The sequence below is a fragment of the Theobroma umbraticum genome, unplaced genomic scaffold (assembly GCF_002168275.2).
Source record: "Theobroma umbraticum cultivar Fairchild unplaced genomic scaffold, ASM216827v3 scaffold_30.0, whole genome shotgun sequence".
In the NCBI taxonomy this organism is placed as follows: Eukaryota; Viridiplantae; Streptophyta; class Magnoliopsida; order Malvales; family Malvaceae; genus Theobroma; species Theobroma umbraticum.
In genome coordinates this window covers 7752701-7813965 of record NW_018397254.1, presented here as the reverse complement: position 1 = coordinate 7813965, position 61265 = coordinate 7752701, and the positions used below count along the sequence as shown (strand labels likewise).

Here is a 61265-nt window from a genome sequence, read left to right as displayed (position 1 = left end):
AAAAATATATATAAATATTTTCTTAATTGATTATTTGATAATAGAATATGTAAATTATTTTTTTACAATAATTAAGTTTAAATTCTCCTTCTATAAAAAAAATTTCATACCTAAAGTCAAATTTAGATGAATAACTTGTATCACATTAAAATAAAATAATATAAAATGAGTAAATATATTGATTTAGTTACAACTTTCACAATTTATAAATACACATTCTTTTGAAATTATTAAACTCTTACCTAATTTACCTTTTATTTAAATTTACTCAAATTAGCAAAAAATGTTAATTTGGTTCTAACTTTCATAATTTACAAATATACATTCTTTTACAATTATTCAACTCTTACCAAATTTACCTTTTTATTTAAATTTATTTAAAATTTCGTATAAAATGGTTTTATTTAAATTTAAATACCACAATCAAATTTTGTTAAATTTAAATTTAAATTATTAATTTGGATCTACAAAAGATTTGTTAATAAAATAAAATGATACAAATATTTATAGTTATATTTAACTTTATCAACTATAAATGCAATCTTTAATCTAAGAAATTTTAACTTAACAAATATAACTTGAAATATTAATCAAAATAAAAATATAAAAAAAGAAAAAAAATTAGAATAGTGGATCTCAAATTCTATGATTGTAATAAGGTTTTCCATATCTAAATTAAGTAAGTCAAAACGAATAATTATTTGTATAATCATCTTTAACTCCATATATCCGTTCTTCATTTTAAAAAAAAAAAAAAACTAAATCAACTTATTTTGTTAATTTGACTTTAGCTCAAATTAAAAACTAAGTTGAATAAATTTTAAATTTTTATACTATTATAAATGAAAGAAAAAAGAATTTATTTAGTAATTTTATATTATTTTATGTTAACGTAATACAAGTTATTTATCTAAATTTCACTTCAAGTATGAAATTCTTGTCAAATTTTTTTTATAGAAGAAATATTCAAACTTAATTTTTGTAAAAAATATAATTTAATTTACATATTCTAAAATTAAATAATAAAGTAAGAAAATATTTACATATATTTTTAACATTATAAATCTTTTATACTTAAATATTTGACTTATTAATAAGCATATCAATAATCTACTTAAAAATTTATATTTTTTAAACATATTTTTTAATTTAATCCCTTAACATCTTAATTTTATTCAATTTAATTTCTATAATATATATTTTTATTCAATTTATTTCCTATGATGTGGTAAAATTTTTTTTAAAAATTTTTTTTATCTATCACATGATACTAACATGTCAGTATGTCAATGTCACGTTAATACTGTTACATCATAAAAACTAAATTAAATAAAATTAACTATTTTTTATGTAAAATCTTATATCTCTCACTTCAACCCATTAATATCTCTATTTGAGAGGTTATATTTCTTTTTAGTTTTTTATCTAACTTTCATTTTTATTTATAAATTGAATTTAAAAAATCATAATTTTATAATTTATATATATAAAAAATAAAACATATGTCAACTACGTCATTCTAAGTCCTGTAATGTCTAAGGAGTTTGAAAATAAAATTGAATTAATATTAGACTGTAGGAAATTATAAATATATAATTTTAAAGATAAATTATCGTGATGGTGATCAATTAGTTGACTCATTGGTTTGTTTAACGAAAAACATGAGATTGGGTGCAGTTTCCTTGTTGTAACAACTCCTTAATTTTTTTTTTAATGTTCAAGGAACGTGTGATATTAGGCTATTTTAAAAAATGTATGATATTTGTAGTAAAAATTTGACAGAACGTAAAGTGATATATTTTTAACAAATGCCTAAAAAGTAATTTGTTCGGATAAGGTTAAACTAAAAAGTAAAAACAATTACTCGAAGAAAGGGGCAGACGTCCTTTCACTTTCACGTTTCAAATTACCTTTCGGGCGGCTGCGGGTAATGTTAAAGCTGAACCGACGGTGAAATTCACTTAAAGGAACTTTTCACCACCACACCGCCCAGGGTGATATGAGATTACCAGAATTTTACCCCACACGCACCTCTTATTGCGCGTGAACCACCTCCAAAATCTACAATTAGCAGTAGAATTTATTTACCTTGTTATTTGCGGGCCCCACAAATCAGCTCTCCAAAACCGAATCCAACGGCGGAGATCTCGTCCTATGATCCATCTTAGGGTTTACTTAGAAAAAACCTCCTACCTTATATTACTCTTCTCTGTTCAGTTCTGTTCTGTTTGCTCAAGCTGCTACTCCTCCTTCCAACCTCTTTATTTTTTTTTCTCAAACAATTTTCTCACGCGCCGCCGCCTCTTGCTCAGCCGGCGGCAAATATCCATTTCCTCTTCTTTCCCTTCCCTCTCCTCCCTTGCAAAAAACAAAAAAAAAACAAAAAATTTTAAAAAGAAAAAGAAAGTTTGCATCATTTGTAGGAAGGTTTATCTAAGCACTTGGGTTTTAGCTTGTATCATTTATTGTTGATTAATAACAAGAGGAGAGGGAAGAAAAAACCCCAAAAAAAAAAAAAGAAAGATAGAAAAAAAGAGAACTTCGAAAAAAAGGGTTTTTTTGGGTGCTTTTAGCTGTTGTTTCAAGAGATGGCACAGGTTCAGGTTCAGGGGCAAAATGGAAGTGTTAACAGTGGAGCAGGAGGAGGGAATAACCAGTTTGTAACGACGTCGCTCTATGTTGGGGATTTAGATTTGAGTGTGACGGAAACCCAGCTTTATGAGTACTTTACCCAGATGGGTCAAGTGGTCACGGTTCGGGTTTGCAAGGATTTGTCAACCCGCAGGTCTCTTGGTTATGGCTATGTCAACTATAGCAACCCTCAAGATGGTTAGTTTTCGGTTTTTCTCATTATTATTATTATTATTATTATTATGTTTTCGTGATGATTTGGGTTAGTGTAGATTCGATGGTTTCAGTTAAATTTAGTTTTACTTTCCTTTATTTGCCTTTTTAATAATGGATAGATGCTTCTATTGGTATTTAGAATGTTGTTATAAATATGATTGATTAGTTTTAGCTTTACTTTTGCATATAGTTTGGCTTATTATAAAAGGAAAGAAAAGGTGATTAATTTTGGTTCAATTTGAAATGGATGAATGGGAGTAGATTCTTGATGGGTGTTAAGGCGTTCACATTAGCGATTTCAAATAGATTGTTTAGACCTTATTTGTCCCTTGAAGCATTTTCATACCCATTTTCCAATAAAATGGTCAACTGAACATTTATATGGTCAAGCTGATCTAGGCAGGAAATTAAGATGCAAGTTTAGAGTGTGTTTTCTCTAAAGTTTGTTCTTCACATATATTTTCACCGATGATTATCTCCTGTTAGATGTAAACTCTGAATTTTTATGAAATAAATATAGCAAAGACCATTTTGTCTCAGTTTGGGTTGGTGTAATTAGTGAATATTTATTTAGTGAGTATTTATTTGGGGCTTTTCATTCTTTTTTATTTCCCTATCTTCCCAAAACAACCCATAGACATTATATTGTAATATATGCTTGGCCGTTTTTGGTAACCATGTAATGGGTGAAAGGAAAAACAGGAAATGTAATGTTGAAAGTGCTTGGCAATTGACAGAAAAAGAGAAAATTTAAAGATAGACACAACAGAATGTGGGATCCTAGCCTAATGGAAAGAGAGTAATGCTTAGTGTATCCTTACTTCCTAATGCTTCTTTGTTATCTTATAAGGCTCCATGTAATTTATCAACCAAGTTAGTCTCTATCAGCAAGGTGGAGACAACTCAAGCTGTGGCGTTTTATATTTATTACATATTTGAGGAATATTTTATTAATACTTTGCCTCCACCACTGATCCCAGAAAATAAATGTTTGCTCTTTATCATGCATGACATCCTGTTATGGATTTACTGACAGCTGCAAGGGCATTGGATCTTCTGAATTTCACTCTTCTGAATGGAAAGCCTATCCGTATTATGTATTCCAACCGCGACCCTAGTCTCCGTAAGAGTGGCGCTGGGAATATATTTATCAAGGTAATAAAAATTTGACAACCATGTGTTTTCTTTTGCAGCTCTTTCTTATAAAGCCGTGCTTCAAAAATCTCATATGGTTTATTTTATGTTTTTTTCCCATGCTTGTTGGATCTGGCAGAATTTAGATAAGGGAATTGACCACAAAGCTTTGCATGATACATTTTCTGCATTCGGAAACATTCTCTCTTGCAAGGTAGCCACAGACTCCTCTGGCCAGTCAAAAGGTTATGGCTTTGTCCAATTTGACAATGAGGAATCTGCCCAAAAAGCAATAGAGAAGTTGAATGGTATGCTGTTGAATGATAAGCAAGTCTATGTGGGCCCCTTTGTTCGCAAGCAGGAAAGAGACACTGCTATTAGCAAGACAAAATTTAACAATGTCTATGTAAAGAATCTCTCAGAATCAACAAGTGATGAAGATTTGAAGAACATTTTTGGCGAATTCGGTACAATCACTAGTGCTGTAGTGATGAGGGAACCAGATGGGAAATCCAAGTGCTTTGGGTTTATTAACTTTGAGAATGCAGATGACGCTGCTAGAGCTGTTGAGTCCCTCAATGGAAAGAAATTTGATGATAAGGAGTGGTTTGTTGGGAAAGCTCAAAAGAAATCTGAAAGGGAAGTTGAACTGAAACTTCGATTTGAGCAGACCATGAAAGAGGCAGCTGATAAATTTCAAGGAGCAAACTTGTATGTTAAGAATTTGGATGATAGCATAAGCGATGAAAATCTTAAAGAGCTATTCTCTCAATATGGAACCATAACATCATGCAAGGTTTGTTATTTGTTTTCTAGAATAATTAAGTTCGTCCAATTCTGGTAATCAGGTGGCTGAATCCTATTTTTAAATGTGACAGGTTATGCGAGACCCTAATGGAATAAGTAAAGGATCAGGGTTTGTTGCATTTTCAACTCCAGAAGAAGCATCTAGAGCTGTAAGATGATAATGCTGTCCCTACTTTCATGATCTTATCATAAGCTAATAGCATTTTTTTGTTATCACAGCTTGTGGAGATGAATGGCAAAATGATTGTTAGCAAACCTCTGTATGTTGCACTAGCACAAAGAAAGGAAGATAGGAGAGCCAGGTTGCAGGTATGTTGTCTTGATATTTGCTTTGGGCCTTGACCAAACTGTAATTGGGCAAAAGATGGTTTGGATTTTTAAAGCATGTGCTGCACTTTTACAGGCTCAATTTTCTCAAATGCGACCGGTTGCAATGCCACCTTCAGTTGCACCTCGTATGCCAATGTACCCACCTGGTGGTCCAGGTCTTGGGCAGCAAATATTCTATGGCCAAGCACCTCCTGCTATTTTTCCACCTCAGGTAACTATATATTTTACATTCTATTTATTGGCATTACTAGTCATATGATGTATATTTTAACTTCCTGAATTAATCAATATTATATTATTTGTACATCTGTTTTCTGAAATTTATTGCTTATGGGATTTTCTTTTTGTCAGCCTGGATTTGGATATCAACAGCAGCTTGTCCCTGGTATGAGGCCTGGTGGGGCTCCCATGCCAAATTTCTTTGTACCGATGGTTCAGCAAGGCCAGCAGGGTCAGCGTCCTGGTGGCAGAAGGGCTGGGGCTGTTCAGCAAAGTCAGCAACCTGTTCCATTAATGCAGCAGCAGGTTTGTTTCATCAATTCATGGATTTTATAATACCTTTGCTGCATACTGTCACATCTCTAAATAATTTATCTGATGATTGATATTTAAATGACAGATGCTACCCCGAGGGCGGGTCTATCGTTATCCACCAGGGCGTGGTCTACCTGATGTTTCAATACCTAATGTTGCTGGAGGCATGCTTTCTGTTCCATATGATATGGGTGGCATGCCAATGCGTGATGTGCCACTTTCTCAGCCAATTCCAATAGGAGCCTTGGCCTCAGCACTTGCAAATGCTAGTCCTGATCAGCAGAGAATGGTATGCACTGCTTTGCTTCATTTTTTTGTAACTTCTATGTTCTGTACAGCTATGCTGTCCAAGTTTAGATTATACTTGTAGTATAATATGAGGGTTTTTCTTCAATTTTAAAATATTTAGTTGCACAAACCATGTTGAAGAGATATCCAAATTTCTTACCCCTTAATTAAAAACTATTTTGAGTTCCCCTATTGAGATGTGAACTTTTATTTACATTTAATTTCCTAGAAAAAATTGCTATGATTTTTTTGTTATTAATTGTTTGTAAAAAGGTTCAAACAAGTTTCTGGGAAAAGCTTAACTCGCATTATTTTGGGTAACTCAAATTTTTTACATTGGGTGAAAATGTGCAGATGCTGGGGGAGAATCTCTATCCGCTTGTTGAACAGCTTGAGCCTGATGCGGCAGCTAAAGTTACAGGGATGCTTCTGGAGATGGATCAGACTGAGGTTTTGCACTTGCTTGAGTCACCAGAAGCTCTAAAAGCCAAGGTTGCAGAGGCAATGGAGGTTCTGAGGAGTGTTGCTCAGCAGCAGCAGACTGGTGAACAACTGGCCTCATTGTCATTAAGTGACAACCTTGTCTCCTGAGATTGAATGCATGCGAGGGTCTTGTCTCCTTAAACAGCATGGTAGTGTGTGGCCTTTGTTGAGTTCAAATGAGTTGTGCTTCGGTAGGAGGTTTTGATTTTAATACCTTTTCAGAGCTTTGGAACTTTGGTACCATTACTTTCATGCTTTTATAGTTTATTGCTATATGTGGAGTATTATGCACTTTCACTGCTTTATACATGTTGGATTGAATTGATTGTGTGCCTTTGGGATGAAAAATTTTGCAGATTCATGAGTCACGTTACTTATGGTCCTTAATTGCTCTAGAAAGCGGATTCATGAGCTGTTTGTATCCCTAAGAAAAATTGAAACACGATAATTTCTTGCTGATTCCCTATGGACGTCATATCTAGATCAAATACCCCATTAGATAACTATGGCTTAGAATAAAGAAAGGCCTGTGATTTCAAACGCTATATCATTACAGTCGGAGACCGCTAAGCTGCTATACGCTCAAAAGGTTACAGACACCTCCTCAATGAGATTTTCAACTTTTGAAGCCATAAGTTCGAATATTGAGAAAACAAGATAAGGTAACAAGCTAATTATTGGGCCAAGGGCCTGCACCCCGGGAAAGAGGAATCTGAGACAACATAAAAGCAAGCTAGCAAGGAGACTCGAATGAAAATCAAATCTAGCCTGTCATGTTCCGTATTAGCAAAAGATAGTACAACATCGTGAGCTATTCTATAAACAAATAGATACTATAGATTTTTATTTAACTTCTAACTCGCTGAAATTTTAAGACAAGCCCCTAAGTTGCTAAGTCAACATGTATTCTATGCACAGAAATGACAAGTAAGCCAGTAACTAGACTCTTGGCCGCATGCCTAACAAGTGTATACCTGCTTGTCAACATAGTTAGAAACATGCATTCAATACTAAATACAAGCTTTTAAAACTTTCGACAATCTTTTCATCAGGCATCGTTTTAATTAGCACGCCTCAATCTCAACCCTACATCAGCCTCTCGGTCATGCCGGATTAATCCAGTGCCCATCAGATTAGAAATCTGGGTTTCAGAGGAGGTCCCTGTCTCACTTTGCTTCTCTGCTGAGTCTTCCCCATAGTTATGAAGTCGACGACCGATAAGATATCGGTCATCCCGTATAGAATTGTGGAGGTTAGTGAACCATACATGAAATCTCTTTGCACAAAAGCCCAAGAAGCTGAAGCCAAGGCATCCTAGCCATGCAAATCGATATACAGCAGAGTTGACCACTAATGGATAGCCAAGCACAGGAAACACCCCTCTGGCTAATACGTAAGGTACACATAAGGCTGTCAGCAGCTTCATTATGATGGGAAATACAATCTCCCGCAATACCCAAAGGCCCTGCAGTCTAGAGAAACCATCTTCTCTCACCCTTTCAAATTTTACTCGCCAGCTTTCATCTACCAACGGCATCATATGATCTAGCATAACCTGCATAAATAACAAACCAACTTTTAATCCTTGGGGTGGATAAATCTCCTCGTTACAAGATAAGAAACTAAAAATTTACTAGATGTTAGCTTCTTTATTGCAAAACCAACAATAACCAGATCAATATTCTGCTGCTCATTTTAATTGGTGGTATAACACTTACCAGTCTAGTCCAGATCTTAAGAAAAATGAGACCCAATGCCCAGTCCTGATAGAGGAGGAAAACTGGACTTTCATCTACAGGCACACGCATTGGCACAATCACCAAGAGCTCAAAAAGCAGACCAATAAGAACAGGAATGACAAAAATCTGCGCATTTCAGCACCAATAAAGATCTAAGAGTTAGAATATCTGTAACTCAGAAACAAGTAGAACAAGTAGAAAACCAAATTATTCCAAATGACATACCCATATTGATAAGAGCATGGAGCTCTTGATGACAATGGTACCCCACTTCCATATTTGGCTAAACAGAACTGCAGCCCTCTTTGTTCTAATGTGCTCAATGGAGTATCTAGCTCCAGCTATGGCTGTCCAAATGACATAGCTTCCAATGATGAAAGCATAAAGATCTAAGATGAGAGACAAAATAAGAACCAGTTAGCAGTGAATTACAAACAAGACATTACAACAAGAAAAAAGGCAGTCAAACTGCATTACCATTGCACTTAATGCCATGAGTTATTGGGAGAAGTGGAATGGAATTGAAAAGTGCACGTCCAAGTGATATTGGTACTACTATCAAGGCAGAGTTAAAGATAAGCAAAGTCATCCAGGCAACCACCAGCAAGAGAACAATGCGAAGTACAAAGCCATACCTGCTAAAGAATGCATCAACAAATCTTAGATAACGTTTGATATGAAAGAAATAAGAGCAGATTCTCTACAATATGTTTAATTAAATTACATTACAATGTTTGTTTTGCAACGAACCACTGCAATGTAAGATTAAAATGCAATCACATTATAGCCAAGGGATCTAATGTGATTACAGTCCAAGGAATTACTATATGACATTCATATCGTTCTAACGTGTCTAAACAAAATAAGTAGTTAAAATCTCTTGCATTTACAAACTATACAATATCAATCAACAAGAATAACTGCCTTCTAAGTGCAAATTCAATGTTAAATGATCTTTTTTATGTTAATTGCATAAGCCAAACCCACAAATTCCACATCATGAATCTACAATCTTAGAGCAAAGGTGCATGCAAAAATACCATCAAACAAACAAAACTATAAAAGCTAAGGTAACTTCAACGAATGCAATGACACCACAATGTAAATCAGACCCATTTTGTAACATTGTAAATCAAAAGCACCATATAACTTACTCTGAATCCGATTGTTCGTCCCCGTCAAACACCTCCACAACATTGGAGATTCCTGATGCAAGAAGGCCCCTATTTGGATCATCACCAGCTGCAAGTGCAACCATGGCCCGTTCCTGTCCACCTAGTTGCACAACCTGTAGTCTATCCTGCCGTCCTGGTTCCCCGTTGGCATTTTCCTGGCCACCACTCTCCTCAGGTCTGGGAAGTAAAAAATCGGTTAAGCCTAATGCCCAGCCAACTGCAGTAAACCAGTAGCGGAGAAGAGACTTGATTGTTGTCCGCAGTTTAAAATGCTCAATGGCAAATGGAATGCATATTTGAAAGAGAAGCATGTCAGCTGGAATCTCAGTAAATGGATCCGATACCCTGCAACAAGCAAATTATTTAAATGTAAGTTAACAAGAAGTATATATAATTGAAGGAAAAGGTAAAGGTATGCGCCAATCTTACGATATATCAAGTGGGAAAATAGAGGGTGCCATCCTCATAGCAAGCTTGACTGGCAAAAATACCAGCATCACAATCAAACTCCCATATACTGCAACAGATAATAACACCCTCCGAGCATGCTTGTGTACAGGATCATCAATTAAATCACGGAAGGGATTATAGTTTGGATCAGCTGGATCTCGAAGAAAGTACAGAACTCCATTACGTAAAACCTGCCCATGACAAGAAAAAGAATATTAACAGACTAATATTACAACAAGACCATGATTACCACATAAAACAGTTGATATCATAGAATGGTCAAGAGCAGTACCCCTCGAAGAAGGCTGACAAAGATGCTTATTTGTAGCATGTATACGATTCCTACAACCCAATGAACCAATGAGCTTGCTAAAGGTGAAACTGAGAAGAACTGAACTCTTTGAGACATTGATTTCCCAAACATCCTTATAGTACATACATCTAGCCACCATCCACACATCAAAGGAAACACTCCAAGCTCAATTACAAGCAGGAATGCAACTTTAATCATTGTCATCAAATGCCTCATTGCTGCCAAGAACTGCCTGAAGAGGGACGGAATTGTCTCAGCTATAGAAGCAATACCATAGAACCTCCCCACTGTCAAAGGCTCACCCCTAGTGTACCTAATCAAAGTGACAATACCCAGGTAGAAGAAGACTAAGGAGAATATAAACATGTATCCAATAGCAAGAGTTGTAACATCAGAAAGCCTTGATGCTCCAATAGTTGATCCTTTCAAGAGATCAGCTGAAAATGGTGCACTTGTGTTGCTTGAAACTTCACCTATTCCACTAGAGTTTGCTTTCAACATTTCTGCAACCTGGCCAAGCATGCCATTTTCTTCGCCTTCAGATGTTAAATTCGTAACAGCAGTTAATGCATTCTTCAATGTGATATTTGCCAAGGAAAGGGCAGTGTCTGTCAGAGGCACGACTGCTGAGAGGACAGGACCGCTTGCAGATGAGAAAAACCAAGATACATAATAGAGAATAATCCGGCCAAGAGAAAAAGGCACAAAAATGACAACACCAAGGAATATCATATTGCTCGCTAGAACCTGCAAGAATCAATCATTAAGTCATTCAAGAATCTCATGTTAACAAGGGAAAAAGGCCAAATCTGAATTTTGTTTCTTTTCTGAGTATCTAGAGTTTTGCAGATTGTCAAATTTATAGCTCTAAAACAATAAAATTTTTAAGGAAAAAATATCATTAGCATATCTCAATAACTGTGCTAATTCTACACATAATGGAGATCTGGACCCCTGGCTGACATCACACAGTTTGAAGTATTACCATATAAAGGAACAACCATAAAATTATAAGATTATAACTAGCGTCAAAGTCATGCATAAAATTATATAGCAATACACTGCCATCTAATGTCGGTATTTTGGAAGTGGAACCATTTAAAGGAACAATAATAGAGGCAAGAATTGCACTCTCTAACAAGGAAGATAAATGAAGAAAGTATCCTTCATTAAATATATAACAAATCGAACGCCATCCAGCATCCAACCAAGAAAAGGGCTGAAAAACTGCTCAAGTTTGTCGTGCAACAAAGTCCCAAACTATAAGTCTGCTATTAATTCCAATTTGGCATCAAAAGCCAGTGCCACTCAAAACATTCACACAAACACGCCCAACACATCCACACAATGGCACACACACACACATACAAATCACCTTTGTTTTGAAGGTGAGATGTTGATAAGCTAGTCTCAGCGCATAAAGGTTCCCAAGAGAATCACCAACAAAAAGGCAAGGCAAGCACTTAAATAAGATCGGTAAGAGATTGTCAATCGGAAGACCAGTGATTAAGGACAGACAGTAAATTAAAACAACCAAAGAGACTTACAGTGAATGCATTCTCAACCAAATGGAAAACAGGACCCTGCATGCCAACAAGCTCATCAAAAGGTACATCCTCGGCGCCATCAGCATCATCCAGGCCATCAAACATCTGTTCAACATGAGCTTCAAGACGAGCTGCCTGCATTTCCCACCTAGCAGCCACATTTTCAGCATTCCTTCTGATCATTTGACCAGCTCCACCAATGCCTTGCACTCCACCAGCATCTTCACCATTACCATCACCAGCAAAATTCCTATTAGCTTGTCCAGGGGGTCGCCTAGCAGCACGAGCACCATTCCTATCCCCTTCATCTTCTCTCTCAGCCTCTTGTCCTCCAAGCTCTCGAAGATGCCGGAAATAGTCCCTCAAAGAAGTGGCTCCAAGAAAAATAAACACAATGCTAGCAGAAAGTAGGAATCCATGCAAACAATCAGTAAGAATGATTGTGGTGGAAATATGGCTTAAGAATAATCTCTGAGCTTCACCAAAACTCCTGACAAAAGCCAACCGCCATATCCAAAAGGTAATGAAAGGTATAATGAGGAGCCAAACTGAAAGTACAAAACTAAGGCGCAAAAAGAACTGCAGAACATGACAAGCTTTCATTGCCATCCCAACAATAAACTCCTGAAAAGGAAGCCTTGCTGGAGCGTTCTCAGCATACACAGGGGAGAAAGAAAATGCATGCTTGCAAACCTGCAAAGAAAACCCTTAAAGAATTAAAATCACACAGCAAATGTACCTTTTGAAGCATAAATATTTTTCTAAAAACAAAGAAATGAAGAGAGAGAGAGAGAGAGAGAGTCACATGGAAAAATGTCTTTTAAGCATAACTTTAAAAAAAATAAAAAATTTAAAAACAATAAGAGGAAAGGGAGAGAGGCATAGACATAAACAAGGAAACAGAAAGGAAGGGGTAGACAACTAGCTGACACATGCCAGTATTGAAATGCCATAGGAAAATATGATTTGATGAGAAGCCCATGCTCACAACATGGAAACGGAAAGTAACATAGAGCTGCTAACTGCCTCAAAAGCTGTAAACCACATTCACATGGCTTTGCAATGTGTTACTAACATGGAAAGATTGTATGTACCTTATGCAGGCTTTATAGCCTTCAAAACCTACAGTTCAAGAATAATATCTAACAGCATTAACTTGGCGTCTTTGATCATGTGTTAGTGACATTTAAAAGGAAAATTAAAGCTCGAGTGCTTTCACAAGAACTATTATTGCCACCCGTATTCATTCAAACTTAAAGAAGTTAGTTGTAGCCAATGAAGACTCTGATCATGCAAAACTGATGAGAATCATCAGAAAACCATGTGCTTCTCCCCATATGACTGCAAATAGCATTGAGTTTTGAGACATAATTTAGCGCAATCAACACAACAATAAAAAAATAAGTTGTTCCTTTTTATTTTTCAAGAATCCAGCAACGGAAGCTCTCAAGATTGCAACTTTCAATGGCAGTCTTTCTTATAAAGTAATCAACAAAAAGAATTAAAAGAAAATAAAAGAAAAGCCCAAAACTGTCTTCATTTCTTAATCACCTTTGTTAATCATCATTCAAACACCAAAGCAAGAGATTTAATTAAAAAATAAAAACCTAAAACCCCAACTGGATTTAACATAATTTACGAAACTACCTATCATTTCTACAGAACTCATTACAAAAAAGAAAAAAAACTAACCTCGCATTGGCGAGCATTGCTGTGATTGAGCCACTGAAGAAGGCAATCCTGGTGGACAAATTTGATGCTGCCGCTACACGCGCAAGGGTATCGAAGCGGATTTTCTGCATCCCCGGGGTTTCGGCAGATCCTGCAAACGTCTTCCTCGTCTTCTTCCTCCTCCATCTCCGCATCATACTTCGCCGCCGCCCCAACGATACCGACAACGCCGTTGATGAAGACGCTTTTTCTTCCTTCTCTAACGATGTGGACGATGTTGATGGCGACGGCTTTATGCTGTCCGCAATAACGGCGGCTGCGGAGGAAGTGGGGGTTTCGCCGTCCAGAGCAGGAGAAGGCGGCTCCACGCGAGCGATCTCCATCGGGCGAGTTGGCTCAGCGAGTTTGGGGGGAAAGGGTCCGAGTCGGGTGAACCTTGTGTGATTTTATACTTTTTAAGTTACCCTTTTATGTTGGTTGTGACGACGGATCGGCCGAGTTTGAGATGAGTTCCCTCAAAATTGTGCTGCCGAGTTTGCCCCTCACTTTTTGGTTTTCGTTTTATATTGGAGGATAATATGTCGGCTACTCGTAGGAAGGAAACTTTGGCTACGTGGAATATTGTTATTGGCTGCTCTTTTGTCTCCACTTTAGAATCATAAACCCATCCTTTATCAAAAAATTTTATATATTTTTAAATAAATTCATTTTCATTATAGTATCACACACATATATATTAATTTTTTGTGATCTTCAATAAAATATTTCATTTATAAATTTCATATTTATTAACGTTAAAAAAGACTAAATATAAAATCAACGAGCTTTAATTTGTAATTCTAACGTCTTTTAATTGCCCAACATATTTAACCTAAAGTATTTTTTTTATCTCCTACAATTTCTCTAGTCATCAAAATACTTATTCCGAATATTAAATAATAATATCTTCTGATTTTCATTAACCCAAAGTTTCATTCTATTTTCGCAAAGAGGGCACCAAATTTGCCTTACCAAGTCTCATCTATTACTTGCTGCTTATAATTTGCAAATTTGGGGTCAAAACTCAAAACCCTGTCAACAGTGAAAGAAAAAAAAACTTTATTTTAATCAATGCATGGATTCAATTCTTGGTTTTATAGTAAAATCATTGATTAAATTCATGATTTTTTTTTAAGTTTATCATTATAACAACTCAAGTTTAAGTGTTACTGACTCAATAAATTTTTGAACCTAAATTTTGTAATTTTTAAAAAATTTAACTCAAGTGTTTAATATTAACTGATTTAAATTCTTATATATGTTTTAACAATCAGATTTATATACAATAATAGATGAAATATCATAACCATCATCTCATGCAAAAATGATAAATTGAAAAAGAATGTGTTTTGTTTTTTTAAACTTTATTTATTGAATAAAAAGAGATAATTTTTATTATTAATAATCTTGTATTTTTTATTTTGGTACTATTTAGATGTTCTTTTTACAAAAATACTAATAATAATAACTATAAACAAATTTGTGATATAAATATTATGAGAACAAATTTAAAATTTGTATTAGGAATATATGGGTGACTTCGGAATAGGGATAAATTGGGAAAATAATAATGGGGATAAGAGTTTTTAACTCATTTAATTTAAAATACACTTAAAAGAAGGGAACCAAACCAAATTTATGAGAAACCAACCCCAATTTTAACATTGTCCCTCAACATATATAGCAATAGACTAAACAATTTTGTATACAACACAACAGAATTTAAACGAGTTTGAGTTTAGATTAATTATGTTTTATGTATTAATTGTATTAATACTGTTAAGATACAAATAAATAATTTATTAATAATGTTAAACATGTTTAAGATATGATTAGTTAATAATATTATTGTGTATCTATATAACTTATGATCTATTTATTATTTATTTATTTAATTGTGTTCACGTGTTATGTAAACACATTTAGTACACAATTAAGATTCATTTATTAATCTATATAAATATTAATATTTTTATTTATTGATATTGAATTTTATTATATTTGATAAATATTATATATTTATAATTTTTAATAATAAATTTGAATAATAGAATCATATTTTACTTGTATATATTTTAATTCAATTGTTTTAATCATGTGAACAATGTCATAATTTCATATAAATTTTAATCGTATCAACTGTGTCATATAAAATTTAACCCAATATATTTAATAAACGCGTTAACTATGTTGTATTATCTTATACATTTATTAAATTTATTCATATATGTATTTAAGATATTGACACGATTAATTAATCATATCATATTCATATTTATCTATATAGCTATTAAAATGATATAATTACAATACAAATATACAAATTGTCAAGTTTATGTAATAAACACTGTCTTCAATGTCTTAATTTAAAGCTCATTTAAAGAATTTTTTATGATAAAAAAAGAGTTTAATCTAATTATTATAACCATAATTATAATTGATTTAAAAATCAATAGCTGAGTTACCAAGAAATTATTTTTTTAAAGAATATTATTTCTTGTTTTGTGCATCTACATTTTTAAATTATGCACAATAAAAAAATTTATATAAATCGAGAGTCTAGAATATAAAGATTAATAAGTATATGAAAAACATATCAATAGTGTCTATTACTTTATAAGAGAGAGTTTCAAGAAATACCTTTAATAATTTATGGATGTAATCATTTTTAATATTAATATAATTAATAAACATTACTCAAATATTTTACTCCTAAATAAAAGAAAAAAAAATTAATATCGATACTAACTCAAACAACTAGCCTTTAGCCCAAATTAAGTTGACCCATCCGAGGTCGGCCCAATAGGGAACTGAGAAGTAAGGTTTTCAAGCTGGTCAGTGGTCTGGGCTGCCTTAACCCAAATTAGTTTGGGTTCTGTGCACTGTTTTGTGATAAAGAGGAAAAAGGTCCATAAAATAAAGAAGATAAGAAAAGTAGAACAAAAATATACTTTCAGTAAAGCAAAAATTATATAAAATATCCGACCCCAAAACATTATCATGATATCCCAACTTTCATTATGACACACCCATCCAAGCGTCCTTTAACGAGCGTGAATGCCACCCAGCTCGACGACATCGAGCCCCCAGGTTTCGTCAACGGCTAGGCCGTGTCCACGAAAACCCCTCTTCGCGCGTGGCGTCACGTTTCTTTTATGAAAATCCAAGAACCCACTGCAGGAGGACGACTCCATTTTTATGGCACTTTCTACTTTAGTTGGTCTCCCAATTGATTGCTCATGCATAACATTTTCTACCCCTTTAATTTTTCTCCCTCTATCACCGCTCGTCTCTTTATGACTGACATTCACCATTTTTCCATCGTTTCCTTTTTTTTTTTATTATGTTTTGTCTTTTCCTCCTCCATCATTATTGCTGTTAACATGTGTTATAAGTAACTTTGGTAGGTTGTCGGTGGGTCGTAGCATCCTATGTTAAAATGACCAAAAAAACTGCCCCTTAAGTCCAAACATAGTATCTCCCGTGTCCTTCTGGTTTCTGGGTTTTATGTGGTTGGTAATTTGAGCTACAATAATTCTCGCTTCACTTCAGTGTCAGTTTATTTATTTAAATAATTCCCTTCGCGATTTTCTTGCTGTAATGGTGGTTGAGCACTGAGCTAGCTGTTGTTTAAACAACTTGATTCTGCACAAGCATAAGTGAGAGCGAATAAATATTTTAACTACTCTCTCTTCTTTGTTTATTTATTTAGTTTCTTTCCCCCACTTGAAAGCTTGCGGTTTTGCTTTAAGTTGGATTTGTTTATGATTATGCATGAGAATTGATGTGTCATGTTAGAGTGTTGACAGTGTCTAGATCACAAACCAAAGTCGCTTTCATACTAAGTAAGATCATTGTGTACATGGCAAAAGTTGAGCATCACATTTTGTTTTTTCCATTTTACATTTGATTTAGAACAATTGGTGTTCTTATAAATTTTCTTTAAGGCTGTCAATTGAGTAATTTTTCCTTCTTAAGATGCATGTTCTGGCACCAGTTAGTGAGTTGATCTGTTAAAGATGGTAAATATGTACTGCATGGTGTAGTATTTGGAAGGTATATTTTATGCTTTTTTAGACCAAAATTTAGTAATTTTCTTCTTTTAACAGCAAGAAAAGAATTTCTTAGTTGCCAATGAATGTTGGTCCTCTTGGCATCTATGTTGTCTCCGACTTACATTCTGCGAGTGAAGTTCATTCTCTGTTATTTGTAGTGTTTTGTTGAATTTGGGTACTCCCTAGTCCAGTCTATTAATCCCTTAATGAAGGCATGCGTCTAGAGATGCAGAGATGCAGACAATCCCCTTTCAATGCTGTTATAATGATTGATTTATTTTGCACCTACCTGTTTTAGGACACTGTGGTGAGTGAAATTTTGTATGAAGTATCTGGGAATGCTCGGATTTAGTCAAATCCTTTTGGCGTTTGTTCTGAATATTGTTTCTGCTTTCTTTACTTTCATAGCCAGGTACACAAGATTCAGAATTTGTCACTATCATGTGCATGTTTGCAGATCTCAGTAGCCATATATTTACTGCCACCTCTTATAATAATTTTATCAGAGGAAGAAAATTGTTCATAATGCACTAATGATTTAATTCTATTTGAACACAGCATAATGAGCTCTCTCTTTCAATCTGACAACTAAAATCTAGATGACAAAGACTGTTTCTTTCAGTAGTTGGCTTTACTTCTGCAGTTTATACATTGCTGAGTTAAGCTGCTAGCTTGATTCTTTCAACAGCATACTGTATGACTGCTTTAAGTTGATAACATTACAATTCTTTGTTCTTCATTTTGGTTCTGAAACAGGATTTGATATCATGGACCACAAAACGTGGCTTTGGCGGAAAAAATCTTCTGAGAAGACAATTGTTGCTACTGACAAGGTTGACATGTCTTTGAAACGAATTGATGAAGAGGTAATGAAAACCTCTACTTTCCTCCACATGTTTTCTTTTCTTTTATTTTCCCTTGTCTTAATTTCTTGTTTAGAGATGTTTATGATCCTTGCATATGATCTATGCCAATGAATCATGGATCAATATTTTTCTATACTAGGTACAAATGCCTCCGATGGAGGGGCCACGAGATAGAATAGTGAAAAATCTAAATGAGAAGCTTGCTTCAGTCCTCCTTGATTGTCATGCTCAAGAAGATCTGGTGACAAAAAATGTGAAAATGGCACCAGAAGCAGATGCAGGTGATTTGCTTTTATCCTTTCTCCTCCTCTTTTCCTCTGTCAAAAAGCTACCCTAACAAATCACATTATCAGTGGAAAACATTTCTTAATTTGTTTGCATGTGCACTTTGTTTTGTCTATGATCTAATGAATAGAAGTTTCTTCTAGGTTGGGAAAAGGCAGAAGCAGATGCAATCTTTCTGAAGAAAGAGCTAGAAGAAGCTTTGAGGCAGGGAAAATTGGCAAATGAAAAGTTAACTCACTCAGATGCTGCATTGAAGGAATGTATGCAACAGCTAAATTTTTTTCGAGAAGAGCAGGAGCAAAGGATGCGTGATGTTATCATGAAGACATCAAGTGAGTTTGAGAAAGCACAGGAAGCATTACAAGACAAGCTGACAGAGACAAACAGAAGGTTTGAAGAGTTGGTGGTTGAGAATTCTCGACTGAGTAAGGCCCTGCTAGTCGAAGAAAAATTGATTGAAGATCAGCAGAAGCACAAGTCTCAGGCAGAAGCAGAATTTGGTGCACTAATGGCTAGATTAGATTTCACTGAAAAAGAAAATACATTTTTGAAATATGAGTTTCATGTCCTCGAGAAGGAGCTTGAGATCCGAAATGAAGAGATGGAATACAACCGTCGATCAGCTGACTTAGCACATAAGCAACATTTGGATGGTGTAAAGAAAATTGCAAAGTTGGAAGCAGAATGCCAGAAGTTACGTCTCCTTCTGCAAAAGAGGCTGCCTGGTCCCGCTGCTGTCGTGAAAATGAAGAATGAAGTTGAAATGCTGGGGAGGGACAAGACGGAGCTGAGAAGAAGAAAGTTGATTTCCACTAGAGATTTGATTATCAGAGACTCTGCCACTGAAAATTCTCCTGGTAATCCAACCAAGAACATCAATCTCCTGTTAGAGCAATTACGCAATGTGGAAGAAGAAAACAGGACTCTCAAAGAAATGATGACCAAGAAAAATGCTCAACTCCAGTCATCAAGTTTAGTATGTTCTCAAACATTATCGAGGCCAACACAGGTTGAGATTCAGCCTAAAAAGCTGTTTACAGGACAGAACTCCATGGAACTGCTAAGGAGTAGTCCAATATCTAGTGAACTATCTCAAACATCAGGTTTTGATAGTGGCAGTATTGATGGAATTAGCTCTTCTTGTTCATGGGCTAATGCTTTGATTTCAGAATCTGCACATTCTAGAGACAGAAAACTTAGGAATCCAATGGAACACAAGGCGATTACAGTTCCAGAAATGAGATTAATGGATGATTTTGTCGAGATGGAAAAATTAGCCTTGGTTTCTGGAGGTGGATATAATCCACTATCAGATGGTGAGGGATTGCTTCCATTTGGGCAGGGTCACTGTGGTTTCAGCAACGCAAAACAGATCCACTCAAGAGATGTAGCAGCTGAAAGATCTTTTGATTGGCTTCAGGTTGTTTTGCATGCTATCTCCGAGCACAAACGTATTTCCAACCGAAGTTTAGATGAAATTCTCGAGGACATCAAAATTGCTTTGGGTTGTAGCACTCTTTTAACTGATGGTGATGTTAGTAAAACAGCATGCTCAATGCATCCAATAGAATCTGATGCTCTCCATATCAGCGGCTACATAGGCTGGAAATCTCCAAACACATCTCCTTCTGTAGGTTCACTCAGTGGAGCTTCTAGTGTTGAGAACTCAGCACAAAAAACAAAGAAGCAACAGTTTCAATCCAATCTGGGCAAGTCAATCTCTAAAATCGTTGAGCTGATTGAAGGAATTGATCTAACATCTTACAATACCTCTGCCAGTTGTCTAGAGAGAGATCAAAGTCCCAAACAAGCAGCAGCTCATGCAGATTACTTTGTCCGTGTTTTTCAATGGAAAAGTTCTGAATTAAGCACTGTTCTACAACAATTTCTTCGCACTTGCAATGATCTGTTGAATAAAAGGGCTGATCTTGAAAATTTTGCTGGAGAACTCTCATTTGCTTTGGACTGGATTTTGAACAACTGTGTTACTCCTAAGGAAGCCTCAAGTGCAAGGGATAAGATCAAAAGGCATTTTGGTTGGATTGAATCACAAAATGATAAAGAAGTTGGTTCCGAAGGGAATGTTTTAGTACTGGAACCAGACGTGATCCATATTTCTGAAGAACAATCATCATGCTTAGGCTCCTTTGCTTCTTCACATGACCAGAATCAGAATGTTATCTCCAAAAAGGAGGGTATTCGGTGTAGCTTGGAAGAAGAAAACAAGAGATTAAATGATGATTTAAAGAATATGGAAGCCAGGCTGGAGTCAGCAACTGACAAGAGTGAGGCCTTGACTGTACAACTTAATGAATCAGAACAAAGCATTGGAAGCTTACAAACAGAACTTAAAATATTAAAAGAAACAAAGGAAATGATTGAGGATCAGGTTGAAAATCAGAAATCAATTAATGAAGATCTTGATACCCAGATTACTGTTGCAAAAGCTAAACTGAATGAAATCTTCCAGAAGTGCTCATCTTTGGAAGTAGAGTTGGAGTACAAAAATAACTGTTGTGAAGAGCTAGAAGCTACATGTCTTGAGCTTCAACTCCAGTTAGAGAGGTAAAATTCCATTTCTTAGTTTTACTTCCTGTCAATACTAAAGGAACACGTAAATATAGTTCTGATTTCTGAAACATAAAATTCACAGTGTGGCAAGGAAAGAAACACCAAAGTATGTCATGAATCGAGAGGGGAAGCAATCTCAAAATGTAAGTCATTCACATTTTTGCCTATTTCTCCTCTATTAGAAAAGACTGTCTACATGCCTGAAATACTAAAGTTTGATTATAATCTTCTCAGAATGGTAACATCATGCCTTGGGAATTGAACTAACTAGTTTTTGTAGAATCTGTTTATCTATTTATTGATTTATTCTCTCAATATGAAAATCATAGAATGTACATACTTGATTTGATATTTGGTTTTTTTCTGACATATAGCTTTGGCAAGATCATGTAAAATGCTGATCTTTCTATTTTGAGTAAAGGTTTTGTTATATATTGAGTTCAACTTTCTGTAAACACATGACCAACAAATGCAATTGAAAATGGAAAATAGATATCAAACACTGAGTATGTATTCTGCTTTTCCAACATGCAGGGTTGGGAAATTACAGCAGCTTCAGTGAAGTTGGCAGAGTGCCAAGAAACAATTCTGAACCTAGGTAAGCAATTAAAGGTGTTAGCCTCACCACAAGATGCAGCACTCTTTGACAAGGTTTTCTCCAGCAGTGGTGCTGCCACCACTGTAATGAATAACAGAAAGGTGAACAGACGCTTCTCCTTGCGTGATCGAATGCTAGCTGAGGATGGTTCTAAAGCAGAGTTTCTCAAGTCTCCCAATCTTAAAGGAACTTTAAGCGTTGGAGAAGCAGAGAATTCATCCCTTCCTGACTCCAATAATTGTAAGAACTTGCAAGCTTCTGGTTTGGTGGTACATACGTCAGAAGCACATGTTGGTTCCAAGAAGGAAGGTACTAACACTGCAGTTATGGCTTTGGCTATCGTGCCAAGCAAGAAGCAAGGAGTTGGTTTGCTAAGGAGGCTGCTGTTGAGAAGGAAGAAAGCTTACAGTAAGAAATCTCATTACCAAAAGACTGACTAGTGACTGGAAAAGGTGAAGAGGCTAGGTGAAAACTCCCTGGTGATAGGGAGTGAAGACACGGCCACTGAAGATAATACACTGGTAGTTTTCATAGTGTGGGGATTGGTTTTTTGTTTGATTTTTCCACCTTAATTACTGAGTGGTGAGAGCTTGTAGCCTCATAGTCCTTTCTGCAAAATTCATAATATGGGAGAGAGTGAGAGGTGTATAGTATCCTAATATGGCTTATGTATATTTCTGGGTTGGAGGGTGTTTGAAAACCAGAATAACTACAGTTTGAGTCAGTGGCTTTAACCAGAGAACTATCATTTGTGACATTTGATCATCAAATTTTCTTTGACCAAGATTGTGTACTTCTAGATTTTATGAGATATGTGCCTGCCCGCTCTAATGGCTTTCTCCAAATTAAACTGGAATGAGGGAGAACTAGCTCCTAATGCTAACTGAAACTCAAAACTACCTGAAGGTTAAGCATGCTTTACTGGAAGAATAAGAAGCTATGAAACTTGCTAAGTCTCGTTTAATGGCAAAGTTTAAGCACTACCATATCCTATGAGCGGAAATTCTTCAGTTCAGTTTGGAAAACATTACAAACATTCCCCAACCTTAAGCAAGCAGCAGGGAGAAGAAAACATAGATAGAAGAGAGAGAGACAAAAAAACAATATTATGTTAATCTCAGAACCATAAGAACAGCCACCGCTACAGCAAGCCAATTTAGCAAGTCTTAAGTGAGTAAGAAACCAATACCGTTCTCAAAGTCAACCTATCAAGTGTAAACTTCTTTCGTGGCTTACAGTTGAGAACATTAGGATGCTTTCCCAGTCTCACTCTATACAACAATGGTTTCTCAAAAAAAAAAAAAAAAAACATATTATTCTCCTCTATCTGAATAAAGTCATTCAACATTTGGCAACAGTCAACTTCTTGACCATTGGTTTCTCGCTACTCATCAATCTCTATACAAAATAAAATCTGCAATTTCATTGAGACCAGCCTCTTTGTAACATTCTGCAATGCGGTCCACATAGTCACCCCAGGTTCCCTCAATAGAAGCTAAATCCAACAGAAAAGCAGCCTCATCCAATGCAACCTGGAGAGTGGATTCAGAATTAACTAAAATTAACAATCCATAAGATTTTAGCCCATACAAGTATTTTTCCTTGCACCAATGGTTGAATATTGTTCTGCCACAATGTTACCTGGGCAGGAGCCTTCCCCTTCTTCAGGTCTTCTTGTCTACCTTCCTCTGTCACCTTCTCTTTGATGTATTCAATTTGCTCATCCTCCCATCGTGCAATGCCGGCAACATCCTGATCACAAAACATCCATGGAAGAGAATGTCTAAATAAGGGCGATGGGTTATATCCAAAAGGAATATATTGACGATCAAGAAACATTCATGCCTGATATGCACAGCCTAGAGTCCACCATGGTGATTTCAAAGCCACCCTTGCAGAATCTTTTGCTTCTGATGTACGCCCTACTCTACATATAAGAATTTAGGAAATCCTCTTTAAAAGAGAACCACATTGAAGTTCAGAATATTACACATGCAATTATAAAATCTTTCTACTCACTTAAGTAAAACCTCTGCGTTAAATACAAAAGGCCTTCCAAATCCTGGAAAGAGGTCCTTCTTTGTATAGAATTCCCCTGTCACCAAAGCTGAAACCTTCCACCCATAGTTGTCAAAAAGGGACAAAAAGAAATTAGCATAACCACACACACACACACAATCTAATACTAGGGACCAAAGCCAGACATTTCTTACTTGATCCCCTTCCTCAAAATGTCGCACAACCTTACGCTCCAAAACATCTGGAAACAGCCCAACCTGGAGGCAGAACAATGATTTTGCCACCATTAATCGTCTTATTTTGAACACTGAACTTAGACAATTCATTTTTGACTGCAGGACTATCTCATACACTGTTTTATGTACCTTTTTTAAGATATACACATCAAGACTAGAGATCTGTGATTCAGCAAAATCACCCCTTGTATAGAGGTTTTGGCCAGCGTCAGATGAAGCATGAAATAATTCACCATTACTTCCATGTAATTTATTGGCATCTTCCTCAACTAGGAGTCGATGAATAAACTGATCAACCTGGGTTGCAAAAGCTAGAAATAATGAGTTAATATGTCCACATATGCGTAGGTTCTGAGAAAAAGAGCTCTGAGCTATGTGCTACTTGTTCAACTCCAATTTATCAATCCAACAAGTGTAAATTCCAAAATGCTGGGTGGTTCAGTATCAATTATAACCCATTCATTTCTAATGCAAGCTTTCAGCTTAAATGTATTACATTGTTGGCTAAAAGCCACACCCCATGCTTGCGAACTTCCACAACTGGCATCTCCATTCTGTGTGAATAGCAACAGTTGCATGAAGATAAATCAAGGCAATGAAAACTTAATGCATACATTCATATGTTTTTAGAACAGAAAGTCAATAGAACAACATGACAGTTTAAGTCTCTTACCCAGGTGGAGCTGTTGGCCACCGCAGCAAAGCAGTTACAGCACCTATTCTCAAGGAATGGCACGTTACATACTAGTCTCTCCACTTCCATAATAAAGCTACTGATAATTGACATATTTTACAGAAAAAATGAGCAAAATTTTATCTAACCTGACAAATTTTCTGAAAGAGGAATGGCAAGGGGGATTAACCCATGCCTTGATCCTGGAGAACATATGCTTTCGCCTGTATACAGAGCACATGCAAGATGAGAGGAGTTCAAGTGGCATACATGTGGAAGTAAGAAGAAGCTTTTCTATTTTCAGGAACGCATGTTCTGGAGCCAAAGATCAGTCTTTGTCCAACTCATTGTGACTGATTTTAGAGATGGAATGATAGGAAAGAAAGAAGATCAAATCTAAAGCCCAGTGAGAAATCTCTTAAATATAATTTACTAAGCATTTTGTAACAGGTTACCATGAAGTAATCATCTCGAAACATGAGAGTTCTAATACCCCCAGTTAACTAGGATAAGAATAGCAGATCACACAATAAGCAATCAGTTTGTTAGTATTAACATATGATCAGAGAACCAATCTGCACAAGACCCGCACACATGCACAGATACAAACTGGAATATCTTATATCAGGGAGCAATTGACAAGAAATAATCATAATGTTGTCCTCCAATTTTACCATGTAATCAGTGAATGGTTTAAACTTTAGAAAGAACACAAATTGAATCAATCAATTGCAAAATTTTGTATTGAAGAGGTTAACTGCCGCGCACCTCTAGTTTGAAGCACTTTAAGCAAGTGATGAAGATTCTCAGGTGGTCGAGTGGCAGCTACATCCTTAATGAATGATATATGGCCTGCATTTGGTTCACTAAACGCTTATATACCCAAGTTCAACAAGCCCAAGAATATTTTGAAAGAAAAGAACAACTGAACCACTTGCTCAAGCGAGGTTCACAACTAACTGGAATTTAGTTTGACTGACTAGTTAGAAATCGGGGTCTGATTGTGCATTATTTATCACAACTACTTAACATTTCCAATAAACTAGCTACCCTTTGCCTTCACTTCCCATCCATTCTTCCCAAACCGAATTTAATTGACAACTTGAAATCAATCCAACTGATTTGTGCATAAGCATTTAAGACTTTGCTTCAAACACAAGAACAAGCAATCCAGTAGTAACAGCTAATCTTAATTACTTGCATACATATACCCAGTGGTTAATTTAATGGAAGAAAGTAAAATGGACCCATTTGCGAAACAAATAAGCTGACATGAAAACATGGAATAGCTTTAGCATTTTCATTTTACAAGCAAAATTGAAGTTGAGATGGAATGCAAAATAAAAGAAGAGCTGAGAAATGAAAAAGGGATGATGATGGGTGTTATGATTTACCGGAGGAAGAAGAACATGTTGCCCTGGCTCTAACGTGGCGAAGAGGGAGTGAGGTAGCACAAGGAGTTCTGTGCACCACTCCCACCACTCCCGCCCTCATGTTGCTTTTCTATCTGTGGACTGCGAAGTGGTGTAACTGCCTCAGCTAGTTACAAATCTTAGCTTACTTTTGTTTGCAGAGAATAAGATAAGACGTCCAACCAACCGGACATAAAACCTCGACCATACATAATTGCTGTCGAGGTTTTGCCCTTTCTTGCATTTTCTTTTCCTTGTGAAAGTGGCATTTTTTGGCAAAAGAAAACAATAAATTTATCTTTAATACCATTATTTGCATTCCTGGCCAAGGAAATGGATAAGGCCTCTAATGACTTTGGTTAGAATCCTACGTACCATCAAGCTCTAACCTTATGACCAATGACGAACTTTCCAACACTACTAATTCAGTATAAAGTTAGGTACGTACTAAACCCAAATAAACATCATATGATTTGAACCCAAATAGGCATCTCCGTCGGCCTATACCTATTGCGGGGAATCAATTTTCTATATTTTTAATCTTTTGCTACAATTTGCTATATTTGCTCCATTAAAACCTTTCATGGTAAAAGAATTTTTAATGAACAACAAATGCTCCAACGAAAATTGTGTTTCCCCATAGTGCTAATGTCAATATCATAACCTTGATTTGTAAATGATGGGTTCGCTTAGTTTGGTCCCATCAATACAAGTAGTGAGAAAAATCAAATGCTAAATATTCTGCAACGGAAACTACAACAACGCATCTTTTGAATATAAAGCAAGTCGGCCACCATTGGAGAATATTACTGTTTGCTGACAAAAGGGTTTTATATTTGATTTATAAGAAAGGCCCAGGAAGGAAGCCATTTGTTAATTTTTATTTTTTTTGTGTTATATTCTGAACAGAAGTGGACATGTAGAGGCATCCTTGGTTATACTTCTTTGGGTACTGAACAGAGAATTCTGGTACTGAATTTTGCTTGTGAGAACAAAGGACGTAAAAAAGAAAAAATTCCCTTGAATTTTTCTGTTTCTGAACAGAAAATTCATGAAGAATTTTCCTTGTACACTAATAATATTCTTCTATTCTTTCTCGGTCCCTATTACTGCCTCCTTCATTTCAAGTAAGGCATCTTCAAAGCATTTAGCCAGAAACTCTGGGTCCGGGATGATATCTTTAGCTACAAGAATTTGCATTTCGGCCCTACCAGCATAGCTCAACATGTGCATTGTGATAGCCTGCATTAACAACAGGCAAAACTCATAAATATATCATGTAGTATCATAGTAACAATTTTTACTTTCAGAAATCCCACTGATAATATCAATTTCAAGATGGGATGTTGTACCTGTGGTAGGCTGGATGTGTTGACCTTAATGCTAGTGATGGGGTTGCCTGCAAGTGTGATTTCCTCTAGAGGGCCGATTAAGTTTGAGATCGTGAAGGTAGTATTGCAGAGGAGTCTGTAATTAAGCAAACAGGCATACTGCAACACGAAAGAAATAAGAAAATTATTCACAAAGAATGCGGTTAGTAGACAAGAAATCTCATTGTTTTCTCAGGTATCATTGTCATTTTTGTTTTATTCCACCTTTGATCCTAGCAGTGACGTTACAAGGTCCCCGATTCTGTATGAGAAGTAAGCCTCCAGAGAGTGTTTCTTCCTGTCAACCATCGTCTTTGCTCTCTTCAGATACTGTAAAGGATTGTTACCAGCTTTCCTAAAGTAAACAGGAAGGAGAATCACACCAAATTTGTTACCCCATCGTGCTTCTGCAGCGCCCTTCATTAATTTGGATAGGTCCTGACAAAGACAAGTCATCATCCAAGCCATAGGATGCCAGATTCCAATGAATTTTTAACACAAAAAAAAGGGGCAAATGCAAATTTTTCAAAATGTTGCTGAGGCGTACGAAATCAGAAAGCCAAAACTGACCTGCAAACCTGTTTGTGCTCTTAAATTAACCATAGCTACCCCTGTCATACGAAGGCCCTCGTGCAAGGCTAACAACAAACATTCAAGTCAAATTACTTCTAGAAATATTGGGCAGAGTAATCATTGTCTTTCATAAACAAACTTTACCATTTGGTGTTCGGTGATCTAAGTATCTTGATAGCCCCGATGACACCACCCCAAAAAGAACATCATTAATGGTCTGCATTTTTGCATAAGAACGGGAAGTTGTAGCATTGTTAGATATTAATAGAAAAAATTATGCACATTTGACAACCTCACCTTGATGTGAACCAGAAACCTTCAGATTGCAATCTCAAATACTAATTGCTAAAGTGTCCTATTGGAAACATTAATCCACGAAATGATCAACGGTCTAACTTCTATATGCGATTAAACCTATCGAATAACTAATCTTTTCCAGTATAGTAGAATATAAGGACAAGCTATTTAAACTAAAAGAATAATATTTTCACCATTTACAAGTTCTCCCGCCGCCCACCCACATTAGAAAGAGGCAAATTCTCAAGGTCAATTACAAAATGTTAAAGAGACGTATAGCCATCCTCAACATGATTATAGTTGTGATAATGACATTAACTATCTACTCAGTACAAAATTTAGCTTGAAACATTCATGAGAATCTTGATTGGAGAATTAGTGTTTTAAAAAAATTAAACACCCAATAAATCTGATTTAGTAACAACTCAAGAGTAATTGGCTTTCAAATCAGGCGCAGAAATCCAGGATTCAGAGTCAAATTTCCCCCTAAATATAAACCGTAAATAGTAAATAAGAGTTTATGGAGGCTTAAAACCAGAGTTATTGAGTAAGAACATAAAACCTGAGTTATTGAAGAGTAATGTTTTTGTTCTAGAGTTGTGGAACAGTAATATTTTTGTTACTTACAGTATTGGGAATAGCCTTTTTCACCACCCTCATGTCCTCAAGCAAGAACCTAGCAGTAGCAAGTTTCCTGGGCCAGAGCTCCACTCCGGCGCCACCTGTAATCACCGTTTTCCTGTCACAAACCAACAAACTACTGACCACAAACTCCATCACAAACATCACAGTGAAACAAACCATCTTCAAAAACCCCCACAGAGTACGAAACAACCAAAACCAATCCCTTCCTTTTCCGCCCTTAAATTCCGCACTCTTCTCGGGAACCATCCTGGGAAGCGCATCTGCATCATCTGCCCTCCTGCAGCTGGCCATCAACATGGACATCAAGGAGATCCCATCCCCTAAAGCATGATGAACCCTGACCACAGCGCACTGGTGTGGCACCAAGATATGTATTTCCCACAGGGGTTTGTCCGTACTTAAAGGACTGCTCACTGATAAATCCGCTACATACTGATTCAGTGCTGCTTCATCATCATCTCCTTCTCCTTCTTCTTCACTGCTAAAACATCGACTTTCGTCCAGGAAATTGCCTGATTTATCGAGCCGTTTATTGATGACGATGACATGTTGGTCAATGTCCATCTGGGTTCTTCTCCAGTGCTCAAACCCGTTTTTGTCACGAACTAACAGGCTGCAGAATCTGGGGTGCTGGACCATCAAGGAAGATCTAAGAGTCGATTTTACAGCATCAATGTCAATGGGGTTTTTGCCACGGAGGATACAGTGGATGATGATGTTTGTTTGTGGCTGAAGAAAAAGGCGGCCAGCGGGAGTCAATGGTTCGTCGGAGAAAGTTCCCGGGCTGGCCATGAGGGGGAAAAGAGGCAATTGGATTCTTTAAAATAATCTACTGACCGGACAAGGACTTTTGACCAGTTGCGATTAGCGTATTTTGGTCAGGAAGGGCAATTAAACTGTGGCGAGTTTTGTTCTATCTCGTTGCTTGTTCTAATGTATGGTGGTGCTGTCCGAATGTGGGGCTGAAATAAAACCTCCGCTACAAGTCATAAAAACAAAGATGGCTCCAAGCCCATAATCATGTACATTGACAATCTTCTGAGTCGGGGAAACTGACGCCACCAACCTCTGGCAAAAGAAATTTTCAGGGTTCTTCTTTGTGGAAGGGATGTAATTAGATGGCATCATTATTTATTAAGTCTTTGCAGGTGGTGTGGTCTTCTTTCTAGAATAAGTCGCATTGATATTTTATTCATCCATATATTTTATTTTGTTTGACTTGTACTAAACTTATTTTTACTTTTTAGTAGTAATTAGTCGCCACAATACATGTACAGCCTCCCACAAAAGCTATGTGGTGTGTACTTAAATTTCTTATGATTTTTTTATATACATTGGCCTATTTCGATTAAACGATCTTAAATATTTGGTCCGTAATAACTTACGGTTTCCATGATTTATTAGTTAATAGGAGAAATTTTTTGTTATTTTCGATGTAAGGATTAAATTGTGTGTGATTTTAAATTTAAAAATAAAAAATAAATTTGTAAATTATGAATTCCCGTTTTTAACTCGAAAAGACAATTCAAGGCCTATAACACAAAGTGTTCAGACATCAACCACACAATCGGCGTTATTTGTGTTTCTCAGTTTCTCAGTCAACAAAATCTCCAAAAGAAATTGACCGCCGCTCCAAAGCTCCTTGATATTTCTTGCAGAAACGGGGAAGGCAAGGGTTAGCTATTGAAAAGTCATGGTCACAGCCCAACTTTGCGTGACGAATTCATCACGCCAATTCCTTTACGGCTCAAACTAGCTTCTGTACTGCTAGGGACAAACGCTGAACGGGACCCAACTTCTTGTTTTTCCTTTCCGGTACATGTGATAGCAAGATTTAAGACCGTACGTTACTCTACCGTCCCATTAATGAGAAGACTATTAACACTGAAAGCAAATACCGAAAAGACCGCTAGTGTTTCCTGTTGGATTAAAGTGTTCTACATTTCGCCGATTCAACCTCAAAAGTCTTTTAAGCTGCCAATAAAGCACAGCACTGAAGGCCCAACGCCACCACGGGAATTAAATAAATTTTTATTTTTTTATTATATTTAATTGAAACTAGAAAGTTCAAAGGTCTAATATCTTTTATAATATTTTTAAAAAATAAATATTTTTTATTTTTTATTATATTTAGTTAAATTTTTATATTTTATTTTAAATTAAAAAATTTATATAATTAATAATATAATAATAAATTTAATTAAAATATTATTTATTCGTAACATGTTGACATAAATATATAATAATTTTTATTTTTCACATCAACTTTACACAGGTGCGGAGCTAGATTATTTTTAAAAAGAATCAAATAAAAAAACATTAAATAATCAAATAAAATTTTATATATAATTTAATTATTACTTATTTAAAAAATTAAATAAAATTTACAAGATATTAAAAATATAAAAAATGTACATTAACAATAATGATGGTGTTATATATATATATATATATATATATATATACTTGAATAGAATCATGAAAAGAATTTCTCTCACTCTTTACGCACAATAGTGAAAAAGAAAATAATTTTTTAAATTTAAATGAATTGTCTCTTTACTTTGTGTATTCTAACTTTTCTCTTATTTTCTGTTTACCTTTTAAATTGATAATTAATAGATTGGATTATCAAGTTGAACTATTAAGATAAAATATGTTATTATAGCCTATTATATCATATTGTTAAAATATAATATGTTATAATAAACTTATATTTATATTAAAACTTAATGAGTTTAGATTACTAGACTCACTTTTATATTTTTTAAATTTGATAGACTTAACATATTAGTTTAGAATGCATTTGTTGGGCTTGACTAACAATATGCTAACTATAATGTCTTTAATTTTATCAAATAGTTTACAAAATAAAAATAATTATTAAATAAAAAATATTTTGAGGGTCATTATAAATATATAATAAATAAAATTGTATTGAAAGAAATACAATTATTTCATTCTACTAATTTATATGTGCATCCTTGTTATTTAAATTTTGTAACATCTATGCTAGAATGCATTGGTTATTCTAAATAAAAAATAATATATTGATGAAATTCTATACTGTAACTTATATTTAAGAATTATATAATAACTTATTTATTTTTAAAGATTAAAATCATAAAAAATAAAATATATATAATAGAAAAAAGAAAAACATAACAAGTACAAGATAAAATTCATATATTATATAACAAAAAAGAAAGAGAAAGAATGTGATCAATGGTTTATAGAAATTTGTGAAAATAAATCTGTAGAAATTTAAAATATATGAGTAAATATAAATAAATAAATAAATAAATATAAATAATAAAAAAATAAATTTAAAAAAACAAAAATAACATTAAAATTGAGTCACACATATGAAATTATTTAATTTGTTATTCTTTATTTATATTAATTATTAAATAAAATATTATTTTGAGAGGCTATTAAGAAAATTTATTAATAAATTTAAAAAATTTATATAATATATAAAAAAATTTAAATTTTAGGAGATCATAGCCCTCTTATCACATAAAGAGGCTCATGTTACGTAAATATAAAATAATAAATAATATTTTAATTAATAATAATTAATTATAATTATTTATTTTAAAAAATTAAATTAAATATAATAAAAATAAAAAATTAATTTAAAATAATTATTTAAATTTTTTTAATAATTCAAAAAGTTTTTTTATATCAAAATTAAACTATCAGAATAATTTTATGCTTACGGGAGCCGCAGCAGCAAAGTCCACAATTTCCAGCGACGACCATTTCTACTTGCACGTGGAGGAGATAAAAAAATGTAAAGGATAATATAGAGTGTCCACTCGGTCAGTTGGAGCACCACTGATAAATTCTTACACGTGTGATGAAGTACACCAGTTCCTCTTTTTCCCCCTTTTGTTATTTTTCTTAATTGCACCATTTACACAATTCCTTCTTCGTTTTCTGATTATGCTTCTTACGACAATTGGTAAGTTTATACCGAATAGAGAATAAATTAAAGTTACGTTTGATACCTTATAATATAATTTAATTATAGAAAACATAATATTATAATATTTTTTATATAAATAAAATAATAATTAAAATTCATAAAAATAATATTATAGGTTTATTTTACAAGTATTTTATTGAAAGTATAATAGTAATTTTTGAAATTATTTTATTTATTAAAATATAAATTTAATATATTTATTTTTTTATTATTAATTTTTACAATATTATTTCTTAAATATATTTTTAATATTATATTTTTTTATTTCGTATTATAATTTTATATATTTTATTTTTATTTTTTAATATAATTTTCCATATTATATATTTTTTTCATTTATTTTTCTTTTAAAAGATAATATAAATTTTATTAATGATTATCATCTATCATCTAATAGAGTATGACTACTGAAAGTAACAAAGAGGTTATTTTTGAAATTTATATAAATAAAAAAATTATAATATTGTAAACTATTTTTAACAAAGAATAAAAATATATTTAAAAATATTACAAAATGTAATATAATATAATATAATTGTATTGATTTTAAATTACAATTTTATAGTGTAATAATTTATTATAAAATAAATAATATAATATAATTTAATTATAAACATTATAAAAAATATATTACCATTTAACTTACAGCAAACACTACCGAATATCATATTACATTGATTAACACGGCTTGCGACTGCTTCAGATGTCTTTGTGTGGCCAGAAAAGGAAGAGATGTCTTTATTAGCAACTAAGGCATAAAGACCAAATTCTCTTGGATCTTACTTTTAGAACTCAATATTATATAATTTTTCTAACGACTTTATAACTACTCTTCGAACTACTATATTTACTAAGTAATATGAGTATTTAATGTATTAAAATTTCATAACATTCACTATCAATTATTAAATTTAATATAAATTATTATTATTATAATGAATATTTTAACTAATTTTTAAAAAAACACAAACACTCCCTAACAAAATTCTAGTATCCTGAGTAGCCGAAAACAGTTTGGTTGCTTTGCCTAATTCCTCTTACTATTCATTGTTCACTACCATTCATCTTTAAAGAGAAGAATTATTTGGTCGATGTGAGGAATTAGACCTATAGATTTATTTTTTTATTATAAGATTTATGTAACACGTATTTTTTGTACATAAATATTTGACTCAATGTATATAACTACAAATATATCTATATGCGTATCTCTTTATAAATAATCGCCTTTGAATTCTCCAATAATCAACATCCAATCAATAAATTCACTTACATGTCTTGCTTAGTTCCTGTCTGATCAACTGGCAAGAGCCAACAAAAAATAGCTATACGACGGAGGACCAGAGGGAGAGATGGACGTTAGGGCACGTGAAATTATCTACAAGCTTTTTTGCCTACTCTGGCATCCAGTGCAAAATTTGCAATTGGCATAATTTTCAGATTTTATATATATATTACAATTGGAATTAGTGGACAAATTAAGCCTAATGTCATTGTGCTGTTGGCCTACCTACTCAATTATTGGCTAATTTATAATTACATTTTTTAATACTTTAACAAAATGGCAAATAAGCACTTTTTAGTAGACAATGATGAGGTGGCAACAGAGTAGGATATAATTAGATTGGTAATTTTCTACTGATAGAACCATGGAGCATGTGTAGAGAGATGTGAAATACGTATTTGATGAGTAAAGTTATCATTAAAAATTATTAATCATGCATACAAAGATAATAATTAAAATAAAGCAATTTATTTACTAATTTAATATATTTAATTTTATCTTATTCATAAGTATAGCCTTAAACAATTACTACTTTACAACAACTTCTTGGAAGGAGAATTTTACTAAAATTAAGTTATGAATTTTCCTTCTATAAAAAAAATTTTAAAAAAATTTTATACAAAAAATCCAATTTAGATGAATAATTTACACTATGTTAAAATAAAATAATATAAAAAGATTAGATAAAATTTTTTATTTTATTTATAATAGTATAAAATTTTAAAATTTATTTAATTTAGTTTTTAACTTGAACTGAACTAGAATAAGCAAAATAGGTTAATTTAGTTATAACTTTCACAATTTATAAATATTCATTCTTTTGGAATTATTTAACCCTTATCTAATTTACTTTTTATTTAAATTTACTCAAAGGTTCTTATAAAACCATTTCATTTAAATTTAAATACCACAATCAAATTATGTTAAGTTTAAATTTAAATTATTAATTTGGATCTATAAAAAATTTGTAAATACAAAATAAAATTGTATAAATATTTACAATTATATTTAACTTTATCAATCATAAATATAATTTATAATTCAAGAAATTTCAACCTAAAGAATATAACTTTAAATATTAAATAAAATAGAAACATAAAAAATAAATAAAAAATTAAAAGAGTGGATCAAATCAGATTCTATGGTTGTAATAAAAAGTTTGTTACGTCCAAATTAAGCAAGTCAAAATGAAGAATTATTTTTATAATTATCGCTAACTACATATCTCCCTTTTTCATTTAAAAAAAAAATAAATCAACTTATTTTACTAATTTGAGTTTAGTTAAAGTTAAAAACTAAATCAAACAAGTTTCAAATTTTTATACTATTATAAATAGAGGTGAGTAAAACCAATTTAAACCTATTACCCATTCAAATCAAATGTTATTTGGATAAAATTGTCCAGTCTAATTGGTCCATTGGATTAATTGGTTCAAAATATTTGATCCAATTGATTTTTTAGTCAGTTATCTATTTAAAATTTTTTGGACCAATCCACCTAAAAAATCAAAATAATCTTTTATATATTCATATATAAAATATTTTTTGTATATATTAAGAAGACTTGATAGTAAAATTAATTAATAATTTACTTAAAATATATTAGGGTATTATATGTACATAGACAAATTATAATCATAGTAATTTAATATTAGATATATATTTATTTATAAATATGTATTAATGTGAAATTACAAGTTATATATTTTAAATGATGTAACTTATATGTCAATATTACAATATATGATAGTAAATATTCTACATATTAATATATTATAATTATTACACTTTAGTAATGTTTCGTAATATAAAATGTTATGAATATACATATAATTGTATAAATATATTATATATACATATATTTAGTTTTTACATAAACATTGCTATAATTTATAATAAACTTTATTTACATGATTATACTTGATAACTTTATTAGTTATCACATTCGATTTTATAATATATATTTTATAATTAGTTATTATTTATATAAATTTTGATATAAAATATTATAATATATAAGTCATGTCATTAATTTTATATATAATAAAGTCATATATTATATATACATATGTTTAATTTATACATAAGTATTACTATAAGTTATAATAGACTTTATTTATATGATTACATTTTATAACTTTATTAGTTTTCACATTAGATTTTATAACATATTGTTTATAATTAGTTATTATTTATTCGAACTTTGATATAAAACATTTTAACATATAATATATATCATTCATTATATATATAATAAAGTAATATGTTATATATACATATATTTAATTTATACATAACCATCACTATAACTTATAATAAATTTTATTTATATGATTACATTTAATAAGTGTATTAGCTATCACCTTAGATTTTATAACATATTGTTTATAATTAGTTTTTATTATATAAATTTTGATATAAAATATTATAACATATAAATTATATAATTAATTTCATATATATATTTATAGATGAAGTTTATAAGTTTTAATATTATAATTTGAAAAAAAAAAGTGATAAAATTTTGATCCATTGGTCCAAAATCGAACCAATCAAACCAATTTTATGTTTGATCGGTTTAGTCTTTTTTTATATTTGATCGGTTTTTGTCAATTTTTTAAAAATGATTGGTCCATTTGATGTAAACCAAACCATTCAATCAATCTATTTGCTCACCCTTAATTACAACTAAAAGAAAAAAATTATTTATTTTTATATTATTTTATTATAACATAGTGCAAGTTATTTATTTAAATTTGATTTTAGATATGACATTTTTTTTGAATTTTTTTATGGAAGGAGAATTTTAAACTTAATTTTTGTAAAAAAGATATAATCAAGTAAGAAAATATTTTTATATATTTTTTAATACCTTAAATCTTTTATACTTAAAGATTTAGCTTATTAATAAATATATCTATAATCTACTTGAAGATTTATATTTTTTTAATTTTTTTTCAATTTAATCTCATTTTAATTTTGTTCAATTTAGTTATTGTATTATATATTTTTGTTTAATTTAGTCTATATAACATGGCATAAAAAATATTTTTAAAATTTTTTCTATCTACCACGTGACGTTAACATGTCAACATTACCACGTTATTATATTTAAGGCCATATGGTGCTGTCATGTCATTCAGTTGGTGTCACGTGATATGTCATGTCATTATATGTGTGTCACATCATCAAAATATGTCACATTAATATTGATGTCAATGTTGACATATTTTTTTAAATAGTAAAATTGGATTTCGTCAGTGAGAGAGATTAAATATAAGTAGTTTTCAAAATAAAAAATTAAATTATTTTAATTTTGAGAATAAAGATTAAATTGAATAAAATACATGAATATGGGGACTTAATGAGTATTTTGACCAAATTTTTTTCATAAATCAAATACTATGGAAAAGTACTCCTAGTTCCTAAAACATAAATAACAAGTATTACATATGTATTTGAAATTTTAAGCCTGGCCCAAAAATTTACAACAAAGTCCAATTTTCTAAATTGGACCAGGCCTTACCAAGTGACAATATATGAGGTAAAATGGTACTAAGCCAGGCACAATTAGCCCGAATATGAGAAGTCTTGAACTCCAAAACGCACGGTCTCACTGTATCAAAAACCCTAACCCACGCCCTATATAAATCTCTTAACGCGCACCCCTTCTACTTCGCTAGGGTTTTCACTTTAAGCAAAAGAGCAGACGCCTCATTTCTGCAAAACCCTAAATAGCAAGAAATGGCGGAAAAAGCATCGATCGAGTCCGTACAATGCTTCGGTCGCAAGAAGACGGCGGTAGCAGTAACCTACTGCAAGAGAGGCCGTGGTCTGATCAAGATCAACGGTTGTCCCATCGAGCTTGTTGAGCCCGAGATCCTCCGTTTCAAGGCCGTAGAGCCAATCCTCCTTCTTGGCCGCCAACGTTTTGCTGGCGTTGACATGAGGATCCGAGTTAAAGGCGGAGGCCACACGTCTCAGATCTACGCTATCCGTCAAAGCATTGCTAAAGCCCTCGTCGCTTTTTACCAGAAGTACGTTGATGAGCAAAGCAAGAAGGAGATTAAAGACATTTTGGTCAGGTACGATAGGACTTTGCTGGTGGCTGATCCGAGAAGGTGCGAGCCCAAGAAGTTCGGTGGAAGAGGTGCTAGGGCAAGGTTCCAGAAGAGTTACCGTTGAAGAAGTTTTATGGTTTGTTTGGAGAACTGGGTTTTGTTGTTTTTCAAGAGATAATATGGTTATGTTCATTTTGGGTTAAGTTTTGTCATGTGGGGTAAAGTTAGTTATGACTGAGTTTCGGAATTTTAATTGTTTGTCTTGCTTTAATTTGAATTTAGACTCATTGCCTAAATCTACAGATATAGGCCTAAAATTATCTCGGTTTTTATTTGATATATTTCTGTTGCTTTTCAAGTTTCGCTTGGCTATTCAACGAGTGGTTAGGATTCTTTTCAAGTGGTGTAGATTTGCTTTGATAGTTATCCTTTGCGTTAGTACAGGGTTAATAACTTTACTATGCGTTTTAGACCATATTGGTGTTATAGCTTGTAGATACATTTTTGTATGTTAATATTGTTGAATTTAGTTGTGGTTTCTTATCCATTGAGCGTAATTGATAAGTTAATTTAATATTTATTGTATTACTATTTGCTATGTCTGGTGGGAAGGAATGTTTTTGAATCCAGTGTTTAGGTTAAGTCAGCCATGTGCTATATTACAGAATGAGGCAATTTCTTTCCTTATGCATTTCCTTCCTATTGCCATGCACAGCTTTGGTTGTCTTTTTTTCTGTAAGTCTTGGCAGAAATGTTGAGGACTCTGAATGAAATTTTGAATTACTGAATTCCTCTTCTGCATGCCTGACTGTTGTAGTTTCCTTCTTGCTTGTTTTATGTGTTGGTGTAGAATGTAGATATCCTTTGGTTTTCTCTAGGTGGCTTATTGGATGATTGGCCCTTCATAACATTGATAATTGAAACTTACTTTGAAAAGATACAAGTATCAGGAAAGGATGTTGACAGGGAATATCACCAAGTTACAGTAATTTAATGTTTGTTGTGATGACTATTATACTGTGGTTGGTGTGGAGGACAGTTTTGGAATCAAGGGTTTGGCTACATTATCTAATTTACTTTATTGCAGAATGACACAATTTTCTTTGCTTCTGCATTTTATTCCTCTTGCAATGCAGAGCTTTAGGTTTTCTCAATTTGTAAGTCTTGGCAGAAATATTGAAGACTTGAAAATCAAATTCAATTTGTAAAATCACTCTTCATCTTGCCAGATATTTGTAAAATCACTCTTGTACTTGTGTCTTTTTAACATGGATAAATTTCTTTAATAGTTGTGGATTTGTTGAATTCTTAGGTCTTGCGCTTACGAATGAGTTGGCTAGAGCTGTTTGGTTTAGTATAAACAATTGTTTTCAATCTTTATGCTCTGTGGTTCTGTTGTGTATTTCTTGTGCTATGATTAGACTGTGATGAAATTAAAGATGTTCTGAGTGGAAAGTCGTATGAGAAACTAACGAAGACGCAGTGGAAAACTAGCAAAAGGGCAATCAATCTTACCTGGTTTAACAAAAAGGATTAGATGGAGTTGAGTTGATGTAGTATAAGGCTCAAGTTCGAGCCAATTAAGTTTTATTTTTCTCACTCAAGTTCAACTTTTTTAGCTTCAATTACCTCAAATATGTACACTACGTTTTTGTTTATATGTTCAAACTGAGTGTTTAAGATCTTAAACTAGTCCCTTTTGTCAATTCGATTTGGTTGAGCTCACATGGACAGTGTGGTCTCTGAGTCAAGCTTGCTTTCAGGTTGGGTTAATTCTCTTGACAGCCGTAATCTTAAATAGTGTTAAAAGGCATTGTTTGATTTATGTAGTTCACCATATATAGTGGCAAAGGACTTGAGTTTAATATTCTGTTCTTCCTAATGCCCTATTCCTTCATTCACTTTTTCCTTTTGGCGATGAGAATGCTTGTCTTTGTGTTGTGGTAGTGCACACAATGACGACGTATAAATTTTCTGTTCCTCCCATATTCCTTATTTTCTCTCTGGTATGTTTTTGTTTGTGGTCTGATCAAACTTTTATTATCCTCCTTAGATTCTAGCTGATACTAATCTTGTATTAATTTTCTAAAAATTCCATGAATTTTGAAGGTAAACGGTGGAGGATTTTTGTGCATGTGAAAAGATGGATCCTAAATGTATTCTTCGTACATAAAAGTGTGGGATGGTTCATTCTTTTCCTGAATAGAAAGCCAGGGTACGAGTGTAGGTATATTGAAAATCTCAAAATTAAGAAATTGGCCCGTGGAATGAATCATGGTGGATAAGCGATTGGCATGTAACATCAATCTATGTCAATGGCAAACACGTAGGAAGAAACAAGTGTTTTGCGTCCAAGGTCAGGTGACGAGGCTTTCAAAGAGTGGCTGGGCGAATGGATGGAAGATGGAGGTTGGTTGGCCACTCTCTCTCCCAATAGTGAATGAATTCGTTCTTTAGTTAGCTGACCAGTTCCTCTCAGTCAGGCCAAACCTGGTTACCCTTCTCATTCACTCTCTGCAAGGTGGATAAATTCCAACCAAAAATAAAAGAAATTAACTTCCATTTTGTTTTTTATCGTTTGGTTTTGATTTCTAAAAGTCTGAAGGAAGACACTGATGGTTGGACAAGACTTCGATCTTTTTGAGCTTTACCAACCAGCTTAGTTGTGGCCTTTGTGGACCTCTTTGCGCTGTGCAGTCTCCATAATTTTGAAACAATATTATCTAGCTCAACAAGTCTTTGAAAGCAAAAATTTCCCCGCAAAATTGCCTGAGGCTCTTAACCTTCCTTCTCTGAAAGATAACCACGAATATTTATATTCTACGAACATATATATTCTATGGAAAGTTTACTAGTAATTGGCATAACTAGATATCTGACTGGTCATAATTCACGGCTGTGCAAATTCCAATCTGGACTAGCAGGCAGAGTTTTGTTTTTCACTCCTACTAGTCTCTGTGATGGACTTTCTCAAAGAATGCTGGCGCAACTTTACAAGGAAAGACGTGTTTGCTCATTATAAATTCCACGTTTAGTCTAGCGTAGCAGCAGCACAACTTACAAAATCGTCGTGTTGCACATGTGATGCCGCCAGCCTGAATGGTACTTAAGACGATTTTGTTTTTGAAATAAATACGCAACACTTTCAATTAGACCATGTTATTTGACGAGAAAACATTGCTAAAAGCCTAAAAAAGGCATATATGGAACCAAGTGTAGGATTTAAATTCCAAATTGTCTGGGTCCATCAAAAATGATAAGTGTAGAGTATATTCAAGGATTTGAACTCACGACAGATTTATATTTTCATCTATCTTGATAATTACTAGGAAGGGAGAGAGAAGTTTAGAAAGTCAAGTTGGAAGAAACACTCCATTTTTTTTACTCTAGGATACTCTACACTTTATAACAAGAGATCCTATCGTTTTATAGGCAAAGGAGTAGGAAATAACAAACTTTTTATAGTAAAAAGATAAAGACACATTTTACTCAATACACTGACCATAGTGATAAAATTGACACTTTTATCTAGCATACTTAAAGTCAACAACAAGATAAAAGACTTTTAGTATAGGCTTCTTTCATAAAGAAAAATTATTGGCCTTCTTTAATCATAGTTTGTATTACGATCTGAAGTGAGGTTGAGTTTCACAATCTTTTGCTGTTTTCTTTCCTTACATATGTTCATGTGTAGAGAGCGTGCCTTGAGGTCTGTATCACAATGTCCTTTGCATATTTCACATGATGGCTTTATAAAGAGTTGTACAAGCTTATCTTTATTTATCTCTCCATATTCTTAAGGGTCTTAACACCACTCATGAGGATTAAGGATCCCTTCATTGTATTCTTTTAATACTGCTTTTATTTGATCATGATATGGTCTAGGTGTCTCGAGGAAGTAATCCCAAGACATTTCTGTCTCCAATGAAGGCCAGATATGATCTGGGATAGTCCTGTTATGTTGGCAGATATGTCTTTGAAATGGTTTGCATTCTTGATGAAGTTCCCTGATATTGCAATGGAATGATCTATATGCCCATGCAGAGGGGAATGTGCCAAGCTAGGTGGCTTCTCCATGTGTGACAGAATACTAAGGCTTTTAGAGGATAAATATGACAACTTTTTTACTTTTTCCTGCTTCTAATGTGACTAATTCTTTCCAATGTTGGAGTGGACAGAACCACGTGAGGAAATCTACAAAGTTCTTTCTCCATGTTTCTATTTCTCCCTTAATTGCCTTTTCTATGAATTTCAATAGATCCATAATGTGGAGTTGGATACCAATGTGATACTTATGGTCAAGTACCAGAACATTCATTTTAATTCCTTAGAAAACTCCATGAATTCAGAGTAAAAAGGATGGACAAAGGGATGTTTAGGGTGAAGACCATAAGGTTTGAGGATAACACCACCATACTTCTGAAAGACTTTAATTTAGTATTCAAAAATTAGCTGTTCAGTCTTTTGGTGGAATGTTCCTTCTTGTACTAGTTTGAGTACTTTAATAAGGTAATCAGGATAGAGGTTTGGTGCACTAGGGTAGAGGATGAGGAAGATGAGGATGACCTATAGGTACTAGGTGTAGGTGTAAACTTGGGAGGTTTTGGTTTAAATATTTTGGATTTTAGGGTCTTGAGATGGCCTGAACAAGAAATCCATAAGTTCAGCATTCTGTCCATCTTAATAGCTAAAAAAGTGAAACTGCCTTTTGTTTGAACTTCAGCATCTATGAAAATGAAGACATATCCATGTCAACCAAAAAAAGTGTCCAATTAAATAGGACTCAAATTTAAAGATCGCCCTTTTGACTGCCAAGATTTCTTTGAAGGTGAAAAGATAGTGCATTTTAGAATTTAAATTTTTTTTGCTTTTGTATGCACATATTTGTCGTTTTTCTTAAAAAGTATTATTCCCTAATATTTATCACTGGCATCAGTGTGGAGGATTCTTTTGCCTTCGAAAGGAATTTGGAAAGGTTCCAAATTCTATAGCTTACTTTTGAGTTCTCGGATGGCTTTGGTTAAGGAGATTTCCTATTTTGGAGAGTTTTTCTTCAACATTTTTCTTAGAAGGTTAGTGTATTTTGAAAGATTTGGAACAAAATCTCTGAAATAGTTAACAATTCCAAAGAACTGTTGAACTTGTTTCTTTGTGAGGCCTTGGTCTGAAAATTTGATCAATTCTTGAGTAATGTGAGGGTTTGGCTGGTATATTCCTTAGTTAATATGCATTTTAACGAAGTTAATCTTTGACTTGAATACTTGCATCTTCTTTTTTGAGAGCATAATTCCATATTTTAAGACCAATTTTGTGAAGTGTTGAAGTAATTGAATGTGGGCTTCTTTATCTGAGCTGAATAAGAGGATATCATCTATATAAATGAGAGCCCAATCCATTACGTGATGAAAGATTTTTACCATTGTCTTTTGGAACAGTGATGGAGCCTTTTTGAGCCAAAATGGTAATACAGTCGATTGGTAGTGGTGGTTAGGTATGTAGAATCCTGTTTTTTGCCTATCTTTAGTACAACTACCCATTTGCCAAAAACCAACCTTGAAATCAAATTTTGAGAAGACTCTTGTATTGGCAAGGCTTGAGAAAATGGAGTTTTTGTTGGGCAATGGAAATTTGTCACCAAGGAGAAAGTGAATAAGAGGCTGATAGTTGATGACTAATCTCAATTTGCCTCCAACTTGTTCAGCTCTCTTATTAATATAAAAAGCCTGGCATGCCCATTGAGAATTAGATGGCTCAATAAACCCTTGTTACTGTAAGTCTTTACATTTTTCTTCAATTAGCTTTTGGTGATCTGGGTTCATTCTCAAATGACTAGCCTAGGTAGGATTAATGTCTTCATTAAGCTTGAATGGTAGCTTAATAAAGAACTTTGAGTTCTTCCATAAAGGATTATTGCATTTGAGAAGGAACTATGAGTGAAAATTAGCACATGTTTTCTCTTTGAGCATATCAACTATCATTTGGCCTTGATTTAATGGTTGTTAGAAAAAAGATAATCTGGGGAGTTGCACAAATGGTTAGAAAAAATATTTGTACCTTATCCCCTCAGAAAGAATCCTCAAATGCTGGCATTGATAATAAATGTCAAAACCTATGACGATATTTTTCCCAGATATTTCTAACCCAAGAACTTGAGCGGTGATAGAGCATGGGGGAGAAAACTAGATAGTATCAGGCTTACTGATCAGATGTGTAGTAAATGTTTGATCTTAGCAGTTTTGAAATGTCTTTCATTAGGTATCTAGAATTCTGGGGGAAGTATCCAAGGATTCATTATTATTTTTGTTGCTCCGGTGTTGAAAAAGGCTATTGCTAGAATAGGCTAGCTATATTTTGAAGGGTAGATGGAAATAGGCATCGAGGGTATTGGTGGTTCAAGAATTTTTTGAATTTTTAGCTAGGGAGGCAATTTGTCTTGAGGTTAAATTATGAAGAATTCTTCAGTTTCTATTTCATCATCTGGATGTAAGACCAAGGTTTGAAGAACAAATAGGGTTTTGTTTGTGGGTTCCTCTTCGAGTGAGAAAATTGACTCCAGGTCATTATTCTCTAGATTGACTCTTGTTTTCTGCTAGATTTCTTGGAACATCTTTGCTTTTTCCTTTTTGTTGGCAGGGCATCGTTTGGTAAAGTGTCCTTATTGATTATAGATAAAGCACTTAGTTGTTTTAGCTCTGTAGCTTGGTCTTTTTTTCTTAAGGTATCTGCACTTTGTTTTGTACCTCTAATAGGGAGGAAATCTCTTGGAAAACTTAAATTTTTTAAAATGTTTTTTCCTTTTGGTTCTGCAATCACAAATTTAAGCTTTGGAGCATTTTATTTGCCATTCAGGTTTTTCATAAGCTTTGTCCAATTCTTTATTTTTTGCAAGGTAATCTTATACCACTTTTCTTCTGTGATAGATATCTTTAAGAGCAATGTGGATTTCTTGTTGTATTTCTCCAAGGATTAATGACAAAATTTCCTTCATTTGTTGCTAAAGTGCACTTGTAACTATTGTTTGAATAGAATCTGGCAATGAAGAAAGGAAAATTTGTTTAAGACTTGAAAAAGCTCCAATAACGTAAAAGAGTTTCAACATCTTTTGGAAGTGTCTATCAAGATCCAACCTTTTGTATAAGCAACATTTTTTTTGGAAAAACTTCTTCAATTGTAAAGTTTTGACATCTTCAACATTTTCGAGAAAATACATGTGGAGAATTTGAATATCTTGGCTGAAGTCTTGTAGAACTAGAAACTGCATTTGGTCTATTTGGCTAATAGTATTCCACTAATTTCTCAAGGCTCTAGTGAATTTGGATAGGAATTCCATTAAAATAGTGTAGTGGCTTTCTTCAAATAACCTTCTAGTTTCTAGCTATGCATGGAACTCTTGGAACCTTTCTAGTCATTTTGTCTTTGGAATGTCATCATTGGTGAATGTTAATTTTGATACTATTGGTGCTGCTAAATGTCTCAGGGCATAAGGTGTTCCTCCAGTATCATCATCTGTATCTATCTCTTTAACTTTTATTCCCGAACTGCTTGCCATGAATTAAGATTTTTTAATTTTAATAGTGATTCTTCTTCAGAATGTGTTTTATCATCTATGTTTGATAAGGATTTTAAGGTTTTAGAAGAAGTTGAGGATGAAGAGGTTTAGCTTATCATCTGGAATTGCTTGCATTGAGAAAATCTTTAAGGTTGAAGTTTCTCTGTATTCTTTAAGAAAAGAAGTCAGAGAATTTTCATGTTTGATCATTATCGCTTTGGGTTCTTCTTGGTCTTTGATGATTATCCTAACCGTTGTTTTGATTGTGGGTCCTCCATCTCTTTTTGTATTGGTTTTTTTCCCTATGCCTTTTTTGTCAACTTTTCAGAAGTTTTTTCTACCTCTTTTCTTTTTCTTTGTTTTTCTTCCTCTTCTTTCTGAGCTTTAAGCGTTTTGTAGAGGTCGAAAAGAGTTACTTCCTTAAATGGAGGTGGAAATTTGAGGCGTGACCCTGATGGTTCTTCTAGGATTATTGGAGACCATATTCGAATTAATAATCGAAATGGGCCATTTCTATTTAGAGATGGGATTCTCTTGTTTTCTTGGAGGAGCTTAATTTAAGCTTTAAGTTTCTAAATCTCTGCCTCTTTTGGTTCCATATACAACTAAAGTACAACACCTTATTCTGGAGAAGTTTAATCATATCATTGGCAACCTTGGTATTCTCATCAACTTTATCTTCCACTTTTCTGATTCTGTCTTGTATAATAGTGACCTTGTGCTTAATTCCTTTAAGTAAGGAATTCTATGCAAAAGAATTTCTGTTTGCCAATTTAGTGTGGCTTCTGCTGCACTGAGCTTGGTTGGTCTTTCTATAGCATTTGCTTGGAGTGGAGTAGAAATTTTGGGTGCATGTTTGTATTCATTTTTTTAGAATTCCTCTAGTGGAGGAAATTCATGGTTATAGGAAAGATTTTATGGTTGGAACATGCAAACCTTAGTAACCAATGGGCATTTTTGAGGTTGTTGATAGGTTTCAGAGCAACCTTGTTTTTGGATCTACTTTTGGATCTTTTTATAGAAAGGTAACATAGGTTTTGGAGTTCATAGAGGTAGTTACTTTTGAGAAAAAGGTTCTGATACTTTTTTTTTAGGTTGTGCCCATTTTGGAAGAGAATATTTGAATAAATATTAGTACTTTCCTTCATCTTCCCTTAGAGTTCTTATTAAAGGATCGTTATCTTGGTATTTTCTATATAATTCTATGTCAGAACAACTTTGCCTCTTATTTTTTGACCTTTTAGCTGAAGCACGATTTGGTTCGTAGTATGCTTTGAGGCTTTCTTTCAGGCAACCTTCACAATTACAATTGATGTCCTATGGACAATGTTCAGATGCATCTGTAAAGTGGAAAACAGGTTTTCCTTCATGGTCAAAGCTTTGGATAAAGGCTTGTTTTGGACTAGGCTCATCTTTTACTATTCTGAGCATAAACATTGTGAAGAAAATTGGTGGTGCTGAAGGTTCCTTTAAATGGGAATGGTCAAATTTGATCTCTATTGTGCCATCTGCTTTTTTGGTGAAATAAGTTTCAGTGGATTGGATAGAACTTGCTATTTCATGAAGCTTTTCGTAGTTAGTTATCCATTTTTTCGGAAAAAACTTAACAAGATCATGTCTTGGTATTCTCCTTGGAACAAATGAGTAGTTGGGAACTTGGGTGGTGTTTATGGACAAGACTAGTGCATCATCCAAGTTGGTTTGAAGTCTGGAAAGAATGAATGCGTGGTTTTGGGTTCTATACACCATCTGATAGTGAAGTGTTGCTACAATAGCAGTAGGTAATTGTGGAGCACCTATTATTTGGATTTGGACTTTTAATGCTAAGTGTAAATTTGGATCACACAGGGCCATAGTATAATTTGGAAAAAGAGTCAGAATAATTGTTCCCATGTTAAGAGTAGCTTTAACAATTCAATGCATGCATTTTCATACTTGATATATCTTGTGTCAAGTAAAGCCATGCGAGCCATAACTAGCTAACCTTTACGCCTATGATAATTCAGAGCTAATCTAACTACACCAAAGTGAATATGAGAGTATCAATGTTGGATCTATTGTTGTGGAAACTCTAGTGGAATTTGTAAAGTGACAAATTGTTCAATTTGATCACTCCTGATGAAATGCTTGTCGAATATGATAAGTAGAATAAGGGCTAACAAGAGGTATCTAAGATGATTGAGTTTTTTCTTCTTTTGAGATATAATATACTTCATATAAAAAAAATTATTTTAAAGGTAAATCTTCTAAAAGAACATGAATTTAAGAAAATAAAAGCCCTATTTATAATAGCAAATTTTTCATTGAACAAGGTCATGATGAAAGGATCCTTCTTAACTTTTATTAGGAAAAATATAAGCATTGATCTAGGAGTATGGTTATGATAGCCAAACGTTTAATTGTGCCTCTGACATATTAAAGCAAAAGTGATTGCCGTAAAAAAAATATAGAAATCGAGAATGGAAATGAGGTTTGGTGCGTCTCTCGATGGGTGGAAGCCACGCGTAGAACAAAGCCACGGATGAGCACATCATGGTCTAAAGTGTGTTGACATTAAGATTTTTTTTTTATCTCTAAAAATTCATTTCACTTTGAGCAAAAGAATAAGGAAATGTGATTGGATGCTTTTGCAACGAGCGGATTGGAACAAGAGTGATTAATTAAGCAAAGTTTACGGTAGTTGGACCGCAGCTGTCAGGTAGTCATTGTGTCTCATGAATTGATACTTAGAAGGTCCGATCCCTAACACATTGCCGGATATCTGATGACAAGTTAGAATCATTCTTTATTACTCACAAAGACCCTCACTGGTTATTGACATTTTGGGTGTGTCATTTTTATGTTTGTTTTTTAGTGAAACCTATACATCATCGATCAGGTATCACCTAAATATACCGGCTAGTTATGAAAATATTTCTTAATTGTATCATAACTTGCTTAGATTCCAAACTAAATGCAGAAAAGAAAGACCACATAATCGTGAAGCACAAAAGAGAAAAAATTGCACAAAATCCAAATGTTACATTGGTCGAAAATGTTGGAACTTGAATCTTATCTTGAGAAAATATTGATTATGATTTCATATGGTAGATAGGCAAAGGCATGTTTTTAAATATACCAAAATAAATTTGTACCATGATGATATGGCATTCTTCAATCATCCACCGGCCATTATGTAATAAAAATACGGAATATATGTAAAGATTTGAAAATTGAAAAACACATGAGATATTTATGTCAAATTTCGTGCCGAGGTCAACCTTGGGTAATGGTTCATTTCACCCGACGGCAAAGGGTGATTCCATCACCCACCGGGAGCATGCAGATCTCAATCCTGGGGTCAACAGCAAGAGCCTTGTTGAGTTCCAAAACAAAGTCTCTGTAATACCTGACGTACTTCCTCAAAGGAGCATCAGGGGGCGCTACCACCGAGCCATTCCATAGGGTGTTGTCGTAGCCGATCAAACCACCTACTTTCACCAGCTCAATTAGCCTCTTGTGGTAGTTTATGTAGTTGTCCTTATCAGCATCCACAAAGATGAAGTCATAGGATCCGTGATTCTTTTCCTGCGAAAATTTCCCATATAGAACAACTCTCAGTTCGTCGATAATTCCGAGGACAAAAAGAAGTTTAAAAAAATGGATGGGGTTTAGTGAAATTTACATCTTCGACTAGTTGATCAAGAACTGGCATAGCAGGGCCCTCTTTGAAATCAATTTTGTGTGCAACACCAGCCTTTTGGATAACAGGCAGACCCAACTCGTAGTTTTCTCTGTTAATGTCCATGGCCAAGATCTGCAAACATTGAAAAAAACGTGACTTTAATATCCTGTGTCCTTTAAGGACTGCTTCTATTTTTGTGTGTCTGATATTTTAGTCTGCCGGATAAGAGCATTTTTTGTCTGTTAAATCTTTAACTACCTTTCCATCGTCAGGGAGAGCAAGGGCTGTGGCTAAGAGAGAGTAGCCAGTGTAGACGCCAATCTCCATGGTGTTCTTGGCGTTGATCAGCTTAAGAAGCATGTTCAAGAATTGCCCTTCATCTGCTGATGTAGTCATGAGATTCCTGTTTCCATATCATTCCAGTCAAACCAACAATACTTAAAATCCCAAACCAGAAAAAGGACAAATATATATATAAAAAAAAGACGACGGAGGCCCATAGATATTTAGTAACTATAATTCGAGAATCTGAATCAAGAACGAACCATGGATGCTTGGCAGTCAATTCTCTGAGCTCCTTCATGGGTTCAGGCTCTCTTGGGTACACACTAGTCTCAAGGATATACTGCAAAACCAAAATCCCATTAATAAAATCAAAAACTAACGTCAAAACATTGATTACAAATGAGAGGTTCAACATAATCAAAGCAAGAATTTGGATGCTTAGAGTTAATGATGATACCTGATAAAGGGCATCACTTTGCAAAAGACTCTTGTGGCCAACCTCCTGGTGCCTACCAGCCTGAGATTGCTGCTCTTGGGTATTAGTTGCCATTGGTACAAATCTCCAAAGGTTATTCTGTTGCTTCCCTGTTTTTCTGGTTTGAGAGAGCTTTGATTCCCTTGCAAAGGCAACCTGAGTTGGGAGAGGAAATCTAATGGGCTTTTATGGAGGTTGTAAATCCGGTTTAGACCGCGTTTTTTGGTGGTTGGGCCGCCTGCCAACCCGGTCGGGGGTTGGTAAAGCCCCAAAACCGCATGAGTCTGAATTGGGTCCCATTCTTTCACCCTGTGGCTGTGGCTGTGGTACAGGTCGAAAGTAGGCCAATTGTGTCATGACTTGGTGATGAGGTCAATCCGCGAATAATGAGAGCAATTTCTTGCTTTCTTGAGCTTTACAATATACCAAATTTAAGTAATTTGAACCTAATTGACTTATTGGAGTAAAGAGATTTCTACACTGAGATAATTGTATATTCAAGAAATTTATAGATACTTGTACCGGATTAGCACCATGTAAATTTATAAAATGCTCATCTGTTTAGTTATAGATACCATTATGTTTAGTCATATTACTAATTCATCTTTACTCAAAATATAGTAGCAGTCCTCCTCTAATGACAAGTTAGGTTATTAGTTATCAACCAAATGTACTAAAAGCAGAGCAAGCTTAGTTTCCATGGACAATATTTTCTTATGAAGATTAGGAAAAATTATTCAAAAGTTGGTATTAGCAAGTTTTTGAGTGGATGGTAGTGGTGGGTTCCACCAACTTTGTTGTTGGTTTATGTATATGTGAGGCAAATAGGAGTTGGTAAGAGTTTGGTGAATGGAGGAAGCGATGTAGAAAAGAGGGGGAAACCGATCTGAAGGGAGTTGGTGTTGGATAAGGAGGTAAACTGCTTTTGAGCAGCAAAATTAAGTTACATTTTAGCAACTTTCTTTTTTTTGCTCTATTCTTTTTATGGGTAAGGGCTTCTTTTCGTTTATAAATTAGGTATTGTACATCATCCTGGAACTCCATTTGTCTTTGAAATTCCTCCTCTTTGCTTTCATTGGAAATTTACCATAGTGAAGCCTCAAATTTAGGCTGAAATGCCCCATTTGTCCTCCAATGTGACAATCACAGTGAAGCTTTTTCTACCCAAGGTGAATGAAAAAAAGGGGGTTAAAAGATTAAGAAATTGAAACAAGTTTACCTTACCAGAAGTTTCTCTTGAATTCATGCACAGGCAAGGCAGCATTGTTGGCCAAACGTTACGTTTTACATTCTAAAGAAGAAACGATACACCACCATGTTTTATTTCAAGGATAATGCCACAATTTTGCTCTCACTCCCGTCTTAATTTCATCAGTACTCAAATGTTTCTCAAAAAGTACTAAGGTTTTGTTACAAAATTAGAAGCCAATAAAGACTCCTTCAACTTATATTCTAGGTAAGGGTATGTAATTAATTATAATGAGAAAATATTGTGGGGGGGTGGTTTTTCAAATTGAATACCGCGTTTGGTGAAGATGAGACAGTTCCATTGGGTTTGAGTCAAATCTTTGGTGCTAACAACCTTCTGCCTTTATCTCTCCTCTTTCTCTCTTTCTTATGGGGTTGCCTGCTTCTTTTTCTCTCGTGAAAATAGGCAGCCACTAAGGCAGCTGTTTTGTCTATTTTTGTATCAATGATGTAGTTGGTCCCTAGTCCGTAGCTTTCCTTCAAAGGGACCATCCCAATTACCTAACCCTTTACCATTAAGCCAGCGGCATATTGGCACCGCAGCTATAACGAGCACACACATTCCTTCTTTATCTTCAAAGTTCGCCTTTTGGCACTTGCATTAAACAACTTTTTGTCAATTTTCTACCGAACTTTGCAGATTCGTGTGGCCTGTATTAATTCTTGGCAATCGTCTTAAACACTGTCGTACGTTTAGATTTTGCTAACGCTCTTCTGGAATTGAATCCAACACCAAATAAATCAAAAATCAGATGTTAAAGATTAAACAATCCTAAATTTTCTAGAGGGTTTTGACTTGTGATCATTTGCCGAACCTTTTGAAAACACAGAAGGAAAGAATCCCATCTAGCCATATAACAGATGTTAAAGAAATGAACCCATGCACATGCACCGAGTAACAACAAATGGGAAGAAATGGTCAGACTTGTTTCTCTATATATTTTCCTTTATAGTTAATTAATGATTTTGTTAAGAGGTCCACATCCCGTATAGATTCAAAGGAAAAAACACAAAATTCCTGCGAACAAGTGTGTATAAATTATAAGATCAAATAGTTGAAGAATTCCCTAAAAACTAAAAAACTCAAAATTAATAATGCACGTGAATATATAGTCAGAGAGAGTATTAGTATTAGAACTGTTTGGAATCTTAGCAAATCCGATAATTTACCTTTAATATTCAAGAAAATGAAGCTTAGGCAGGCATTATTTGCAGTGTGGAACTCCACAATTAGCTCGCGGGGTCAAAAAATGAGGGCGATGACTGTTCACAGGCGCTACAAATTTCACCAACTTTTACTCCAAATTAGACTTCTTTCTGTGTGTGTGTGTATAAACTGTCTAAATAGAAAAAATATAAAAAACGAAAAAAAAGAAAAGAAGGAGCTCTTGAAGAGAAGCCAATCTGGGTGTGCATAAATATACATATATAATCATCTATGGAGAGTTCTCAAAAGACAGGAGTACAGTTTAAGCATAGGAAAAGCAAAGCTGAGGTGCTTGGGAGGTATGGTTATTCCTCAATTTCCAGACGCCAGATCATTGAAAGAGTTGACAAAGTCTTACGTTAGAGATCATGTTAATGGAAATAAACTCTCAGTTCATGCAGTCTTTCTTTGTAGCCAAAACAGACTTTGACTCCGCCAGAGTATAGCTTGAAACAAAGACCACAAACTTTCCAGCAACAATGGCCTACGCTTTGGGTCAAAATACGCTCCCCTATTTGCGCCAGTGTTCTTACACTTGCTGCCGTATCAGTTGGCAATCATGTTTTCTCTCATAATATGATCATCCACAATCAGAAATGCTCTAGCTGCAGCCTGATCCATAAAATTACACTGCTTTTCTCGCTATTCATCAGTTCCAAACTTTATTTCATTACAGCAAAATCTATGAGATTTTGATTGATTGGTATATGGAATCATGAAGAATGCTGGTTTTTAAAACCTCTACTGGGAAGATAGAAGATGATAGCAGAAACCCAAGTTAACTTGAAGTTAATTTTGAGAGGAATTAGAAGCTTAACAGCTACTGGTAAGCTACATAATCATACAGCCAAACTTCAAGTACATCAAAACAGAGGCGTTTCAAGTTTTCTTGAGACTTCAGATGCGAGACGTGAGGTTTTGGCAATTGAAAAATATGCAAAGATGTGATATTTTTAAGCAACAAACGTCCAATAAACATTTTGCAAGTATTCATCCCAAAATTGAATTGTATTCTAGAGCAATACACTGCTGGATGTGGTTCTGGAATTGCAGAGTCACCCCATTTGGTATAAAACCCTATAATGGTCAAGGAGTGGAGGCACTGGAAGCTACATTTCCCTATGGGTTTGTGTTCAAGCACACCCACCAGAGAAAACTGATTGCAAGAGATGAGTTGACCATGCCAAATTCTCTCCATCTTATAACATATTTCAGTTAAACCAAGGTCACAGCTTATCATGTTTTTGCTTTAGAGCAATCTATAACCATTACAATTATCCATATTTTCCTTTATGTCTTTACAAGGAACCATGTCTCTTACTTGGCAATGTGTCATTCATAATCTACCATTTGACTTCTCAGTTGAGAGGAAAAGACTTGTTGCACTAGAAAAGAAGGAACATGCTTTCTATTGGATTAAAATAGCTACCATCCAACCTACAACAATCGGACAAAAGAATTCCTTACATTGTCCTATGATATCTATGGAGGATGCTGAAATAGATTCCATCTTCAAAAAATCAATTGGTAGACAAAAATAAATAAGAGACAAAGGGAAAGAGTCCTTAGTGACAGGAGTAATGCCGGGAAGTAAAAATCTCTAATCCAGATGTCGTTATTTTTATTTCAGATGAGCAAAAGAATTGTCAATTACCTATTTCAAAATTGTTGAATCATGAATGGTCGAAATTCAGCAATATTTAGACTCTGCATCGAGCAATCCAATTGAACTGCAATTATACTGAATCTCCGGGTTCCCGTCCTAAACTTGAAACATGAGCTTCTCTAGCTTCTGTGGCCAATGCATCTCGAATAACAGAAGCCTCTTTCCCTGTTGAATTCTCCTCCAAGCTAGCTTCCCCATAGCACTGAGAGCTCTGATCATGCACCAAGTAATCTCCCACCAATTCACACAATGCAGAATCATCCTCTCTCATAAGCAAAATATTATGCAGAATCGAACAAGCCCCAATTATTGCAACCGCAGCCTTGAGCTCTTCCTCCATTGGTTTTTTCAAAATTCCCCAATTCTTCAAACTAGCAATAGTTTTCAATGCTGAAACATGCATTGCACTATGTGCCACATTGAACTTCCCTTCACTCGACCCGGGAACCACATTAACAAAAGGTACCATTAACCAAGGAAGCAAAGGGTACCCTCCGTCACCAACCAAATATTGATTTATAGCCACTCCATTAACAAGCACTGGACTTGAATTAAGTAACCTCCCTTCCTCAACATCATTATACAGAGTTGAAGCTTTAAGGACTCTAGAATCACCCTTATCTCCCTTAAAACCAGCGACAATGCTCAAGATTTTTGATGATGAATCTACCACTATCTGAGCAGCAACGCTGTCGATGCTTCCATTGTTTTCATTTACAATATTGAACCTAGTGCAGTCAATAACTCCGCAACAATTTGGTAAACCCGCCAATTGTTCAAAAGATAAAGACACTGACTTTAGCTCCTCTGGACTAGGAAACGCAACCCAAAATCGAAAATTGGTGCAAAGAACGCGGCACAAATGTTTAGCACAGAAACGAGTTACTGACTCGGAAACCCCAAATCTTTGAGCGATTTCGGGGTAACTTGAGCCCGTGGCTAACCTGAATAAACCAATACCGAGCCGCAACTCAGCCGATAGATTCAACGGTGAACCAACCGGGTCACGGCACTCTAGCAGCGGCTCGAGCAATCCAGCGAGCCACTCAAAGGTGGAAGATTTCATTCTAAAGCAGGCTTTGAACAAGTCAGGATCCCGAGTCAAGCCGAGTCTGACTCGGTCATCGCCGAGTCGATGTCCGAGTTCGGGGTCCCTGTCTTCAACGATGGGCTCAGAATCAGATTCTGAACATTGGGTTCTCTTCCGTTTCCTGGAAACAGAAACGAAGGAGAGAGAAGCGGCTATTTCTTGCGACGACAGCAGATAGTTGAGAACGGAAAAGAGGGTCCTATCGGAAACGAAATCATTGGAATGGGTGGAATTGAAGAAAATGGGAAGCAATAAGAGGAGTTGAGAGACAAGGGAAGAGACTAAAGCTGACAATTTCCGGGGATCCATAATTTGCCTTTTTGTCGGGGAATGCGGAATTTGGTCTTCTTGGGAATCGAGGTTTGTGTCAGAGAGTGTTGGGTGGGTGAATCAGAGAGGACCAAATACTTAGGCACATCTGGCTAGGCTGCTTGCTTGTGTGGACTTCGTACTTTTTGGAACCTTCTTTTGGGGCACGTGAGTTTCGTGAACTCTATATCTGTCAATGCTCCGTTACTTCTTCTTTTGCTCATTTCCTTAATGTTTTTGGGTTTATCCTTTTGGATTTCACTTCCTTTGGATGATCCAATGGGCTTTCCTCTGACCCAACAGGATTGAGTTCCAATTTGTTTGGGACAAATTTTACAACCAATTTTAGGACGCTTTGGATAATTATTAAGATTCAACATTCGATCCGTTCGATTTTATGATTTAAAAAAAAATAAATTAACCATATTTTTATACAAAAATAATTAGAATTGATTGAATTATAATAAATTGAAAAAATAAACAAGACTAACCTATTATGATCGATTTTAGTTGGGTATTCTATTTAAATGTGGGGTGTGTTTTAGGAATATTTTTAAAATATTAATAATATTTATACATACAATATATCTTTGAGGTGTTCTTTATATATATTAAACTACACGTAAAATATACTTAAAAATATATAATTAATGGTCAATTTTTCAATGAATTCAATTGTAAATTTTTTATACCGAAAATGGACTAAAATAATTGCGCAGACTATTCCTCTTAACCGATTGACATCAAAATTGATAAAATCGATCCAAATTAGTCGAATTTAATTAATTATTACAGTTTGAATCGATTAATACACATCCCTAATTAGTAGCATCAATATAATTTAAGAATACTATTCTTTTAAAACCTTGACAAGACATATAATTTTTGAAATATGGTAATAAGTAATTTTTGAAAGTATGTAAGGTTGCACTTGATTTGAGAAATAGTATTAAGAATAGAAGGCGGAGACAAATTTATAAGCATCTAAAACTTAGAAGTTGATATTAAACATAATGTCTAAAAAAAATTTTCAAAATTATTTAAAAATTCTTATTTTTTTTATTTTTAATCAAAGTTTTATATTTTTATTTTGAATTAGATAAGTTCTTATATTTTTATTTTGAGCCAAATAACCTTTTGTTATTAATGGTTGACTTAGTCAACTTATTACTTATCATTTCATATTATGTAACATTGACATAAATACACTGTCATGTTATAATGTATGGTAACATGACATATTGATATGATATGATAACACTATCATGTGATATTTTCATGTCAATATTACGTGAATATAAAAATGATAATTAATATTTTAATTAATAAATAATAATTAGTCAACTATTAATCAAAAGAATTTATTTGATTTAAAATAAAAATACAAAAACCTAATTAAATACAATAGAAAAATAAGAACTTATTTAATTTTTTTTATATAGTTCAATAACTTTTTTGAGTATTATGCCTTAATTAATCTATTTTGCAACAAATGAAAATCTCAAGTACCCATATTTGGTAAAGTACATTAACATTTTTTAAAACAAATAATATATAAAAAATATTAAATTAGGAATATATTTTTCTTTAAAATGGAAATAATTCTTCTATGTCTTTCAAACCAAGCGAAATCAAATGAAACCCAACACCTCTGGTGTGGTATATCTTCTTTAAGCACCAACAGCCATGGCCAAATGTGTTGAAATGATGTTGGGTGTTGGCACAACCCAAAACACCACACTGTGTCTTTTTTACTAAAAGCCTTGTTTGCCTCCCCACCCAGACCAAGGATTGGTTGGCCCAAATTCAGTCTTGACTCAGATAATAACACCCATCACAAAAAAAAAAAATAAAAGTAAAATTTCTTGCTTGCAAATCTTTTACCAATCCCTTCCTCCTGCCTCCTCCAACCATCAATGGGAGAGATCCTCCAGGGTTAAATGTATATTTTTATTAGACAAAAAATGAAAACAAAAGAGAAATGGGGCCCCTGGCAATGCATGAAAGCTACGTGTACAATAAAATGCCTCTAAGCACTTAAGACTCAAGACACCTCCCACCAGCACCACTCCTACTGACCTCACCCTAAATCTTAAAAATTAGACAAGACCCCATTTTTTTATTATTTATAATTTATACCTATTTTTTCAAAAAAAAGTTTATTACAAACTCAATAAAGGAAAAAATGAAAAGAAAAAAACAAGGTTAGAAACAAAATACACTTACTCTGTTTCCCTGTCTGTCTCTCATCCATTGCTCAGTGGTTTGGTCTTGTCCTATTCTGATAATTTTTTTTTTCTTCGTTCTCTTTTCTATCATCAGAAATGAAAAGTAACTGAAACACAAAGAGGAGGAAGAGAACAAGAGGAAAGTACAAAACTTCCCCAAAAAATAAGAAAAAAAAAAAAAGAACCCGAAGAAACGCCTTTGATTCCTCTCTTGACAACAGTGTCTGTTAATGACTTTTAATCTCAAAGACCCAATTTTTTTGATCGGTTTTCATTTCATCGTCTCAGGTTTTTTGTTCAGGTATTTTTCTTAATCCATGCGATTGTCTCTTAATAAAATATATTATCTTTAATGATCTAAAATAATCTGCTTTTCAAGATGTTTAGTTTTTACCCTTTATTGGGATTTCTTAGTTTTTGCTAATTTTCTGGTTATTTACTTCAATTTGCATGCGATTGTTTTGAAAGAATACGAGGGATCGAGGTCGACTCATGTTGGGTTCTTTGCTACAGTATTTAATTTTAATTGGGTCTTTATCTCAAGCATTTGCGATTTTAATTTTCCTTTTCTTTTTTTGAAATGAAATAAAATAAAATAAAATTCTGGTCAAATATTTGGATATGGGCATTCTTCAATTTAAGCATCTGATGTCAAATTTGGTAACTTTTTTAACTAAATAAAGGAAGAGTGGAGATTGGGTTTTCTTGTTTCAAAAACCAAAACTTTACTAGTGCAAGAAGCAGCTCACATGATTTCTAAAAGACCATTCTTTTGGGTTGTTTCATTTAGTTTAATGGGTTTGTCAATGTGATAAAGTTTGTGTTTTTTCTTGGTGCAGATGTTTTATTTTGCATTCTTAGATGGTTGAGATCCTGCTTCTTCAAATTGCATTTTGTTGATTTTGTACTTTGAGGCTGAAGAAGCGACATTTTGATCTATAATTCCTGCTGTCTCAGCATTTTAGTTTCCTTTTGACCTGCGGGTTTGCCTCAACGCATTTGGTGCAAAAGCCTGAATGTTCTTCACCAAAAGATATTGAACTCCTTCCTGTCTGTGAGCAGAAGCTAAGTGCTAAGGACCAGATTGTATGTGGTAATAATTTAATATCATTGTGCTTCTATCTGATGTTATTTCTTCAGTGTTCTTCAATTCTTTCTTTATTCTAGTTTTAGTTTGTAGCTGGTTATTGGATGACAATGCATGAAAATATTGATAAAGTGATGGTTGAGTTGTAGGATTGTAGCAATGGTGTTTCCATTTGTAATGGTGCCTAGCATTTTACTGCTTAATTCTGAACTTAATGTGAATGGTAACCACTAACTAGTTATAAAACTTTGTGATTTTGCACATGCATTGGGTGATTGTAAATTGTGTGTCTTTATATGTCAACATGGAAGGTAGAAAAGATATGGGAAGAACGATTGCATTGCTTAGCTTCCTTAAAGTTGGCATGAATTACATTTTAGTCATAATTATGAAGTTTAAGTGTCATCTTCGATGTGAATGTCTAGCGGATGAGTTAATGAAAAGGCTAGGTTAATTAGTGTTAAAAATAATTTACAAAAAATTTGAGATGGTTAGTTCTGGTAACATGATTTTGCACATGCCAGGGTGCATTTGCATGTATGCAATTCTGGACAGTGACTTGGAGATAGCTTGATTTATAGAGAATGCTCCATACAGTCAGAAACTGTGAGTTTCAGTTAGTATCCTTGCTGTAATTAATGTTGCATGAGAGGGACGATGCCAATAAAAGAACAAAGTAACAGCCAAAAGTATTGTAAATCTCAAGACTCTAGGATCTAAAATGTAAAAACAATAAAATATCTTGTTCAACTGGATTGAGTCATCTCAATATACTGATAAACCAACAATTATAATGTCTAAGGGAAGGGGAGATTTGACTGGAAAGACATAGAAAGTTGTTCATCATGGGCATTTTACTTTAGACTGCATGATTTACTGGAAGAAAAGTTTATCCTTGACCAGTGCTTCATTAGGTGATGCATAGGAAAGATTCAGAAGCAACCCCCTGTAGACATTCTCTTTGGCTTGATGTGTTCTGTTAATTTGTTTGTATTTGCTGCTTTCTACTTACAGGACTTTATGTCGCGGATCATCTAATATTTATGCTTGAAATGTCCATAACGGCTGAACCAGAGAAATACTGCCTTATGGATGCCATGCAAAAAGTCTCTCAGGATAAATAAATAGTCAATCAACTGCTTTCCTTATAAGCATATACCAGTCAATTGGTATAAGTTTATATCTAAATCTCTAATTGAGCTGGCATGTTAGAAACTAGAGCTGTTGGTACTCTGTTTTTGTTTTGATAGACCAATATTCAGTTTTAACTTCATTTTTTTATCTAATTAACCTATTAGGACTTCTTGTTGCTTGCCAAGTAACATAAAGTTATTCTTGCCTGCACCTCCTGTCAAAAATTAATATCTGTTGTCACTGAGGTAGTTATTTCTTTTGGGTTCAAGAGATTACTGGCTGAGGCTTTCATTTGCTAACATACGTGATACACCAAATGCAACCAGTCAAGCCTATATGACCTGGGAAAGCTACAGAACTCAGGAGTTTCTGAACTTATTTTGTAAGTTGGGATTGCAATATTGTGTGTGTGTGTGTGTGTGTGTGTGCTTTTTAATACTTTACATAATTTTCTTCCTTTATCGTTTAAACCCTCTCGCTCTTTTTTTCCCTCCTTTTCATAACGGAAATAAGTGACACTCGCATGTTGTCCCTATCTTTTCAGATTTCAACTAACAGTCTGAGTTTGTGTATCCCTTTCACATTTTGACCCGAGAATTGCACAGCTTGAACGGGCCTCTTTTTTTGGATTTTTGGAATATTTAGCATCTCAGACATATTTCTAGGGGGAAGATATTGTCCCTGATGCAAGGTCAGGGGGGTCCCATTGATTCCTTCCCTGAAACTGTTAACATTGATGAGGGATCTAGTCCCAATAATGCTAGTATTAGTCAACCGAACTCTTTGCATAACATGCTGAATCCTGTGGAAACTCGGTTATCCAATCATACAGTTTCTTCTGGTGGGACAATGCATGCAAATGCTGTTACTCCTGATGTTCAGAGTTTTAGTGGCTGGAGTTCGGGTGAACCGAGCTCTAGATTGAGACTACAAAACCAGGTGATGCAGGATGTTCTAAATCACCATGGTAATGATGATGGAACAAAAATGGAGTGTGGCTGGTCTTCTTCTTTTGGTGTTTGTGCTGGGGCT

General features: G+C 34.1%; 8 protein-coding genes across 15 annotated transcripts in view; 4 read left to right on the top strand and 4 right to left on the bottom strand.

Annotated features, from left to right (window-relative positions):
• Window positions 1–2210: 2210 nt before the first annotated feature.
• Window positions 2211–6746, top strand: LOC110421349 (polyadenylate-binding protein 2-like). The gene is made up of 9 exons (XM_021434938.2): window positions 2211–2829; window positions 3884–4002; window positions 4121–4777; window positions 4860–4937; window positions 5008–5097; window positions 5192–5329; window positions 5470–5643; window positions 5738–5941; window positions 6295–6746. The coding sequence occupies exons 1-9, from the start codon at window positions 2589–2591 to the stop codon at window positions 6529–6531; spliced, it is 1938 nt and encodes a 645-aa protein (XP_021290613.1). The 5' UTR covers window positions 2211–2588; the 3' UTR covers window positions 6532–6746.
• Window positions 6747–7174: 428 nt separating this feature from the next.
• Window positions 7175–13795, bottom strand: CER9 (RING/U-box superfamily protein). Of its 2 annotated transcripts, none has more exons than XM_089785594.1 (9): window positions 13340–13795; window positions 11648–12340; window positions 10080–10847; window positions 9767–9978; window positions 9317–9682; window positions 8640–8800; window positions 8388–8551; window positions 8142–8288; window positions 7175–7978 (listed from the first exon to the last, which is right to left on the bottom strand). In XM_089785594.1, exons 1-9 carry the CDS (start codon window positions 13502–13504, stop codon window positions 7484–7486), a joined length of 3171 nt encoding a protein of 1056 aa, XP_089641720.1. In that variant the 5' UTR covers window positions 13505–13795; the 3' UTR covers window positions 7175–7483. The 2 variants fall into 2 exon arrangements, with proteins under 2 accessions (XP_089641720.1, XP_021290601.2); XM_021434926.2 differs by having other exon boundaries at window positions 8640–8797; window positions 13340–13793.
• A 2971-nt stretch (window positions 13796–16766) lies between these two features.
• On the top strand, window positions 16767–22516 carry LOC110411115 (filament-like plant protein 7). 3 transcript variants are annotated; one of them, XM_021421144.2, is made up of 6 exons: window positions 16767–17202; window positions 18169–18278; window positions 18418–18559; window positions 18707–21128; window positions 21217–21277; window positions 21669–22516. In XM_021421144.2, exons 1-6 carry the CDS (start codon window positions 17142–17144, stop codon window positions 22170–22172), a joined length of 3300 nt encoding a protein of 1099 aa, XP_021276819.1. In that variant the 5' UTR covers window positions 16767–17141; the 3' UTR covers window positions 22173–22516. The 3 variants fall into 3 exon arrangements, with proteins under 3 accessions (XP_021276819.1, XP_089641089.1, XP_021276827.1); XM_089784963.1 differs by having other exon boundaries at window positions 16767–17413; XM_021421152.2 differs by having other exon boundaries at window positions 16768–17016.
• Window positions 22517–22823: 307 nt separating this feature from the next.
• Window positions 22824–26338, bottom strand: LOC110410909 (protein IN CHLOROPLAST ATPASE BIOGENESIS, chloroplastic-like). Its single transcript, XM_021420850.2, has 11 exons — window positions 26055–26338; window positions 25429–25512; window positions 24810–24884; window positions 24661–24703; window positions 24484–24541; window positions 24117–24284; window positions 23946–24008; window positions 23752–23846; window positions 23578–23659; window positions 23374–23484; window positions 22824–23264 (listed from the first exon to the last, which is right to left on the bottom strand). The coding sequence occupies exons 1-11, from the start codon at window positions 26152–26154 to the stop codon at window positions 23124–23126; spliced, it is 1020 nt and encodes a 339-aa protein (XP_021276525.1). The 5' UTR covers window positions 26155–26338; the 3' UTR covers window positions 22824–23123.
• A 488-nt stretch (window positions 26339–26826) lies between these two features.
• Window positions 26827–30090, bottom strand: LOC110410895 (wax ester synthase/diacylglycerol acyltransferase 5-like). Of its 2 annotated transcripts, none has more exons than XM_021420837.2 (6): window positions 28940–30090; window positions 28160–28232; window positions 28013–28080; window positions 27668–27859; window positions 27425–27562; window positions 26827–27314 (listed from the first exon to the last, which is right to left on the bottom strand). In XM_021420837.2, exons 1-6 carry the CDS (start codon window positions 29747–29749, stop codon window positions 27159–27161), a joined length of 1437 nt encoding a protein of 478 aa, XP_021276512.1. In that variant the 5' UTR covers window positions 29750–30090; the 3' UTR covers window positions 26827–27158. The 2 variants fall into 2 exon arrangements, with proteins under 2 accessions (XP_021276512.1, XP_021276506.1); XM_021420831.2 differs by having other exon boundaries at window positions 27668–27880; window positions 28940–30086.
• A 7801-nt stretch (window positions 30091–37891) lies between these two features.
• Window positions 37892–38649, top strand: LOC110414769 (small ribosomal subunit protein uS9). Its single transcript, XM_021426176.2, has one exon. It carries the CDS (start codon window positions 37975–37977, stop codon window positions 38413–38415), a length of 441 nt encoding a protein of 146 aa, XP_021281851.1. The 5' UTR covers window positions 37892–37974; the 3' UTR covers window positions 38416–38649.
• A 10242-nt stretch (window positions 38650–48891) lies between these two features.
• On the bottom strand, window positions 48892–50437 carry CCOAOMT1 (S-adenosyl-L-methionine-dependent methyltransferases superfamily protein). The gene is made up of 5 exons (XM_021421771.2): window positions 50247–50437; window positions 50050–50129; window positions 49763–49907; window positions 49505–49636; window positions 48892–49407 (listed from the first exon to the last, which is right to left on the bottom strand). Exons 1-5 carry the CDS (start codon window positions 50337–50339, stop codon window positions 49114–49116), a joined length of 744 nt encoding a protein of 247 aa, XP_021277446.1. The 5' UTR covers window positions 50340–50437; the 3' UTR covers window positions 48892–49113.
• Window positions 50438–57873: 7436 nt separating this feature from the next.
• Window positions 57874–61265, top strand: part of LOC110409276 (E3 ubiquitin-protein ligase MBR2) — an 8546-nt gene continuing 5154 nt past the window's right edge. Inside the window, exons 1-5 of one of the 4 annotated variants that reach the window (XM_089784107.1) lie at window positions 57874–57988; window positions 58107–58313; window positions 58852–59105; window positions 60503–60615; window positions 60778–61265. The exon at window positions 60778–61265 is cut by the window's right edge and continues 1428 nt beyond it. In XM_089784107.1, coding sequence (XP_089640233.1) covers window positions 60918–61265 — 348 coding nt within the window. In that variant the 5' untranslated portion in view covers window positions 57874–57988; window positions 58107–58313; window positions 58852–59105; window positions 60503–60615; window positions 60778–60917. The other 3 variants (XM_021418580.2, XM_021418572.2, XM_021418588.2) reach the window with 3 other exon arrangements.

Coding starts and splice junctions, on each gene's coding strand:
- LOC110421349 (XM_021434938.2), top strand. CDS start 2,589: ATGGCACAGGTTCAGGTTCAGGGGCAAAATGGAAGTGTTAACAGTGGA. Junction 5,098..5,191: donor ATAGGAGAGCCAGGTTGCAG/GTATGTTGTCTT, acceptor GCACTTTTACAG/GCTCAATTTTCTCAAATGCG. Junction 5,330..5,469: donor CTGCTATTTTTCCACCTCAG/GTAACTATATAT, acceptor TCTTTTTGTCAG/CCTGGATTTGGATATCAACA.
- CER9 (XM_089785594.1), bottom strand. CDS start 13,504: ATGGAGGAGGAAGAAGACGAGGAAGACGTTTGCAGGATCTGCCGAAAC. Junction 8,552..8,639: donor TCATGGCATTAAGTGCAATG/GTAATGCAGTTT, acceptor CTCTCATCTTAG/ATCTTTATGCTTTCATCATT. Junction 7,979..8,141: donor TTAAGATCTGGACTAGACTG/GTAAGTGTTATA, acceptor TTATTTATGCAG/GTTATGCTAGATCATATGAT.
- LOC110411115 (XM_021421144.2), top strand. CDS start 17,142: ATGTGTCATGTTAGAGTGTTGACAGTGTCTAGATCACAAACCAAAGTC. Junction 18,279..18,417: donor TGAAACGAATTGATGAAGAG/GTAATGAAAACC, acceptor TTTCTATACTAG/GTACAAATGCCTCCGATGGA. Junction 21,278..21,668: donor AGGGGAAGCAATCTCAAAAT/GTAAGTCATTCA, acceptor TCCAACATGCAG/GGTTGGGAAATTACAGCAGC.
- LOC110410909 (XM_021420850.2), bottom strand. CDS start 26,154: ATGAGGGCGGGAGTGGTGGGAGTGGTGCACAGAACTCCTTGTGCTACC. Junction 24,285..24,483: donor TGTGGCTTTTAGCCAACAAT/GTAATACATTTA, acceptor TTTGCAACCCAG/GTTGATCAGTTTATTCATCG. Junction 23,485..23,577: donor CTCTAGGCTGTGCATATCAG/GCATGAATGTTT, acceptor TTTTGTGATCAG/GATGTTGCCGGCATTGCACG.
- LOC110410895 (XM_021420831.2), bottom strand. CDS start 29,749: ATGGCCAGCCCGGGAACTTTCTCCGACGAACCATTGACTCCCGCTGGC. Junction 27,881..28,012: donor GAGCACAAACAGGTTTGCAG/GTCAGTTTTGGC, acceptor TGTCTTTGTCAG/GACCTATCCAAATTAATGAA. Junction 27,563..27,667: donor CGTCACTGCTAGGATCAAAG/GTGGAATAAAAC, acceptor TTCGTGTTGCAG/TATGCCTGTTTGCTTAATTA.
- LOC110414769 (XM_021426176.2), top strand. CDS start 37,975: ATGGCGGAAAAAGCATCGATCGAGTCCGTACAATGCTTCGGTCGCAAG.
- CCOAOMT1 (XM_021421771.2), bottom strand. CDS start 50,339: ATGGCAACTAATACCCAAGAGCAGCAATCTCAGGCTGGTAGGCACCAG. Junction 50,130..50,246: donor AAAGTGATGCCCTTTATCAG/GTATCATCATTA, acceptor TTGGTTTTGCAG/TATATCCTTGAGACTAGTGT. Junction 49,637..49,762: donor CTCTCCCTGACGATGGAAAG/GTAGTTAAAGAT, acceptor CAATGTTTGCAG/ATCTTGGCCATGGACATTAA.